This window comes from Lissotriton helveticus, chromosome 10 (genome assembly GCF_964261635.1).
Source record: "Lissotriton helveticus chromosome 10, aLisHel1.1, whole genome shotgun sequence".
NCBI classification, from domain to species: domain Eukaryota; kingdom Metazoa; phylum Chordata; class Amphibia; order Caudata; family Salamandridae; genus Lissotriton; species Lissotriton helveticus.
The window spans coordinates 492,467,353-492,539,441 of NC_136071.1; positions in this window are offsets into that span (position 1 = coordinate 492,467,353).

Here is a 72,089-nt window from a genome sequence, read left to right on the forward strand (position 1 = left end):
AATGGAGTTGCTGGAAGCAGTGAAAATACTAATGGCTTAGTGCGTAGTAAAAGAGAAAGTATAGGTGAAATAATGGGTAGTATTTTCAGTGCACTGATACCTGGAGTGGGAGTGGTTCTGAACACTCACAGAATTTGCAAATTGTCCACTATAGTGGATGTATTGTCTACTGACACAGCTCATGGATTTCTGCTGGTCAATACCGAAATGGTTGCGATCAGATCAATGGTTTTGCAGAATCGACTTGCTCTTGATACCTTATTAGCGAAAGAGGGCGGAGTCTGCCGGATGTTGAAGGCGCAACATTGTTGCACTTATATTCCGGACAAAAGTGTACAGCTCAAAAGATACGTGAAAAACATTACTAATTTGGCAAAGGAACTCAAACCACTCGAGGTTGACAGTGCCTGGAAGAGACTGGTAGATGGTCTCTCAAATGTAGGTCATTGGCTTGCTAGCGTAGGTAAAGGCTTATTGTTCAAGGTACTGATGCCAATTGGAATCATAGGGCTTATCCTATTTTTCATATTTGTCTGTTGCAAGTGTCGTAAACACACTAGAAAGCATCAAGTGAATGCCAGAGGAGTGAAACGAAGTGTGGATGAGCTTGAATTGGAAGAAATGAATAATCAGATATACAAAAGGGTGAAGAATTCTCACCCTACCAAAGATGAAAAAGAGAAATTGAATTGTTTGCTGGAAGAGATAGAGATGTATAAGGTGTGATAAGTTGGCATCTGGTTCCATTTAATTTGTGATGATAGTAAATATCATCAAAGAGGGGATTGATGAAGCAAAGCTTCGCATATTTTGCGACTTGCCGAATTCATGAACCTCGTTTATGTGTAACAAGGTAATAATTTGTACGTCTTACTAACGTTTATTCTATGTTTAAACGAGGTTCCCCGACGCTTGCCTATGTGTTTTACTAAAATAATTAACTCGAGTCGTTTAAAAATGGCCGCTGCTTGAAAGTAAGTGTCTGCGCATGCGTCAGTCACACTCACGTGTCCTGATGTGTTTGCAGAGTTGGAGGGAAATAATTGCGCATGCGTAATACTTAGCTTCGCCATAACGTGGTACTGCTCGTGCCACTGCTCTTGTATCTGTTTATATGTAGCTAACATTTAGGTTGCATAAGTATATTTCTTAATGATAAGTCGAAAGTATAAACGCTGTGATGTGTTTTCATAATGTTATTTCTATGTATTAATTTGTTCTCGCTTACTTTTCATGTACCGCGGGGAATGGGGGTCTGACTGAGCTGAATGCCATCTTGGAGGGCCTTTCTGCGCATGCTCCTCCATCTGGGGAACTGACAACCTTGGCTGATGGAACTTGGCCAGCTGGCAGGGATGGGCAAGATGCTCCTGAGAACTGACCTGAAAACCCAGGAAAACGGAGCCATGTGTCCCTATTCAGCAACAATGTAAATTGTCATTGTCTTTCCCTGCAGTTTCTCATGGGAACCCCAATCTTGCTAGGCGGTACTCAAAGATGCAAATTAGGCATCCAAATAGTGTGTTATGATTGGTGTGTTACCCAAAGCCTACCTTAGGACCAATCCAAATTGAGGGATTCTGATACTTTGCAACATTGGGGGGTGGTACACCGTCCCCAAACTGTATATCTACCCTGGGTTCACCTAGGGAATTGTCCGACTTGTCTGGTTTAGCTGACCTGTCACTGACCCATCGTACTCAATAGGTGACTGAAGATACAGAGCGCTGCGGAGCACTCTGTCCGAAATTGACCATAGACTAAGGTTCTACTGAACCTTAAAGTGCTGGCGAAGCACTTTGCTGGGAGTTCGCTGACTCAATCGGGGTCTTGATCGATAGCTGCAGAGAGGGTGGAGCGCAGGCGTTGCTTCCAAACTGCGGGTGCGGTCCTGTCCTGAGCGGTCCTGTCCTGAGGGTTTGCTGTCCTGTCCTGAGGGTCCTGTCCTGATTCCTAATCTGAGGGTATCCTGTCCTGTCCTGGGTGTCCATTCTGCACCTGCTGTCCTTTGAGGGGTATCCTTCCTTGAGGGTTTCCTGTTCTTAACTGACCCGTGGCCAGGGTTTGGTTTCCACACCAGTCTAGGTAAATATTGCTCTGAATTCTTTAAAACTTGCACCTTTCTATTTTTCTGTCTTTTGCTTCAATAAAGAGACACCTTTGCACTTGTTGATTTTCCATGCTTTTGCCACAAATTGATTGAAACATAAAGTCATTTGCATAGCTTCTCAAACTTGTTCCTATGTTACCCTACCTTTTAGAAATCATATTTTGCATTGCAGTTTGTCATTTTCTGATATGGTCTAGAACGGCCTTACTTAAACTATCTAAAGAATTTTTACCTTGAATGCATAGCGTTTCTTGTTGCATCTCATATTTGCATTTCCATGATTACCCTGACTTTATTTTTCTATAGTTATGTACTCTTCATTATTTTGATTATTGATTGCCTTATTCTTGTAAACTTGATGCTTAACGAAAACGAACTTTAGATAAAGCTTTTAAAACTTCCAGTTGTCCGTGGTCATTATACAACAGTATTGAATGTCATTTTGAGTTGGTATTTTGCTGCCTTTCCTTTTACAGCTAGCTCCCTGATCCGTTGAGGTCATAGGTACCCGTGTCGGTGGATGGTAAGTCGGGTACGCTGAGTAATAACAGTAGGGAATTCACACAAATTGGTGGCAGCCCGTGAAGTCACCCTGTCAATGAATAGCGTGAATTGAAAGTATATGGGCCCCGAAGCCGGAAACGGCGAAATTATTGGCTGGGTGACCTCGCGCGCTCCATCAATAGGAAAATCAGAAAATTTAGACGCGACACACTGGATTACCAATTGGATGAGGTTTACACCTGGGCTGATATTTATGCCCAACGCCGACGGAACAAACCCTCTAGTCAATATACAGATACCTCCTCCTCTGGGAGTGACGCATCCAACCGGCCACCAAGAAAGACGACTTCCGAAGTGAATAGGAATCAAGAGCAGGTGAGAACACAATCGGATGAGAGTGCTACCACATCTGGTCCTTTTTTAGAGAAAGGCCCACAAGAAGCCGACGACTCAGGCGGAGTAAGAGAAAAAGAATCAGAAGCACCAAACACAAGAGGCTCGAAGAAGGACAAAAAGAAAACAAATCGCTAGTTATTATATGTATATATTATATTATATTATATGTTACATTATTTTTTTCTTTTTTTCTAGCTTGTTTTTAAATTTCACCAGTAGTGCCCACATACCTCCATTTAAACAGTGCCCCGCACCGCTCTTTGAGCGGATTTATCATCTGTTGCCAGCGTTTCTGGCGCGAGGCCGCCATCTTGGGGGGGGCTTGTGGCGAGTGGGTCACTGGTGGAGCGCTCTAGCGCTTTCCTCCATCTTCTGCTGGACCCTACTTAAGGTGAGCACTTTCTAGGCTCGCCCCGGACAAGGAAGACAGCACGCGCGCTTCGCTGCTGTACTGTAGGCTGCAGCGCTTGTATTTTAAAATAATTAGCGTTTTTCATGTTACATTATTTTTTTCTTTTTTTCTAGCTTGTTTTTAAATTTCACCAGTAGTGCCCACATACCTCCATTTAAACAGTGCCCCGCACCGCTCTTTGAGCGGATTTATCATCTGTTGCCAGCGTTTCTGGCGCGAGGCCGCCATCTTGGGGGGGGCTTGTGGCGAGTGGGTCACTGGTGGAGCGCTCTAGCGCTTTCCTCCATCTTCTGCTGGACCCTACTTAACGTGAGCACTTTCTAGGCTCGCCCCGGACAAGGAAGACAGCACGCGCGCTTCGCTGCTGTACTGTAGGCTGCAGCGCTTGTATTTTAAAATAATTAGCGTTTTTCATGTTACATTATTTTTTTCTTTTTTTCTAGCTTGTTTTTAAATTTCACCAGTAGTGCCCACATACCTCCATTTAAACAGTGCCCCGCACCGCTCTTTGAGCGGATTTATCATCTGTTGCCAGCGTTTCTGGCGCGAGGCCGCCATCTTGGGGGGGGCTTGTGGCGAGTGGGTCACTGGTGGAGCGCTCTAGCGCTTTCCTCCATCTTCTGCTGGACCCTACTTAATGCTCGCGGGATTCGCGCAGCGGTGACGCGCAGCGGTAGCGCCTGGTCGGCGCCTGAGTCAAGCCAGAGTCCTGCCCGTCTGCGCCCGTCAGCGACTCGGAGGCGCGCGGGGCGTAGCGGCGGACTCGGCTTTGCGTTATGTGCCGAGCAGGTTCCTGTGTGCGGCGCTACACGGCTGGGGAGCTTCGTGCTTTCCTCCCGGCCACAAGTGGTTGTTGCACTGTCTTCCCGGGGCGTCACCGCGGTAAGTCCATCTGCCCTGGTTGCGGTTGGCGTCCCTCGCGCACTCTGTCACTGCCTCCTGGTAATACCGGTGCCAGCGTACGGTATCTCTGCATGCTATTAAATACTAGATCGGCATGCAGACATGCTCAAGATATCTTTGAGCTTCTGGACACGGCTAAGCCTCTGTGTCTCATGCTTACGGAGACATGGTGGGGAGACGCGTCGAATCCAGATGTCGCTATGGCAATACCACCCGACTACAATGTATTTAGGAAGGACAGAGTTGGGGGAAGGGGCGGGGGAGTGGCACTCGTGGTGAGGAAGGACATTGTATGTTCGATCCTGCCAGTGGAGGATATTCGTGGCTCGGAGGTCCTTGCTTTTACTATTTCTTTAGCTCCACACCAATCCGTGAAGGGGTTATTAGTTTATAGACCGCCCGGCCCTCCCGGAACGTTTTTTAAAGATCTAGACTCCACCCTACTGAGACTGGCCCTGAAAGCAGAACACTGCATTGTGGCCGGGGATTTCAACTTCCGGATGGACGACCCTCTGGACGCGGCCGCAATTAAAATCTTTGAGGCTACGGCTCCATTGGGTTTGCTTCCCTACTTACATGAGCCGACGCATAATAGGGGGCACACCCTAGATCAGGTTTTCTCTACCTCTCTTTTAGAGGCGGTAGAGACTGCCCCGGTTATATGGTCTGACCACTCGCTGATTAAATTTTTGATCAAAAGCACAGCTAAATCGGCTGCTGCTGTCCCTCAGCGACATGGTCAACCCTATAGGGCGTACCATCGAGTGACCCCTGAGATGCTGGCTCAGGCTGCTCTGGATCACCCCTGCCCTCTTGCTGGTGATCTGACGAAGGATGTGGAGTCCTTGCAGGCGTGGCTGGTTGATAGGCTTAATGACCTGGCCCCGGAACTAGCCCCCCATCGTACCCCCAAGCGAGTCTCCGCCCCTTGGTTTACCGCTGCACTGTCGGCTAAGCGGCAGCAGTGCAAGGTAGCTGAAAGAACTTGGCGGTCAAAATACGATGCGGAGGCAAAGGAGGCCTTTAAGAACTTGGTCAAGGAGTATCACCGAGACATCCGACTAGGTAAGAAAATCTACCTGGCAGGTAGGATTGATGCTGCCTCCAACTCCTGCAAGGAGATCTTCTCTATAGTGAGGGAGTTTACATCGCCCAGGATAAACACTACCGAGGAGAGGCCCTCTGACGTGTGGGCGGCAGATCTTGCTGTTTTTTTTACCAGCAAGATCCAATTGCTGCAGGCCTCTTTCCCGGGGATCATTCCCGAGGAGCGGACTGTTAGTAAGGCCATTCGTTCGCCCCCGGCGTTGCCGGGCCCCACACTGGGCGCATTTCCATCTATTTCGGCGCCCGTTTCCTTAGCACTTTTGAGCAACTTGAAGTCCGGCTCGCCCCTGGATCCTTGCCCTGCTAAGATTCTGGCGAAACTGGCTGAGGTTATTAATCCTTTGGTTAATCCGCTGCTGAATCTGTCGTTGAGCCAGGGAGTGGTTCCGCAGGCTTGGAAGCAGGCGATGGTCATCCCGCTGCTTAAGAAGCCTGGTCTGGACCCTAAGGCCCCTGTCAACTATAGGCCTATCTCTCTGCTGCCGGCTCTGACGAAGGTTGTTGAGAAGCACGTGCAGACGGTGCTCTCCAACTTTTTAGAGTCGAACGAGATTCTGCACGCTACCCAGTCAGGTTTTCGCCCGGGTCTGAGTACGGAGACCGCGCTCCTCGAGGTCTCCGAAACAATCAAGGAGTCGTTGGATTCAGGGGGTAAAGCCATGCTGGTGATGTTGGACTTGTCGGCGGCTTTTGACACCGTTCCCCATGATGGTCTTCTCATAAGACTCTATGAGATAGGACTTCGGGGAACGGTGCTCAGCTGGTTTTCTTCCTTTCTAGCCGGCCGCCGGCAAACGGTCTGGGCCGCTCCGGATTCCGCCGTGATGCCGCCTCTGGGAGTCGGGGTCCCTCAGGGCTCTATTTTGAGCCCGACCCTCTTTAATATCTTTATGACCCCTTTGGCGGCTTTGGCGGAGTCTTTCGGGGCCCGGATCGTATCGTACGCCGACGATACCCAGCTCCTCTTCTCGTGTAAGAGAGGAGTGGACTTTGAGGGGGAAAGTATCCGGGATTGCCTTGAGGCTGTGTTTCAATGGTTCCATCTACACAGCCTCAAGTGCAACCCCGATAAGTCTGAGGTACTTTTCTTCGGGTGTGATGTGGAACCAGAGTGGCAGGCCTGGTGGCCTATCAACATGGCCCCCCCTTCGTGCTCATCCCAATGGGCTAAGAACCTGGGAGTGAAGATGGACACGGGGCTAACAATGAAGGCCCAGATCCTCGGAGTGTCGGGTATGTGCTTCGGCCTCCTGAAGATGCTACGGAGGTTTCTTCCCCTACTATCGGAGGAGCACAGGAGGCTGACTGTGCAGGCCCTGATAGGGTCCAGGTTGGATTATTCCAACGTTCTATACCTGGGCCTGCCAGAATACCTGCTACAGCGGCTGCAAGTTGTGCAGAACGCTGCGGCGCGTGCAATCTATGGATTGAACAGACGGGCCAGTGCTACGGTTCTGTTACAGACCTTGCACTGGCTGCCAATCCGTAAGCGGATCGCCTTTAAGACCTTGACTCTGACGTACAAAGCGCTCCATGCGACGGGGGCTAAGTACCTCCAGAGGAGACTCACCTTTTACCAACCGGCGCGCTCCCTGAGGTCAGAATCTTTACTTTTGGCGACCGTTCCTCGAGTAAAGCGTGCACGCCTGGGAGGCCGCTCATTTGGTTTACTGGCGCCCCAACTGTGGAACTCTTTGCCCCTGTCTCTTCGGGGAGCATCTAGTTTATTGGCCTTCAGAAAGGACCTTAAAACGTGGCTATTCTCCCAGTAGGTCCTCGGTGTTTTATTTTTTCTGTTGTTGACTGTGTAGCTGTTACTCTCTTTTTAATGTGTTATGTTAGTTTCACTGCAGCCTGTTAATTAAAAGCGCCGGGACACTCTTTTTGAGTAGCCGTGCGCTCTATAAAAGCCACTATAACATAACATAACATAACATTAATATCTCTGACATGGAATTATCTGAATATGAGACCAACCTTCTTCAAAAAGGTACATCGTTCATCCCAACCACCTTCACCAACCAACTTGAATTGGAGACCAGTACATTCAAGCTGACAAGAAAATTAAGGTTACGTCATTTCTTTGAAAATGTGCTTCCACCGACCACAGACAAAAAACCGGATCAACTATGTGGGCTACGTCCACCAAGCTCATATTTACCACCGGTCAGCCACAAAAGCATTGATACCTTCGAGACATTAGTAAAACAAGACTTGGGAAAAATCAACTTCAAGAAAAAAACAAGAACAATGAACCTAACACAGAAAGACAACGACACACTAAGAAAGATCGCCGATAACAAGTCAATTAAATGCATAAAAGCTGACAAAGGCGGGGCTCTCGTCGTTATGAATTCTAGTATGTATGAAGCGAAAATGAATGAACATATTTGGGAATCTGAAACTTACACATTACTAGAATCTAATCCAACTAATCAATACAAAGTCACACTAACATCGATCATCAACAAAGCATACGATACAGGAACAATCGATGAACGTACCAAAAAATTCTTATTGGTTGAATTTCCAAGAAGTCCCACTATAACCCTACTCCCGAAAATACACAAAAGCCTAACGGATCCTCCGATGCGGCCGATCGTGTCTACCAAGGGCTCACTCCATGAACCCGTAGGAAAATTTCTTGATCGCTATCTTCAGCCGTTTGTTAAACAACTCAACAGTTACGTAAAGGACACGACTGAATTTTTGCTTAAGCTATCTGAAATCAAAATCAATGAAAATGACAACCTCATATTCTGTACTGCGGATGTGAACAGTTTATACACATCAATCCCACATGGTGGAGGAATTGAAGCCATCGAAAAAATCTTGCTACACAGTGACATCCCTGAACCTATGCAAATCCTCCTTATGGAGCTTATGATTTTCACTCTTTATCACAGTTATTTCAACCACAACGATAAATGGTTTCAACAGTTGTCTGGCATGTCCATGGGCAATTGCGCCGCGCCAGCGTACGCTAACATATACATGGCTGACTTCGAACAAGCCCACATCTACGACAACCCTGAATGGACCAACAATTTGTTGATGTACGTCAGGTACATTGACGACCTATTTTTTCTTTGGAAAGGTCCAAAAAATGTGCTGGAAAAAGAGTTGAATGTCCTCAACACCAAAGATCACCGAATCCAAATAACATGGAATTTGAATGAATTTCAAATTAACTTCTTGGATGTATCCATCACTAGGTCAAATACCGGCCTAGAAACGGACCTCTACAGGAAACCCACTGACCGCAATAATACGTTGCATTTTGCAAGTTTCCATCAGCATTCACTTAAACGCCATCTCCCTTTCAGTCAGATGTTGCGAGTTAAACGCATAGTATCCAACCCAGAAGTTTGCACACAAAGATTAGACGAAATGAACCTGAGATTCATCGAGAGAGGGTACCCGCCAGAAACAACAAATGAAGCTATGAGAAAAGTCTCTCTAATCCAACGTGAAAAAGCCTTAAAAAAGACAACAAAGAGTGAGGAAAACCGGATGGTAGTTGTATCCAAATACTCCACATTGAGTGGGAGATACAAAAAAATCATACTTGGACACTGGAGAATCCTAGCATCCGAACCAGATTTTAAAGACATGTTTAAGAATCCTCCGATATTCGCATACACGAGAGCTAATAACCTAAAAGAGATCTTATCCAGAGAAACACCAAGTCAAATTACACACAGAGGTACGAGACCATGCTTCAACTGCAATAATTGCAACAATATTATTACAGGCAACAAAATCAACCATCCGATGAGAGGTACAGAAATCAAAGTGAAAGTTAATGCAACTTGCGATTCATCCAATCTCATATACCTACTCAAGTGTCCTTGTGGGAAAATCTATGTAGGAAAAACAGAGAGAAAAATAAAGGTCCGGTTGAATGAACACAAATCCAACATTAGGACTAAACAGACAAAATCCAGCGTGGCCACACACTTTATGGAACATAACCACACCGTGGCACAGTTAAAATTCATGGTCCTTGAAATCATTGAGAAGAAAGAAGGAAGGGACAACAATAAGTTCCTTCTACAAAGAGAAACAGAATGGATTTATCGTTTGCAATCTTGCAAACCATTCGGTCTCAATGACCGTATTGAACTGAGTTGCTTTTTATAAATACCCGATGTGGTATTTAAGGACACATATCCCTTGTGCGTTTCTACTACAATGTTGTTCATGTTCCCAGTTCATTCATTTGTATTCATTTGTATGACATCACCATATCTATCACATCATCAACCGCACTTGTATTCATTTATTTCACGTTTCCCTTATCTTATTCATTTATTTCACGTTTCCCTTATCTTTTTCCTTTCATCTTTCATTTCATATTTCTTTTATCATCCTGGTTCCATCATCCATTTCACCTTATCCGTCTTCACTTTGCCTGTTCTAAGATGGCCGACCTGTTTTACCCAAGATTCGTCCTTCGTCGATTCTCATCCCTACACGCTAAACTTGGGTCCCTCGTTTATGTTTATTTAGCGCTCTCTCGCGAAATACAAACACACCGTTTTTGCAAGCTGCGCCCAGCAGACAGCACACACGGAGACCTCGTTAGTCCCATACCAGAACCCTTTTCCGGTAAGCTTCAAGCTCTTGTCACTTGACCAGTCCCGCGTAAATATTACTTGCATCTACCACAAATCCAAGCGCTAACTTTTTTTACCCTTGTTTTTTACCCTCGTTCTTTCCAGCTCTAATGACCGCTGTGAAAACACGTGAGCGTTTTTTCTCATAGCGTTTTCCTTATAACTTTGTTTTGTACCTTTTTTCTTACACCTTGTCTCTTGGCATGCTATGACTCGTTTCTTTCAACTCGGGGTGCGCCCTCGTAATACACCTGCACCTTATCAACCTGTTTTCATTTATTTTGTATCAACCACGCATATCACACGTGCACAATCTGTTTTTATATGTTTGTTTAGTACTCACCACTATCACTGGGAACTTGTCGTTTTGATCTACGCATTGAATATAATTGTTACATTATGATGCATTTTGATGCAAATGAAGGTCGTTCTTGTTTTCAGAGCTCCTTGAGAAAGGGCACCTGGCCCGAAATGCATTGGAGCGACTATGATTTGATCTAATCCATGATAAAGCCTGTTGAAGTTGATGAAATGAATCCACATTCATGAAAGGCTAAACAAAACATCGTTTAAAGTAAAAATAAAGAAATTTTGAAACCCAATGGAGTCTATTCACATTTGATGAACCAGAGGGAGTGCCCAAATACTGGGATGTGCACACAGGCCGTGTACACACATCATTGAGATTGTAACTAGGGTGCCCATTGTCTACAAATCTTGGTAGGAGCCAACCTTTGGTTAGGCAAGAGGGAGTTTTAACTGAGGTGGCCAATCATTAATTTACCACCAGCTTCCTATCCCTATGTTGTGATTCTATCAGGGGTCCCAGGGTTAAAAACAGGTCAGAGGGAGTCTCAGGATGACTTAACTAATAAATGTCTGCATTGGCTCACAAGATATAGGAAATTTCCCCCTGCTCTAGCTGGCAGCATCATTTTAACTTACAGGGTGAAATGGATTAGGCAGGGCCCCATTCATCGTCCTACAATTGTGTTACTATTAATTTTAGAAATCCGCAGTTGGCTCATAAACTTCAGTCAGGCAAACCAATTAATGCCAGAACCAGGCTCTGCCATAACACTCCTATCTCTGAGCTATATCTATAGACCCCCATGTCATGGTAAACCCCATCTTTAGCCCCCAATCCCTTGAACTCAGCTCCAACACACATATATTGCAATTCTCAGGCCTCATGTGCCTTGATATACAAGATTCATGTAGCCAACAGATTTGATGTATTGGAGGGGGTGGATTGACTTAACATCACTAGGACTGGCCATGCCCCCCAGTCCATTGAGGGCGATTCTCAATCCTCTGCTGGCAGCAGGAAATGGCAGCAGGCAAATTCCACCAGTACTAGAGGTCAGAGTATACCCTACTTCGGCAGCCCCCCTAATTTGCATAGGTGAGTCGGGAGTCTGGTTTTGGTGAGCCCCATCACTTTGTCAATAACTTCAAGGTCGAGTCAGTTGGTTACGCATCTGGGAGCCTCCAATGATGGTGTAATGGAAGCAAGGGGCACCTCACTATCCTCAAACACTATCAAAGTGGTATCATGGAACATTGCTGGCCTGAAGGACAAATTAGATTGTGTTGACTGGGGTTAATTTACAGATGAGTACGGTATTTATTTGTTCTAAGAAACCTGGCTGACTAAGGGACCCATTGCCCTTTTTATGCAGAATTTTCTAAGGCAGCAATTGGAGAAGGGTTAGACCGTCAGGGTCGTTGTCTACGTGGGTAGCTACTCATCTAGCATGTACGGCTAAGATGTGGGCAAGGGCGACTTCTCCGCAGAAGCAGAGGATCAGCGCCCCGTCTGTTGCACGTGCAGCAAGCAAACACAAATAAATACAATGGCATGTCAATGCCATTTTATTTATTTGCTACCACACCAGCTTGCGCTGTGTACAGTGCGAGGGTGGGGGCAGGGCCGTATCCTGCAAATTCAGGATTACAGCACTGGTCTACATTGCACATGTCGGATTGGCCGGCCTTCTTGCGACGGCAAGCCCAACTTGTGCAGTGTAGGCCCAGCAATCCAAATGCTGTGTAACAGCCTGTAGATTGCTGATACAGGACCCCAGCCTCACAATGAGCGCTGGGTCAGCCTGCTCTCACCAATCCTGGAGCTGCTTTCACAGCATGAGAGCTGCTCCAGGATTGGTTGGAAATGTTTTCCACAAGCAGGAAGCAAGTCCTTCCTTTTCCTTCCTGCTCGTGGAAATCTAAGAAGGTCATGAGATGAATCGCGCTCCTTCGTGCCTCACCATTTTTTCTCTGTATCCGCTACTGGTTGTAGGCAGTTTCAGGGTCAACAAAGGACAGTTCTTGGCTATTCCCCATTACCTTCCTAGACTCTGGCTGGTGGTTAATATTTCTGTTTGTTGTCAACATTATCCTTTAAACCTTGACAGATGAATTCTCATGCAAAGCTGTGAAATAATTCTGCATGCTGAGTCACAGCTTACCAGGTGAGTCTCCCCCTACCCGGAGCCGCACAACATGCAAAGATCCCAGAATAAGAGAGAGGGACACACCATTCAAAGGGAGGGGTACCACAAAGACCAAAGTCAAAAAAAAACCCTTTGGATAAATGCACACTTCACACCACATTCATACACAAACCCGCCTCTCAACAGTGGTATAGCTGTGGGTACGAGGGATGCAGTAAAGCAAGAAGAAATTATCTAGAAAAATACAAATCTGGAAAAATAAACAATTGTATTGATAATTAAAAATGATTTAAAAACACCGTGCAAATCACAATACATGTCAAAATTTATAACACTTCCAGTCATAGGCTGAAAGGAAAAGTTGTCTTTCTTTTCTCTTTAGACCGCGGTGTAAGCTCTATTAATAAAACATGTATATGTACACAACACATAAATATACAAAAATGAATATACAAAAAAGTAATTGGGAACATACAAGGAAAAACTAATTCCAATTACGAAAGAAAGCCAGTAAATCATACAAGGATTAATTGTGACAGCTATAGTTGATTTGCGGAAATGCTGTAATTAGAAACAATTGTCACCATAGATTTTACACGGTTTTCTCTTAAAAGCATCAACGCATTTCGGTGGGCGCTAATTGTTGGCCAACACCTTCTTCAGGAAAATTTATATTAAAAAGTCCCAATCAAAGAAAACATCTGTAAGTTCTGGGAGTTTTAAAATCTCCAGAGTCCAATGCCAACTGGAACTCAGGAACACTACTGCCAACAGGCTCTGTGTATCATCAATACCTTAAAAGAAGTTCAAGTCTCAGTGTAATATTCATCAATTGTTAGGAGATTATCAACGTCAACAATCTTCCTCCATCCTTAAGTAGTTCAATATATTTTGTTATGCTATTAATATTCGCCACCATACACTTTTAAGTAGCTTTAATGAGTAAGAGTCAGCGACAATTCCTCATGGAGTTTCCTGCCTGCACACGTATTTGCCAGTGCGCGTCAAATCTGGCTAGTTACAACGTATCACACAACAGGTTAATTCTTGGTTCGCACACGTGCTTAGAACAGCCCCACCACACGAGTGAATAGCTTAAAAATCCAATCCGCTGGACTCAGGCATGTAAGACTAGTAAGATTAGTCTCCCCTTTCTTGTTTTAAAGCTACTTACATGCCTGAGCCCAGCGCCTTGGACTTTTAAGCAATTCACTTGTGTGGTGGGAGGTAATGATCCCGCAATTCCGGGGACCGGCCTTATGACCATGTGAAGCAGTATTGTCCTCTCTGCCCCGCTAGGAGTGACATCGTCTGCTCCCTCTCTTTTGCCTCAGGGAAGGAGGTATTCTAATATCGTGGGGAAGGACTCGTCAGGAATTCGTCTGAGTCTTGTTTTGAAGCCCCATCCTTCCAGGCCGGCAGCTGCTCTGTTTTTTTGGAACACAGCCTTTTTTGTCCGCATTTTAACAACGGGTGTACTGTCCCACACCACTCGTCCATCTCGGCCCTGATGAAGGTGTAGCACCAGCTGGGGCGAGACACCGAAACGCGCGTTGGCGTTGTTCCTGTGGGGTCAGCTGGATTGTATCTACCCCTACCCCAATTATAACTATTCCCAACTTGTCATCCAATCGTTCTGTGGCCGTTGTGTCTACCCTGTTGTATTTGTTGATGTGAAGTGTATGTGTGATGTTGGATATCTGATGGTGAGTTTTGGAATGTATGATAGTATGACTGTGATGTGTGAATATGGTGTGTGGGACACAATCAATGTATTTATGTTTTATTAAAGTTTGGCTTTGTACTGTATCTAATTCTGGTTGAAAAATGGATGAAATGTTATCTGTGAACTTGAAAAATAAAAAATAAAAGGACTATATATTTTGATAAACTCAAGTTGATTATTGATTCTAGCCCTGGTATCCTCTGGAGTGTGCTTGCTAGTATCAGGACCCACTCCTAGGTCCTTTTTGAAAGTGCTGGGCAGGTATTTTCTTGTTGTTGGTTGGCTTCCTTTCACCCTACTTACCTGCCTGTATCTTGCTAGGGGTCACCCTTCTTATTACAAGGCTCCCATAGACACTTGTTGTGTGATCTTTGCAAGTTGCCAAAGTCAGAAAAGAAACCCCTTTGGATAAATGCACACTTCATACCACATTCATACACAAACCCACCTCTCAACAGTGGAATAGCTGTGGGTACGATGGATGCAGTAAAGCAAGAAGAAATTTTCTAGAAAAATATAAATCTGGAAAAATAAACACATTTATTGATAATTAAAAATAGTTAAAAACACTGTTCATATAACAATACATGTCAAATGTATAACACTTACCGTCATAGGCTGAAAGGAAAAGTTGTCTTTCTTTTCTCTTTAGACCGCGGTGTAAGCTCTATTAATAAAACATGTATATGTACACAACACATAAATATACAAAAATGAATATACAAAAAAGTAATTGGGAACATACAAGGAAAAACTAATTCCAATTACGAAAGAAAGCCAGTAAATCATACAAGGATCAATTGTGACAGCTATAGTTGATTTGCGGAAATGCTGTAATTAGAAACAATTGTCACCATAGATTTTACACGGTTTTCTCTTAAAAGCATCAACGCATTTCGGTGGGCGCTAATTGTTGGCCAACACCTTCTTCAGGAAAATTTATATTAAAAAGTCCCAATCAAAGAAAACATCTGTAAGTTCTGGGAGTTTTAAAATCTCCAGAGTCCAATGCCAACTGGAACTCAGGAACACTACTGCCAACAGGCTCTGTGTATCATCAATACCTTAAAAGAAGTTCAAGTCTCAGTGTAATATTCATCAATTGTTAGGAGATTATCAACGTCAACAATCTTCCTCCATCCTTAAGTAGTTCAATATATTTTGTTATGCTATTAATATTCGCCACCATACACTTTTAAGTAGCTTTAATGAGTAAGAGTCAGCGACAATTCCTCATGGAGTTTCCTGCCTGCACACGTATTTGCCAGTGCGCGTCAAATCTGGCTAGTTACAACGTATCACACAACAGGTTAATTCTTGGTTCGCACACGTGCTTAGAACAGCCCCACCACACGAGTGAATAGCTTAAAAATCCAATCCGCTGGACTCAGGCATGTAAGACTAGTAAGATTAGTCTCCCCTTTCTTGTTTTAAAGCTACTTACATGCCTGAGCCCAGCGCCTTGGACTTTTAAGCAATTCACTTGTGTGGTGGGAGGTAATGATCCCGCAATTCCGGGGACCGGCCTTATGACCATGTGAAGCAGTATTGTCCTATCCGCCCCGCTAGGAGTGACATCGTCTGCTCCCTCTCTTTTGCCTCAGGGAAGGAGGTATTCTAATATCGTGGGGAAGGACTCGTCAGGAATTCGTCTGAGTCTTGTTTTGAAGCCCCATCCTTCCAGGCCGGCAGCTGCTCCGTTTTTTTGGAACACAGCCTTTTTTGTCCACATTTTAACAACGGGTGTACTGTCCCACACCACTCGTCCATCTCGGCCCTGATGAAGGTGTAGCACCAGCTGGGGCGAGACACCGAAACGCGCGTTGGCGTTGTTCCTGTGGGGTCAGCTGGATTGTATCTACCCCTACCCCAATTATAACTATTCCCAACTTGTCATCCAATCGTTCTGTGGCCGTTGTGTCTACCCTGTTGTATTTGTTGATGTGAAGTGTATGTGTGATGTTGGATATCTGATGGTGAGTTTTGGAATGTATGATAGTATGACTGTGATGTGTGAATATGGTGTGTGGGACACAATCAATGTATTTATGTTTTATTAAAGTTTGGCTTTGTACTGTATCTAATTCTGGTTGAAAAATGGATGAAATGTTATCTGTGAACTTGAAAAATAAAAAATAAAAGGACTATATATTTTGATAAACTCAAGTTGATTATTGATTCTAGCCCTGGTATCCTCTGGAGTGTGCTTGCTAGTATCAGGACCCACTCCTAGGTCCTTTTTGAAAGTGCTGGGCAGGTATTTTCTTGTTGTTGGTTGGCTTCCTTTCACCCTACTTACCTGCCTGTATCTTGCTAGGGGTCACCCTTCTTATTACAAGGCTCCCATAGACACTTGTTGTGTGATCTTTGCAAGTTGCCAAAGTCAGAAAAGAAACCCCTTTGGATAAATGCACACTTCATACCACATTCATACACAAACCCACCTCTCAACAGTGGAATAGCTGTGGGTACGATGGATGCAGTAAAGCAAGAAGAAATTTTCTAGAAAAATATAAATCTGGAAAAATAAACACATTTATTGATAATTAAAAATAGTTAAAAACACTGTTCATATAACAATACATGTCAAATGTATAACACTTACCGTCATAGGCTGAAAGGAAAAGTTGTCTTTCTTTTCTCTTTAGACCGCGGTGTAAGCTCTATTAATAAAACATGTATATGTACACAACACATAAATATACAAAAATGAATATACAAAAAAGTAATTGGGAACATACAAGGAAAAACTAATTCCAATTACGAAAGAAAGCCAGTAAATCATACAAGGATCAATTGTGACAGCTATAGTTGATTTGCGGAAATGCTGTAATTAGAAACAATTGTCACCATAGATTTTACACGGTTTTCTCTTAAAAGCATCAACGCATTTCGGTGGGCGCTAATTGTTGGCCAACACCTTCTTCAGGAAAATTTATATTAAAAAGTCCCAATCAAAGAAAACATCTGTAAGTTCTGGGAGTTTTAAAATCTCCAGAGTCCAATGCCAACTGGAACTCAGGAACACTACTGCCAACAGGCTCTGTGTATCATCAATACCTTAAAAGAAGTTCAAGTCTCAGTGTAATATTCATCAATTGTTAGGAGATTATCAACGTCAACAATCTTCCTCCATCCTTAAGTAGCTCAATATATTTTGTTATGCTATTAATATTCGCCACCATACACTTTTAAGTAGCTTTAATGAGTAAGAGTCAGCGACAATTCCTCATGGAGTTTCCTGCCTGCACACGTATTTGCCAGTGCGCGTCAAATCTGGCTAGTTACAACGTATCACACAACAGGTTAATTCTTGGTTCGCACACGTGCTTAGAACAGCCCCACCACACGAGTGAATAGCTTAAAAATCCAATCCGCTGGACTCAGGCATGTAAGACTAGTAAGATTAGTCTCCCCTTTCTTGTTTTAAAGCTACTTACATGCCTGAGCCCAGCGCCTTGGACTTTTAAGCAATTCACTTGTGTGGTGGGAGGTAATGATCCCGCAATTCCGGGGACCGGCCTTATGACCATGTGAAGCAGTATTGTCCTATCCGCCCCGCTAGGAGTGACATCGTCTGCTCCCTCTCTTTTGCCTCAGGGAAGGAGGTATTCTAATATCGTGGGGAAGGACTCGTCAGGAATTCGTCTGAGTCTTGTTTTGAAGCCCCATCCTTCCAGGCCGGCAGCTGCTCCGTTTTTTTGGAACACAGCCTTTTTTGTCCACATTTTAACAACGGGTGTACTGTCCCACACCACTCGTCCATCTCGGCCCTGATGAAGGTGTAGCACCAGCTGGGGCGAGACACCGAAACGCGCGTTGGCGTTGTTCCTGTGGGGTCAGCTGGATTGTATCTACCCCTACCCCAATTATAACTATTCCCAACTTGTCATCCAATCGTTCTGTGGCCGTTGTGTCTACCCTGTTGTATTTGTTGATGTGAAGTGTATGTGTGATGTTGGATATCTGATGGTGAGTTTTGGAATGTATGATAGTATGACTGTGATGTGTGAATATGGTGTGTGGGACACAATCAATGTATTTATGTTTTATTAAAGTTTGGCTTTGTACTGTATCTAATTCTGGTTGAAAAATGGATGAAATGTTATCTGTGAACTTGAAAAATAAAAAATAAAAGGACTATATATTTTGATAAACTCAAGTTGATTATTGATTCTAGCCCTGGTATCCTCTGGAGTGTGCTTGCTAGTATCAGGACCCACTCCTAGGTCCTTTTTGAAAGTGCTGGGCAGGTATTTTCTTGTTGTTGGTTGGCTTCCTTTCACCCTACTTACCTGCCTGTATCTTGCTAGGGGTCACCCTTCTTATTACAAGGCTCCCATAGACACTTGTTGTGTGATCTTTGCAAGTTGCCAAAGTCAGAAAAGAAACCCCTTTGGATAAATGCACACTTCATACCACATTCATACACAAACCCACCTCTCAACAGTGGAATAGCTGTGGGTACGATGGATGCAGTAAAGCAAGAAGAAATTTTCTAGAAAAATATAAATCTGGAAAAATAAACACATTTATTGATAATTAAAAATAGTTAAAAACACTGTTCATATAACAATACATGTCAAATGTATAACACTTACCGTCATAGGCTGAAAGCAAAAGTTGTCTTTCTTTTCTCTTTAGACCGTGGTGTAAGCTCTATTAAAAAACATGTATATATACACAACACATAAATATACAAAAATTAATATACAAAAAAGTAATTGGGAACATAAAAGGAAAAACTAATTCCTATTACAAAAGAAAGCCAGTAAGTCATACAAGGATCAATTGTGACAGCTATATTTCGTTTTGCGGAAATGCTGTAATTAGAAACAATTGTCACCATAGATTTTACACGGTTTTCTCTTAAAAGCATCGACGACGTTTCGGTGAGCGCTAATTGTTGGCCAACACCTTCTTCAGGAAAATTTATATTAAAAAGTCCCAATCAAAGAAAACATCTGTAAGTTCTGGGAGTTTTAAAATCTCCAGAGTCCAATGCCAACTGGAACTCAGAAATACTACTGCCAACAGGCTCTGTGTATCATCAATACCTTAAAAGAAGGTCAAGTCTCAGTGTAATATTCATCAATTGTTAGGAGATAATGAACGTCAACAAACTTCCTCCATCCTTAAGTAGTACAATATATTCTGTTATGCTATTAATATTCACCACCATACACTTTTAAGTAGCTTAACGAGTAAGAGTCAGCGACAATCCCTCATGGAGTTTCCTGCCTGTATACGTATTTGCCAGTGCGCATAAAATCTGGCTAGTTACAACGTATCACGCAACAGGTTTATTCTTGGTTCGCACCCGTGCTTAGAACAGCCCCACGGTAGTGTAGTTCCTATATTCCCAATAGGCTCTGCACATTGTAATAATATATCCTATACATGTGACGTAGGACTTATGTCTACTAGGTCGCTATCGAATATATTAGACTTAATTGTGAGTGCCAGATAGCTCAGAGGTCACTAGAAACTTTCTCGAATTCAAAAGAAGGGATTTGTTTCTGACAACCGCATAAACATGACAACTTTGTTTCCCCAATATAAAACGTATCTTCAGAGTCGTGGAAACAATAGATAGATATTTTATTCAGTCAATCGTGCATGCTTCATTTCATCAGAGGTGCAGAGAAATAGAGAGACGGGCGTTTTCAATAAATAGTATTTATTGAACAGTCTTCTTTCTCATGCAGAAGAAATGAAATATGAAATGCTACTATACTATACTGGCTGTAAAGTATAAAGCGTACAGCAAGAAGACTATTTTAAAATAATACTGTAAAAGGATGGTATAGTTTCTAAGCCATAAAATACATACATAAAGAACAAAGGCTAAAAAGTACTCAACTGGTGCTTCTATAATACGCCTACCCCGATGTACCTAACTTAAGTCTAGTATGAGGGAGGAAGTAAGTGAGGTGTAGCATAAGTTTAGTATTCTTTTGCCAAGAATCTATCCAAGATTTCTCTTAGGGTCTAATCAGCTCCATACCTTGGTTTTAGAATGAAGGAGGTCAGTCTCAGGACTCGATTTCCCAACAACCCGCAAGGGTAGCTTGGAAACACTGGAGCTGGATTTCTCGGCCAGAGAAAAGACAGCGTCTCTCTCAGTGTGTCTGCTGGAGGGTCGGCTTCCTTCGGCACTTGCTGTAGCAGGATGCGTCGGGCAAGTAGATAGTCGAACTGCTCCAAACCACCGTGTGTTTGCTAAGGCAAATGTGGGCATATTTATACCATGAAGGTGCCGAGATTGACGTAAAGGTGGTCATTTTAACGTCATCAAAGAGTCTCGGTTCTTTGAAAACTCCATGAGTTCTTGGATAAATCAATATTCAAGCAAGGGGAAGTCCCTAGCTGCTGGAGCCGAGTTTTCCAAGAAATCGTTGTGGCTTTTCAGAACTAGTGGAAGTAGCCATGCCGTATTTGGACTGCATGAGCTATGTCTAAATATGGTTATGATTTCTATGCCTATATATGGACATGGTAATTTATTCCTATATAAGGGCATGAATCCGGAAAATTACACTAGGGTCCTAAAATACTCTACAACACCCACTCAACTTTATTATGTTCGACATCACTAAATCTAAGCATTAAAACATATCTAAAGCATGTGTTTACAATCCCACCCAAAAATACATAAAAATGCATTTGAAATGGTTGCACACGAAAATGAGCATTAATACTGAACGTATTTGAAAAGCAATGATTTCATTTCAATCCTGTAGCATGTTGTTAGTATTGCTAACTGAACGAATAAAACAATTACATATATGAAATGGCTCTAAATACAGAAAAAAAGGTTGAGACCATCCCATAGCAGAATATATAAACTAATAAAACAAAAACGCTCGAGGGTCAGAGCTAAAATGACCAGCACAAATTTTCACTATTAGTGATGCCTATCTAGTAATTGGTTCCTCGTGCGACAAGGTCGAGGATGTGACCCATATACATCCCCTAATAGTACCTAAACAGTCACTTAAACATATACCACAAAGATTGACCCGCACCAAGGTTTGTGTACAAGTACTGTATTGTCAAAGTTCTATAGTTCGCAAGTATTGTTGATGTTCAATAGGAAACTTCCCACAAATAAGAATCTCAAAAAGAGCTTGATTGAAGATTTTCAAATGTTCTTTATTCAATGCTTCAATTAAAATAACAGAATTGCTTGTTGCCAACGCGTTTCGTCACATCCGTGACTTCTTCAGGGCTCAATTGGTAATTTTCTGAAAAGAATAACGACAGGTTCGTTTGTAGGACTTTAGTCTGTTATTTTGCAGTGGCCAGCGCTCATCTATGTAGAGATGATTCCCAAAGTGTCCCGGTCTATATATTTGTCGACCAATATACCTTCCCTGTGCTGTACTGAGTGGATAGAGGGGTACACACCGAGCATATTATTTTGAGAACATCAGACTGTGATAACATAAAGACTATATGGTGGCTGTCGTTATTCTTTTCAGAAAATTACCAATTGAGCCCTGAAGAAGTCACGGATGTGACGAAACGCGTTGGCAACAAGCAATTCTGTTATTTTAATTGAAGCATTGAGTAAAGAACATTTGAAAATCTTCAATCAAGCTCTTTTTGAGATTCTTATTTGTGGGAAGTTTCCTATTGAACATCAACAATACTTGTGAACTATAGAACTTTGACAATACAGTACTTGTACACAAACCTTGGTGTGGGTCAATCTTTGTAGAATATATAAACTGGTTTGGTTTCTTGATAAGGTCAATATTGTTTCTAGGAAGTGTTCAAAGAATTCTTGTTCTCTAAGAATATTTCTACTTTAAGCAGATTGCTTTGTGCCAAAGTTCATTTTTGGAAAAAAGTCAAATCAAATCATAGAAAAATAGAGATCTAAAGTTAGAAGTTTTTGTTTTGAAAAAGTGAAGGTCGAACTTCAGAGTTGAAAGAACGCTGTGTGCTAACAAAGTTATTCTCGGTGTCAGGAGAAAACATTAAATCGTCTAGGCTGGCAAAGAAATCGTCTACCACAGTAGATAAAAGTTGAACCACTTCATTAAGTAGATCAATCGTACCCAGATGAGAAGCATCGCCGCCAGCGTCAGACACGTTAGCAATGTTCGCAGTAGATGTTACCTGTGTGCCTGTTGGTCTGCGTATCTCACCCTCAGCTGGAATTGCCAGTGAGACCTCAATGAATGCCGTCATAAGGATTGGTAGCCGTTGGGGGCAGCACAATTCATGAGCCGTTACCGAACCAAGCAAAGCCTCAACATCCGTTGGCAGTGCCGATGGAAGTGTTAGACAGATATCCAACACACATTCCTCTCCACAAAGCAGGCATCATAGAACAGGTAAGATGCAATCTTGCCAGATTGGTCTGAATGATAGGAACCACGTGGTATTCAGATCTCTCAAACGAGCCAAGCCAAGAATTTGTGTTATGCGTTCACGATACTGCATTGCCAGAAGAGCGTTCTCCATGGTAATCTGGGTATCGCTGGTGACCGGACTTGCCATAACAGAGCAGGAGGAATAAAAATAGTATCCCTGCTACGAGTCCCAAGACGAGAGGCAGGCCGCGGAACACAGAGTGCACGAAGTTAGGAAAAATGCCTAGGACTGCTTCAAAGGGTGCTAACAGTCCCGAAAAAATCATCCTAAATACATGTACAATACCACTGGTATCAGACATGTTTAAGATACGACCTAACATTTCTGCGAAATGTATGAGGCAGTTTGTTGATAACAAGGCATGCACCTCCGCAGAGGGCCTTGCAACTTGCAGATCATATGTCTCTCTGGACGAGGTCAGTGGCACAGTTTTTTGTAAAAGAATGGCTTTCATTCTGCTTAAAGTATCAATTCGTATAGAAGAGATGTTCAGTGAAGGCCATAGTGGCGACTCCCCGTCTGTCTTAGTTTTAGGAAACAATACTTGCATACAACAAGTGACCCTGGCTGACACACTAACGAGATAGGCTATCCCTGGCATCATTCCACAACAGCTGTGATCATTCAGCATTATGTAGCTTCCATTGGAAAGCTGCCTGAAATTGGATCTATCACTGCTGCCGGGGAACCCTGCAGGTGGCATGATAAGTTATTTGAAGAACCATCACAGGCTCCATGTAACTTAATGCCTTGACAAAGAAGTGCACCGCTCAATGTTGTTTTACAGTTTTTACCACTAAGAAATACCTCCTTTTCCCCACTGCAACATTTGTGTGTGTATGGTAAATCCCAGGTCAACTTTATGTACTCTTTACCCAACCTTTCATACAGGCCTGCTGGTATGTGTTTTAAGCAATACTGAAACTGGAATATCGTCACTGGTATCGTGATGGTGCCATGTATTATCTATTCAACGTCTGGTTTCTCAGAAACGGTTAATGGTAATCTTTCCAGTTTTTCTATGCTCAGAGCAGTATAGTCTGCTCTCCTCTGTGCCAAAGAGATTTGTTTATCTGTAAGGTTAAATACAGTAAATAATGACATGGTGTTGATTAGACACCAAGGCACATAGCCTGAACGAAGGTTTTGTAACGTCCATCCTAGCAGCATTACAGAATGCATTTGAGACTGGCCATGTTGTGACATTAGCAAGTCCTGTTCCATTATGTCTATGGCAGAGGATAAAATGCTGTCCAAAGAATAAATTCTGGACGACAGAGTTGTTAATCCATTGTCAACTACAGAGAGAGCTTTCTCTAGATTAATACGATCAATTTCTCGTATTCGTTCTGCAGTTTCCATTTGTGTGACTTGCCATGCTTCATTATAAGCAGCGTATATACCGGCGTATATGAAACGTTTATGACGTTGTTTGCGAGGTCCAAGTAAGAATTCTCTCAAATCAATGCCATCTTTAAGTAAAGTTAAGTGTTGTTTTATATCTGGGAGTGCAGATTTTTGTAGCCACTCAAGGCACAGTTTTCCTGCACTGTAAGTTGTTATTATCCCTGGATGTTGTCTCTGGACATATTTCGGATCTGGCCTAGTTACTTTAAATCCTTGTGTCTTGTTCAGGAATCTATCTTGACAGTCATTCGTGTCTGTGGGCCAGTTTAACATTTTTTTCCATTCAGGATTACTTCTGTTTTGTTGTAAAATATAATTTACGTCTACCTCCTCATCTGTAGTTATATTACTATCAGGTGTGCGTTTTGGTATGGACGGTTTGTTTAATTCTTTTATCTTAGCCAGGCCAAGACAAGATGTTTGTTGAACAGTTTCAGTTAAGAACATTATTTGTTCTGGGATGATGCAGACTCTAAATAATGCTTCAAAACCTTGTACCTGCCAGTCTTTTGTGCCCCAGACAATTTTCGTCTCAATGTTGTCTTTCAAAAAGTTAAAGCCTAATGTGGAAAATTGAGCATAAAAGGCTGCAGAATAAATTTGCTTAGTATTAGTCAACATACTTTTCATGCCTGTCTTATTAACATTTTTAAAATAAAAGGTTTCTGGATTTGTGACATTAAAACCTGTAAAGTATGGAAATTTTTCATAAAATGTTTTCGAGCTACCTTTTGGTGCCGTTGGACAATGCTCCCATTGATAAGTTAAAGCATTTCTGGGGTTTGCAGATTTGTGCAAATAATGATGACCAAAATGATTAAAACAATAAATTTCTTCATAACTTGATGAACTATCTAAGTATTCATGTTTTGCAAATTCTGCTGACATTTCTAAGTCTGCCATCATGTTATTAACAGTTTCAAAGTCCCAATCATCAGAAAATGAACTGGGTGACACAAAATCACTCGAGGAAACCTTAAATTGGTGTGGAATCTTCAGCAGCTCAACAGGGTCATAAATGACATAATCAGTTCTATCCCAAGCTATACAACCAGGTAGAGGAACGGCTGTGATGTTTACTGATGACAGGTCTCTTTGCTCACGATGAGATGATTTGTGTGGCTTCAGGAGAAAGTTGATGCTCTTACTTGCTGTGTCCATTTTACTATATTTTCCATCTATTAGCTGTCCCAAACTTAAAACCAGAATGAGCCATAGTAGCAGAAAAGGAATACCCAACACAATCCAAAGTTCAACCCATGGTGAAACCCGATATGTATTGGCACACTGGTGAAAACGTTTTTTTACTTGTTCCTTGAAAGTTTTCTTTGTTGGCGTTGTTTCAGGCTCACTGGGATCCTCAGAAAAGGTATCGAAGTTGATGAAATAGCCAGAAGCAGTTCTGTAAATGGTTGGTATTGCATCCGGATTATTTGAAATTGCTGGAGCTGTTTGTTCCCTTGACATGTTAGTATAGTCAGATGCCACATCATGGTAGACGGGAGTTTCTTGATGAACTGTTATTTGTGTTTCAAGAGGCACAAGTTCCATGGCTTTGTTGCATAGTCCTTCTTTTCTCACTGCAGATTCTTCAAAGGTGATGAGTCTTTCAGTTTGAACCTCTTGGATGGCAGCAAGATGTGGTCGTCTACTACATCTTTGGAGTCCACTGGGCCTGCTGCTTATTATCGGCCACATGGTGTGGTGTTGCCAGGGCAATTGATATGGACCGGTTCTCCTTATTTCCAGCAAGGGGCGGCAGTACCACTGTTCTTGATCCGTGGACTGCTAATACAGGTACTGGTTTTCTGTAAGAAGGCCCAAATTCCCTCTTATCCGCTATTTTCTCTCAGACCAGATCCCCAATCTTTGGAATCCAGACAGGTCTTGCTGGGACAGGTGGTTTTTCTTCAGTGGTCGCTGGCTTTTGTATTGTGTTGCTTAGACTGCTTCTTGTTTCATTTAAGTCCTGTAAAACAGCCAAACGGTCTTTGATATCAAATGGTTTTGGTTCTACCACTGAAGTATGACGATCGAGGTCTTCGACATCATTCTAGTAGCAAAAAGGATTTCATATGGAGTGATTCCACCCAGAGAATTTCTTGGCAGGTTATTAAGACTACGTTGGACACTTATTAGATGTTTGACCCACCCATCACCCGAACCTAATACCCTGGCTGTTATAGATTGCTTTATGTCACGGTTTTTTCTTTCAACAACCAAATTTCCCTCAGGATGGAATGGACTTGAGTACAACAATGCAACGCCCAAGCTGGCCATGGCCTCCTTGTAAACCCGAGAGCTAAAAGCAGGACCCTGGTCAGAATGTAGCGTGCCGATTGTGTATGTGCCGATAAAGACTCGCAAATCTTTTATAACAGTTTGGGCATCAGCCGAGAGCTGAGGCCACATCCAAATGTATCTTGTCCTAATACTTGTGGGACCGCTTTTGATCATAGGGACGTCTGAGCGTGGATAGTCTAATGCTATCTAACAATGGTGTCTGTACTGGGCTAGCTACACTGCAGTCAGGAATCTGGTGGCGCTCCAAGCTGTGATCTCTGTAACAGGTATCGCAATTAATTCCAAATTCGTAAATGTGGGCGCTCATCTCTGGCCACCAGTACATCTCTTGTAATTCCAGTAGAGATTTAGAGATCCCTTGATGTGTCAGATCCTCTCCCATATGTGCTTCTTGAATCAAAGCACCTCTCCGATTCCTGTTTGGGATTACTCTATCCCCCACTCCAGGAATTCGAGCAAAAGGAACAGAATTGGCATCAATTATGTATGAATATTCGAGTGGAAAGACTTTTGGAAGTGTTTTACCTATTTCACTGTCTATTTGTGTTTTTGACCGAGTGATTGTAGCTACGGAAGCCATTTGCACAGCTGCCTTTGCGGCTTCATCTGCCAACGAATTCCCTTCAACGTGAATGCCATCACACTGATGACTCAGTGTATGGATCACGTGAGTCTTTTGTAGTTCTTTCTGTAAAAGAACTACTTGTTCCCAAAGCATTTTATGCTTGATTGTGCCACCTTTTGCGTCTTTTAAACCGTTTTGAACCTAGTTCTGCAAATATTCATTGTAAGACTGGACGCAGTAATACGAATCGCACACTATGAGTGTGGGGAATTCGCGATCAGTATTTTCAAGCGCCATCTTGAAAGGTTGGAGTTCAGCTCGCTGAGCTGTACAGTCTCCGAGAGATTGAGTTTTTGTGACCATAGGTTTGAATTTACCATCGCGCCAGCGATCTTTAACAATCGCGCAAGCAGCACTATAAGCTTGTTTACCCCCAATTGCGGGTTGTGCTGATCCGTCTGTATATATTATACATCCATAATGTTCTGGAGGCAGAATTTCAGTTGGCAGAGGACATTCTTGTTCGTATTGGAGAAATTCTTGTGTCTTCAAGTACGGGTCAAAAACGTATTCAACGTCTGTCGCAGTAAGAGAATTAACCCATTGTATCCATCTCGGATGTAAAGCTTTTGCATTCGGAATGCTCGCTTTTGTCACTGCCCCTAAGGCAGGTGCAGGAGTAACGACTTTTATGCGCTTACCCTGTGCGAGGGCTCTCTCTCTTGCTACTGCAGTTTGAACCGCTGTCAGAATTTTTTCTGTTGAAGTGAATTTCATTTCACCTTGTGTGTACAAGTGTGATTTGTAAGGGATTGGTACCTTTTCACCTTCATTAAAGGTTAGGTACGTGAATCCGCATCTCCCTGGGATGATTCGGATTACAAGGTTGCGTTCATTTACACCTGTCTGTAAATGGGTTGTTGCTAACATGTCTGTTTGCACTGAACGCAAAGTTTCTGTGTGTTTTTGAGTCTAATTTGCAGGTTTGAAATCAGGTTTGATTAATTCGTAGAGAGGTTTAACCCTTTCTGCGTAATTAAGAAGGTAAGTTCTTTCGAAATTCAGGAATCCTAGAACTGACTGTAAAGTTCTCAGCGTTTTTGGAGGTTGGAGCAGCGCACATTTCTCTAAAAAGTTTGCTGCCGGGCTTTTGCCTTCACTTGAAAGTTTGTATCCCAAGAATAGGACCTTGAGGTGGGCAATTCTTGATTTTTTAAAGTTGAATTTATACCCTTCAGAGGTGAACCCAAGTATTATGGTGTTCACCCTGGTCAAGTTCCTGTCCAAGTCATCGCCTGTAAGATAGATGTTATCGACATAAGATAATGCAACGGTGGAGAAGTGCGGCTCACTGGTTAGAGGAGGCAGACCTGGAAGCAGAGGTCAGCCCGGGACCAGGGTTCAATTCCCGGCTCGGCGGGGTCTTGAGTCCTAAAATGTCCATGGACTCGACAATTCTCGCTCCGGTGCCTACTCGATTCACGGGTTCACACTCTGCGACTCTGGGCAATAGCTTGCTTAATCTCCACAACGGCCCCTCGCGGCGGGATGCCTGGCTTTCACCTTGCGGATACCCTGCCAGGGTTATCTCACAGGGGAATACCAGGACGGGTTCCCTAAGCAAGCGCTTAGAAACCGCTTGGTGATTTGCGCTATATAAATTCCTGTACATTTACATGTACATTTACATTTACCCCAGGACTATTCTTGAATCCCTGGGGGAGACGACAGAAGTGACGCTGTGTCCCCATAATTGAAAAAGCGGTCAAGTACCTGCTTTCAGGTGCGATATTTTGACAGAAGAAACCGTTTGAAACATCTAATGTGGTTTTATATTTTTTGCGCATGATGTTATTCATCAGTGCTGCACTGTGTGCATTTTGTACTGCAAACGTTTTGCAACAAGAGTTTATATGTATGTAGTCCAAAACTAGACGATATGTACTGTCTGGTTTGGGGACAGGAAACAAAGGATTTTTCATGGATGAGGTGCATGTTTCAATCACCCCTTGGCATTCAAGTTGATCTAAGATCTCCCTGACCTGTTTTTTAGATTCTTGTTTAACCGGATACTGCTTCTGAGCAGTAGGTTGATTTTTTAACTGGCTCTTATGGTGAGGAGAATCCTCATCCCATCCCACATGATTTTTGTATAATGCTGGTGCCTGGGCCACAGCCCATTTTCTGGCATGGGTGTATTTTTTATGAATCGGAATATGATTGGAGAAGGCTGGCATAATGATCTCTTCGCCATGTGGGCACTCCCTGACAAATTCAGGTGGCCAGTCTTTTTCAGCCAGAAGGATATCATACCCTTAGATAGTTTTTCCCAAAAGAGTGCTTTTAATTTCCTTGTTATGTCCCCTTCTATTCGGAGGGTTACTTCATAAAACATATGTGGTACACTAACCCTGGTATCTGCAGTTTCAACCTGAATGCATTCATTCAGGTCCACTGTCTCCAGATGATCCTTCAGGATCTTGCGAGCTATGGTAACCTCTGCTGGGCTGTCCAGCATTGTCTGAGCCCACTCCCTGTTCTTGAGTTGTGTCCTCAAGATCCTCGGCATGTCTGATTTTTAGACTTGCTACCCTCTTTTTGGTAAAGTGAGTTTTCGTATTTTTCGGAACGTGTTGATCGTCTTTGGACTTCATGCATTCTTCCTTGTGTTCTGATCGTCCTACGAGAGGAATGCGTATCAGTATTTTGATACATATCAGGTTTTCTCAAATTGTCCCTGTTTCTGAGGTTATACCTCTTTTCAGAGGGCTCCTTTTGAGGAGCCCTTCCTCTTGATTGAGAACACTTCTCTTTAGGAAGTGTCTGTCTAGTATTTTCCCACTTCATTTTAGGAGTAGTGAGTGTGTTTTTAATAAAAACTTTTTCAGGATTTTCTGTCAGTTTGGGCTTGACTGGTTTTTCTCCCAAACTATCTCTACGTAGTTCTTCATAAGATTTTTTACGTTTCGCCCTGGGCGTTGCAACTGCGTAGCAGTTGCTCCGCCCACGGCGAAACCTCATGATCCTACATATCGACTTTGGTTCCGCCTCTGTCTCCCATTGGCTAGCTCCATAAATGGAGGCTAGCCATTGGGAGACAGAGGCTGTCAATCACGCTTTCTGGTGAAAACGCGATTCGGGGCGTTTCTGGGACTTTTTTAAAGTCCCGCCCCTTTGTCCCGGGCTGCGCTGTCATTGGCTGCCGGCCCGGGACACCCCCGTGATGTCATTCCCCGGGCCGCGCTGTGATTGGCTGCCGGCCCGGGACACCCCCCCTGACGTCATTCCCGGGCCGCGCTGTGATTGGCTGCCGGCCCGGGACCTGACTTGTTACACAAGCACCCACACAAAGCGTTATAGAGGTTGCACACTCTTTTGTGTATACCTGGAGGTGCCCTTGCCGAACCCTTTGAATGCGATGGCCTCTTGAGGACTGAACTTACAAAACGTTGCATTCTTCCTTAAAGATTTGCAGCTGAAAACAGACAGACTTCGCTGTCAGTGATAAAGAGTCATCACTCAATAGAAATACCGTCGCTTCAACAGCCTCACAGCTGATTGTTACTGTCTCGAGGGCTGTGCGCGCACAGACTAGTCCTGGCGTAAGGCGGGGTAGAGGAGGAGATCAGCTGACGCCATCCAGTCACGTGACCCGCACCTCGCGCTTGTCCTGTGTATGGAGCCAGTCACTGCAGCTCCTGGGCAGGGATAGGACGTCGCGGTGTACGGCGAATGGCAGCTGCGGCCCAGACCAGGAAGTGAACAGCAGCAGAAACTACTGCCACAGCAGCAGCACCATGGCCTCTCTCTTCAAGAAGAAGACCGTGGATGGTAAGTGTGGGGCCCTTCAGCTGCAGGCGGGTGGTGTTTTAGAGAGACTTCCTCCCTGGGAACAGAACTAGGTATGTAACTAGAACTATACACCCCGAGCTGCCCTCCACCACACGAAGGGTGCCCCCAGCCCCTTCAGATCTCACTGTCAGAGAACTCCCAACTGATAGCATTTTTCAGCTCTCAAGTTGCCCCACTTGTAGTTTCGCAAGCCTATCCTGAACTCTATGAGGATTTTCTTGTTTACTGTCAAAAAAATATTGGACCAAAACATTTCAATTAAAAGTGAAACATCCTTCTAATGTCAAGAGACCCTCAATTCTAAAAATCTGTGACATGAGGGTTATTTATATTTTTGCTGCGATTTAGCTACCCCCCAAGGTACCACCTGCCCTTCCTGCGTTTACTTTGCTGTTTTGGGGGAGCTGTGTGGGTTTCGGTTCTTTGGTCGAAGTTATTAAGCAGATCCAGGGTGATGTTGTTCTTGCACCTAATAACGTGCTCCTTTTTGGGAGGGACTGTCTTTCTACCTGTCGATCCACTTCCTCCTTCCCTCCTGACTCATGTTCCTGTGGCTCTGATGTCACCCGGCAACAGGATAAAAATAGACATTTGTATTCACTGACGCGCCTCTCTGATGTTCTTGTGCTGCCTGCCGTTGTGTGCAAACTGTTGTAAAGGCGTGCTTTTCAAGGAACCACGCTGCAGAGTTGCCGCTGCCCATGAAGATCGTTTTATAATTTGCTCAGAGTTAATATAGTAAGGTGTCATCTCAAACAAGCAAATACAAAGCACACAAAAACCAATTATACCATTACCAGCTCCGCTTACCTTCACTTCACGCTCATTTGTTTATATAGAATCATCATGTGATGCGGAAGTGGTGCTCATGATCCTTTTTTTTTTTTTACTGCTCTCATCCAAACACTTTAATATATATTTTGTTCTCGTTACCACATTGGAATTTCTGTCAAATGATCTTTGGACAACAGATCTTTTAAACAGTTCACCTATCGCACAGGGTTGTTAAGAAAATGTACACATTCGGTAAATTACAAACTTTCTCCAATCTCACGTTGAACCCCGTGACCTGGATCCGAATTTGGTTACCTGTAGATGGTAACCAAAAGCTACATATAAACGTATTTAGTAACTAACTCCTTTTGTATTGCAAATAATGTCACGGATATACACTAACATAAAGTGATGTGCCCAGGATTAAACCGTTTGGATAAACTGGAAATCGAAATTGTAATGCAGAACTCTTGGTTTCGCTGTCAGCAGTCTAGTAGAGAACATAAGGAATGTGTGATCGTGCCAAGAATGACCCTTATTTTATGTTTCACCTGTGCCAAGCGATTAGTCTCTTTGGTTACTACTGCAACTACTTCAATTGAGCATGGTCACTGTATGACTAAATCCAAAAGTAATGCCCTTGTACTGATTAGACATTTGTATAACTAACGTGATTTTTTTACGTTGAGCTTCGAATTTACATTAATATTTATTCTCTGAGGGCACTTTCACAGATTTTTGTTGTTGTCTGATTCTTCTTTGAAGAAACTACAGACACAATGAAAATATGTGCCCTGATCATTTTGAATATTTTCTGCAACCAAAAATTCCTCAAACTTCATTTCAGTCTCTAGAGTTACCCTGATTTGTCACATCACGTTACGACCATTGCTTTTTGTTGCGTTAGACAATTGCTTCAATGGAAGAAATGAAAGATTTTACCTTCTAGTCTAGGTTATGTTAGCTAGGCAAATGAAAGACCATCCCTGGAAATAAAGTGTTTTGGCAACGTTATGCTGGATTGCAGCCCTAAAACAACATGAGGAGGATAGAATTTTTATGACGTTGATATTGCGTTAGTCAAATTTGTAATTGTACACTTAGGAGAATGAATGGTTGGCTTTAATTAGTTGCTGCCTTTAAATAGTTGCTGCCTTTAATATGTGAATATCTGCATCCATCTTTCACTTTAAAAGAAAAGTTAAGAACAGTGCTTAAATGAGGAATCTCAGAACCACCGTTTCCTCATGCCTTTTCCTTGATGGAAATTTAAAGAACACAAAATGTTACCCCATGTGTTTTTGAGTGATCAGATTGCTTCATGCCACGGGAACTCCAATTTTTCAGTTATGCTGTTTCCCTTGGCGATTATTTCTGTGGGAGTTGCTGTCTAGTGGCTACAGTGTTAACTGTAGAACAGCAAGGAGACCCGAGTTATATATAATCCAGTGGCGGCTGGTGACATTTGAAAGCAGCGGGCGTAACAGTTAGGAATTCTTTATAAGTAGCGGGAGAGCAGTGCATCTCTATTTACGTTTGCTATGTCAATATTTTTTTTTTTTACCCCCATCTAACCCATATGCTCATAACCACAAATACAACTGGAACACATGCTCACTGCCCTGTGCAGAGAGGCGCAAGACTGGATGGCCATCAAGATTTCTGAACACCTTTTTCACTCGCTGACAGGCACTGTGAGAAACTCGCAGTGACCTCATCCTCAGAGCTCTCAAATGGTACAACTCAGTTCAAATTATGCACTGTACAAGAGCAATATTATACATGAAAAAATTCAGAAGCAACACTTTTAGGGAATGTAACTGCACAATGAATACATGCATTCTAAATAGGAACTAAATCACTAAACATAATGGTTTAAAGTTATAATTAAATGTTAAAATGTTGACATTTACATTCCTTAATGCACTTGCCTTTGATTTGCCATCTCTCTTCCAGTAGTGCTCCAGCCTCCCACTCCAGTGCCACTGCACTCTTTTTCCGTGTGGCGCATCGCACCGCGTGGACTGTGCCACACAGGTCCCTTAAGTTCCCTCTAACCTGCATCTAAAACTATTCAACGTAAAGTTAAATAGCAAAGACCGTGAAATCGCGCCCAGTATACTGATTTACTCCCAACTCCCAAGAATATATATTCAAGTATACTGGCAATACATATTTTTAACATGTGGGTTTAACTCGAGTTAAAATAATTGCCCATGCACAATAACATAAATAATACTACTCACATTGTCGTGCTTGAAGGGATTTCTACGGCGGCAAGACAGAGTCCGGTCAGCACTGAAGAGCGCAGCCCGGCCTATCTCGAACGGCTGCAGCTGCAGAGATGCCGAACTGTGCCGCATATGGCAGACAGAGGCTTCACACAGGTTGGCACCTTCGTTTACTGTCAGCACAGCAGCCTCCGGTATGAGCCTGCAGGTGCGATGTGCACAGATTGTAATAGTTCTCCTTTGCCTGAGTTTTTTTTTTCTTCTGTGGGATCACTCTATATGCTCAGTACTGCGAGCGACTGGCGGCATCTGTCCTCAGAGTAGCGCCCAGCCATCTCCCTGCGTGTGGCACGGATTAAAAAGACGAGACACGTCTTGCCACAAGTTAATGTAAACTTTCAAAGACCCTGGAAATAAACGCTGGAGCACGAGGCATTGGTACTCCTTTCAACCTCTGTCTGCTCTCTGAGTCTGAGAAGCGCATGAGCCCCCACGCCAGATACTGAGATCTTTAATAAAGTTAGTTAATGTACATTATGCCGGGAGTGATAGTCAGTGCTGTGACGCACCACACGAGGCCCAATTGCGAACAGTTCATGCGCGGCCCGGGACCTGTGCGCCTGCCGCCTCCTCTCCGCGTCACAGGGCTTCGCAGTGCTGTACGTGTTCGCCCTTGTAATAACGCAGACAGCGCGCAGCATTAGGATCACTTTTAATATCTGCACTGCACTGCAGGACATTAAAGCGAACACAGAGCAGAATTTTAATACCTGGAAACGGCTGCTGCACATAAACCAAGATCGCATCGCAGATTAAACACCGGGCGGTGCGAGACAGGCCTTGTGACACTGGTATCTGCAGACACCAAAGAATGGTCACTCTCAGCAAAGGTTCCTCCGATGCGGAAGGGGGGTTATAAATAATCCACCCTTGGCAGAAGGGTCTCTCAACAGCGCTGGAAGTTGGAACGTGCCCGTGGTGGGCCTAGTTTAAATTCTAGGGCACGCGCGGCGGTAACTCAGCCGATCCTGGCGCAGCATAACATCGCCACTGCACCAGGATTGGTTAAAGAGCAGGGCTAATACTGCCCATAATTAGACCCGGCTCCCCCGGGTCTCTACCTGTGTTCGTGCTAGAGGAGGAGGAGGAGGGAAGGGGCTACTGCGTGTGTGCGCATGCGTGGGCAAGTCAAAAAAATGACTTGTCCTAAATGCACACACACTGCTGCTGCCCTCCCTGCCACGCCTGCTATCTGCCAGCTGCCTGCCACTCACTGCCACACAGGCCCGCCCCCCACCCTTCCGCGATCGCGCAATGACTGAGGTCATACAGTTCCAAGTGACTCACTCCGAAACTGTCTGCGCTCGTAATAAATTAATTGGTATGCGCAGCGGCAGTCAGTGTCAGACAGTGATGTGACGGTTGTCCATGTGGCCAGTGGGGCAACGCCCCAACGCCCCCAATGTCTCTCCTGATTAGAGTAAATCATTTTGGGCAAATATTTGTACTTCCCTATGCTTCAGATCCGATATGTCAACCAGACGCCTCCCTCTAATAAGCTACATGTACATACTGTATATTACATTGATATGGTAATCCAGCTTTGTACTAATTTGTTATATTAGCCTTTATGGGAAAGGACATGCTTCTCTTCTTTGCGTGCCCTTCCCATCATAACTCTTAACACACTTCTGCACACTGCAGATACACTGATGAACTTTTATGAAAAATCGCCTGCAGTCAATAAGGCAAAGAGGAGAGTGGCTTTCTCAAGTCCCATCCTCTATCTGATGAGTGCAGTTGACTAATGTACCCAACCACATTGATTAAGTAAAGGAAACATAGGGGCGGTGAGATGTATTTAGACCATTCATTTGTAATGGTGTGTTATGTAATCTTTTGCGTTATGTTTTAATTACCATAGCACATAAAGTGCAGAAGCCCACATCAGTATTAACCCTATTTTTGTCAAGGAGAGTGGGAAGTGTTTTTAAGCCGTTAAAATTGGAAAAGTACATATGTATGAAACCGCATATATTTATTGTATGTGTTTCATGCTCTCTTTGTAGCTGTGAATTGCCATGAATGCAGAAATGTATTTTTCACCTGCCATTCCCTCACCAGATCAGGCTGCTGTGTCATTAGCATGTCACTGCTAATCTCGGTGATTAATGAAATTAGGGCTTTCGAAATGAAAGCTTGGGTCGAAGTCTCTGTATAATTTTATCCCAGTTATTTGGCTTTATGAGTATTTGCTGGATTATAAGGGCAGACAATGTCTGTATACCACGTTTCTGATACAGTACTAAAAATATACTTTTGTATCAAAACCAAAAACACATGTGGAGTGAGCCGTAGGAAGATGGTGCGGAAAATGACACACTATGTTAAGGCAAAGCAAGGTGAAATTGAGACAATAATGTTTTACGTTGTTAAGGCGATAAAGGAAGTGATGGGAGGGCTACCAGCTGGCCACAGTCCGACTTGATCACTCTTATTAACTTGCGTTGTGGTCTCCACTAGTTTCTTGCCTATTCCTTGCACATGCAGGGTATTGGTTCTGCTGGGGCATGGAGCATTACCTGTTTAGGATTTATCAAGAAGGAGATTGTCTGACTTTAATAGCATATGGCGCAAGAGAGAAGTGTGGGACGTGAGCCCTTACTCAAAATTGATCTCTTATTGGACAAATTAGGTGCATCTTTAAAAATATGAACCGGCTAGAATTCCCTTGTTACCAAATATAGCTGTGTACTAAGATTTTCTTTTATTGTGAATATATAGTTTTCGATTGCACATGTAGCTTGATCAAGGCCTTTTAATAAATAAAGTGTAAAGATTTTTAAATAGATGAATGTAAAACCTTTGTAGCCGTTAATGGCCACGGACTTGCTACTTTCTGTCGATCTCTGGTCGCAGGGGCGGGGGGACACATAGACAGTATCGGAGGGGCCGTCTGCTTCCGGGATGTTGGTCAGGGGGGAGAGTGGACCTTCCATTTCCGGCACGGTGTGTTCCGGAGCTGGTTGTTAGCCGTTAATGGCCACGGACTTGCTACTTTCTGTCGATCTCTGGTCACAGGGGCGGGGGGACACATAGACAGTATCGGAGGGGCCGTCTGCTTCCGGGATGCTGGTCAGGGGGAGAGTGGACCTTCCACTTCTGGCACGTTGTGTTCCGGCGCTGGTTGTTCGTGTATCGGTCTGTCTCTTTCCCTGTACTTTTCTGTTGCCCATGCCTGCCTGCTAGTGAGAGTCTGTGTGGTGTGCCCTTTCTGTGTTTGCTTTTCTGTCTGCGTCCGTGGGGGTTCTGTCTGTGTCCGTGCGGGTTCTGTCTGTGTGTGTGTGGGGGGTTCTGTTTGTGTGTGTGTGTGTGTGTGTGTGTGTGGTGTTCTGTCTGTGTGTGTGTGTGTGTGGTGTTCTGTCTGTGTGGTTCTGTCTGTGTGTGTGTGTGGTTCTGTCTGTGTGTGTGTGTGATTCTGTGTGTGTGTGTGTGTTGTTCTGTGTGTGTGTGGTTCTGTCTGTGTGTGTGTGGTTCTGTCTGTGTATGTGTGGTTCTGTCTGTGTGTGTGTGTGGTTCTGTCTGTGTGTGTGTAGTTCTGTCTGTGTGTGTGTGTGGTTCTGTCTGTGTGTGTGTGTGGTTCTGTCTGTGTGTGTGTGTGTGTGTGTGGTTCTGTCTGTGTGTGTGTGTGTGTGTGTGTGTGTGTGGTTCTGTCTGTGTGGGTGCATGTGGCTCTGTGTGTTGCTCTGTGTGGGTGCAAATGCAATACGTCTCGCATTTGCAAGAGATTAAGCTATTGGCATTGTAAATGACAATGCCATTTATTTATCTATTTTCAAAACCAACACATAAATAAAAATGTTGTCATTTACAATGCCAATAGCTCAAACTTTTCCAAAGGCGAAACCATTGCATTGTAAATGCTTGTCTATTATTCTGGCCAGTTCATATGGTTGCTCAGCTACATCAAGTTCTTTTAGTTTTTGGTGGATTGCCACGGATGCTGTTTCACCTTTAATGTTAGCTAATATTATAGCTGAGACATGTTTGAAATCCTTCAGTAACTTCATACCGATGTTTAAAGCAGGCTCTGCCCCGTATTCATTTTGAATCTGTTTCAGGACATCTGGTATCACCGCCATAGACGGTACACCATGAGTTTTTGTGTAGATTGCAGCAAAGACTGTACCCCAAGTGTCACAGTACTCCAGGTGTGGTGCGATCCCCATTGGTAAACAGATTTTAAGAATCCTGTGTTTCTCATGAGGTGTACTATCGGGAAATACTGCCTCGATCTGAATAATTTTTTGAGCTAACCAGAATGGAATTTGTTCCCTTTTTGTGGGTAGTTTACCAATGACTGATTGTATGGTCTTTGGTGTAATTTTGTCTGTGTTCCCCTGATGAAGGGTGTGCTGTGGAATTCTTATAGCAGGTTGGACTTTTAGAGTCCGCATGACATATTAAACCAATTGTCTATGGATTTTAATGAATTGTTTTAGCTGAGCTAACAGTTCTGGACCTATCATTTGTTCTATGGCAGGATGTGGTGTATAGCTTACTAGTACCGGCCATGTTGCTCCTGGTCTACCTAGTAGACCGAGCCTGGTAATGTTATTTTGATGTTATAGGGCGCCTTTAAACCAGAGCTGATGCTCTTGGTAAGTTAGTGGAATTTCAATGTCCTCGAAAGGAACGTATTCCGCTGGATGTTCCTCTATGTTATAGATTCTGGATATTACATCCCCGCTAGGTCTGTCTCCTATTATTACTACTCCCATGCATAATAAAGGCCATACCCTTGACCAAGTGTTCTCGACCATCCCGATCGGAATGTCCCCCCCGGAAACTGTCTTATGGTCCTACCACTACCTAGTAAACTTTCAGATTCCTCTGATGGATAAAATATTACCCAGGCCTTTAGAATGCTCTCGACAGGCTTCACGAGCTTTCCATCGAGTGTCTGCTGACATGCTGGCGCATGCATTTTCCTCCCACCCTTGCCAGCTGTCAGGCAACTTAGAGGCCGATCTTGACCTCCTGAATACTTGGCTGGTCGAAAGATTCGACGAGCTAGCTCCACAGACTGTCTCCCGTAAAGCCAGAAATCGGGCCTCTGCCCCATGGTTCTCTGCCTCCCTATCCGAGATGCGGAGATTGTGTAAGAAAGCTGAAAGGGCCTGGCGCCGCCACTACGATCTATCGGACAAAAATGTGTATAGGGAATCCATCAAACTATACCATAGCAACATCTTGTCAGAGAAGAAAGCTTACTTTGCTAAAAGAATTGAGGCTGCCGTAGATACCAGCAAAGAAATTTTCCTCATTGTCAAGGAATTTACCTCACCGAGCGCAGTTCTGCCCACACATTCTCACTCTGCACCTTGGGTCTTTCAACTCGCAAATTTCTTTGCTACCAAAATTAAGTCTATTCAAGACTCTTTCCCCCCTATTAGCTCGATGACTTGGTCAGACACTAGTGTCCGTCTGTCCATGTCCCAGCCCCATGATGGTCCTTTTTTTTCTACTTTTCCTCCTCTCTCTTCTTTTTCCTCACTTGACCTTCTTATTAAATTAAAATCTGGCTCCCCTCAGGATCCCTGCCCAGCGAAATGTCTTGGAAGAATGGCCCCAGTGATCAATTCATTGGTTAACCCTGTGCTCAATCTCTCTCTCAGTACGGGAGTAGTCCCCTGGGCCTGGAAGCACGCCCTGATCCTGCCACTTTTGAAGAAGCCGAATCTGGACCCTCTGGTTCATGCCAACTACAGGCCCATCTCCCTCCTTCCGGCACTGGCTAAGGTGGTGGAGAAGAATGTCCACATTTCTCTCTCCACTTTCCTCGAAAATAATAACATCTTACACAACTCTCAGTCAGGCTTCCGTGCCAACATGAGCACGGAGACCGCGCTGTTAGAAGTCACCGATGCCATATGAGAGGTGCTAGATGCGGGTGGTAATGCAATGCTGGTAGTGTTGGACCTGTCGGCGGCCTTTGACACCGTTCCCCATGGCGGCCTCCTTGTAAGACTCAGAGAGATCGGGCTACGGGGAGCGGTGTTCAGATGGTTTGAGTCCTTCCTGTCGGGCCGTCGTCAAACGATCTGGGCCCCTCCGTTCTCTGCCAAAGTGCCGCCTTTGGAGGCAGGGGTGCCTCAGGGCTCTATTTTGAGCCCTACTCTCTTTAACATCTATATGGCACCTCTGGCGGCACTGGCGGAATCTTTTGGCGCCCAGATCGTCTCTTACGCTGATGACACCCAGCTCCTCTTCATCTGCAAAAAGGGCTCTGACTTCGATGGAGTGCAGATCAGAGGCTGTTTGGGGGCGGTGTTCGAGTGGTTTGAACTTAACAGCCTCAAATGCAACTCCGACAAATCGGAGCTGCAGTTTTTCGGCTGTCCACCCGATCCTAGGTGGCGGTCGTGGTGGCCCCCAGCCATGTTTCCTCCTGCGGCCGCGTCCTCCAAGGCCAAGAATCTGGGAGTGCAGATCGACGATGGTCTCTCCTTGAAGCCACAGATTCTTGGCCTTGTTGGGAAGTGTTTTGGCATCCTGAAAATGCTTAGAAAATTCCTTCCGTTGCTATCTCATGACCACAGGAGAGTTACAGTACAGGCCCTGATAGGCTCCCGTTTGGATTACGCAAACGTGCTCTACTTGGGCCTGCCGGAATATCTCCTATCTCGCCTGCAGGTAGTGCAGAATTCTGCTGCCAGAGCCATTTACGGCCTCCACCGTAGATCCAGTGCCACGGATCTATTAAAAAAATTGCATTGGCTCCCTATTAAAAAACGGATTGCTTTTAAGGCGCTTACGCTTGCTTTTAAAGCACTCCATGACTCAGGTGCGAAATATATCAGGAAACGACTGACTTTCTACTTGCCATCAAGGGCGCTGAGGTCTGCCTCCCTGGCCTTGGCATCTGTTCCGCCAATCAGACGAGCACGGATTGGAGGTCGCTCCTTTCGTCACCGGGCACCTCAACTTTGGAACTCCTTGCCAGTCCCTCTGAGGAAAAACTTTAATCTGCTAGCTTTCAGGAAGGAGCTGAAGTCCTGGCTTTTTGTTCAATAGTTGTTCTGCTCTGCTTCATTTGCTCCTGACTTCTGCATCGGGTGTCTTGAAGCGCCGGGACACTCCTCGGAGTAGCTGAGCGCTATATAAAACCGATTTTAACATAACATAACATAACAGAAGTGGAACACATGTGTTGTTGGATTTGCTTGTGGAAAGATAATCCATTAATAGAATACCTCTGTTTGCCGATATTCATGTGCCTCTATGACAAATATAACCCTACCACCTCTTGGTGATAGGTCATTTTCTATAAGCTTTATAGCTATTGTTTTCCTTACATTTTCCGGGATGATTATAGCATCCGCGTCGTCTTGTCGGAAACCTGTAACGTCTAAACCCGGTTGGTCTGCATTTACTGCAGTTCCACTGGTTCTTGTAGGTCTACCGATCTCTGAGTCGCTATCCAACATTTTTTTGAAAGTCTTGCAGAGCAAGTTTCAAGGAAACAAAGATAAGGTGCTCAATATTTTGGAACACTGTATCCTTCAACATTGAATAAACCAAAAACTAAAACATAGGATTTTTCGTACTACTTAGTTATGGCGGATATTTTATCCTTTAACCCACTCCAGACGTCTATTGGAGTACTTTACGGGGAAAAGGGGTCTCTGCGAAAAGCACGACTAAGTTACTTTAGTATCTAGCGTTAAATTAGTGCCTTACCAAACATTGGGCGCCATGTAGTGTAGTCCCTATACTCCCAATAGGCTCTGTGCATTGGAATAATATATCCTATAGATGTGACGTAGGACTTATGTCTACTAGGTCGCTATCAAATATATTAGACTTAATTGTGAGTGCCAGCTAGCTCAGAGGTCACTAGAAACTTTCTCGAATAAACAAGAAGGGATTCGTTTCTGACAACCGCATAAACATGACCACTTTGTTTCCCAAGATAAAATGTATCTTCAGAGTCTTGGAAACAATAGATTGATATTTTACTCAGTCATTCGTGCATGCTTTGTTTCACCAGAGGTGCAGAGAAATAGAAAGACGGGCGTTTTCAATAAAAAGTATTTATTGAACAGTAATTTTAACCCCTTAAGTGCTGCCGTCGGCCAACGGTCGTCACGGGCACTACCTCCCCAGTGCTGCGTGCGACCGCTGGACGTCCAGTTCAGCACCGGATAATGGACAGCGCAGCACTGGGGAGGTTTGTTTACTAGCTCCCAAGTGGTTAAAGCATGATGGATGGCGGAACCTTGAAATTAATGCACCTGATACAAAAATATACCACTTATATAAGAAAATTCCCCTTATTTTAACCCTTAGGTGGGGATCATGTGCACACTGATATGACACCCGCCAACACAGTGCCAGTTCAAACAGAACTAAAACAGTGAGGGGACCTTTCGGTTGGGCGGTTATTTTCCGCTACATTTCTCTTCTCCGAGAACTACGGAGGTGGAACCACGAAGTAATTTCGTTTGATGGCAGGATATCCGCTATAAGGGGCACTTGGTCAACTAAAGATTTTAGTGCACATCGTATGTATGGTGCACTGGATATTTATTTATATATGAAGAATTGGACACGTATTCTTTTTATTCTCTAGACCTGGATAGTAGGTTTATAGTTTGTGTTACCAAGACCCCGTGTATACATGACCGCGCATGATTGAATCGTCTCTTGAACATCCATATGGACACTGACCATTCTTACTGTAAATAGGGATTGACGGAGCGGTCTGCCACACAGCTGGTTCCAACAACTTTTGCTGGTTTTTGTCATCACTTTCTGGACATTGAATTTTCCATTGCCCTGAAGAAGTCCCGGCTGGGACGAAACGCGTCGGCTGTTCTATTTTCACTTTGTTGAAAAATAAATCATCTTGAACAAAACGGACTTGCTGGACATTCATATTTATCTAGTGATTATTGAAAAACTGTTTGTTTTATGGTGCACCTGTGCTTTTGATTATCTCCTATTTATTGAACAGTCTTATTTCTCATGCAGAAGAAATGAACTGCTACAATCGTAATACAATCGTAATACTGGCTGTAAATATAGTGCGCACAGCAAGAAGAGTATTATCAAATAATACTGTAAAAGCATGGTATGGTTTCTAAGCCATACAATACATACATAAATAACAAAGGCTAAAAAGTACTCAACTGGTGCTTCTAAAATACGCCTACCCCGATGTACCTAACCTAAGTCTAGTACGAGGGAGGAAGTAAGTGAGGTGTAGCATAAGTTTAGTATTCTTTTGCCAAGAATCTATCCAAGATTTCTCTTAGGGTCTAATCAGCTCCGTACCTTGGTTTTAGAATGAAGGAGGTCAGTCTCAGGACTCGATTTCCCAACAACCCGCAAGGGTAGCTTGGAAACACTGGAGCTGGATTTCTCGGCCAGAGAAAAGACAGCATCTCTCTTAGTGCGTCTGCTGGAGGGTCGGCTTCCTTCAGCACTTGCTGTAGCAGGATGCGTCGGGCAAGTAGATAGTCGAACTGCTCTAAACCACCGTGTGTTTGCTAAGGCAAGTGTGGGCATATTTATACCTTGAAGGTGCCGAGATTGACGTAAATGTGGACATAATAACGTCAACAAAGAGTCTCAGTTCTTTCAAAACTCCATGAGTTCTTGGATAAATCAATATTCAAGCAAGGGGAAGTCCCTAGCTGCTGGAGCCGAGTTTTCCAAGAAATCGTTGTGGATTTTCAGAGCTAGTGGAAGTAGCCATGCCGTATTTGGACTGCATGAGCTATGTCTAAATATGGTTATGATTTCTATGCCTATATATGGACATGGTGATTTATAACTATATAAGGGCATGAATCTGGAAAATTACACTAGGGTCCTAAAATGTTCTACAACACTACCACACAAGTGAATAGCTTAAAAATCCAATCCGCTGGGCTCAGGCATGTAAGACTAGTAAGACTAGTCTCCCCTTTCTTGTTTTAAAGCTACTTATATGCCTGAGCCCAGCGTCTTGGATTTTTAAGCTATTCACTTGTGTGGTGGGAGGTAACGATCCCGCAATTCCGGGGACCGGTCTTATGACCATGTGAAGCAGTATTGTCCTATCCGCCCCGCTAGGAGTGACATTGTCTGCTCCCTCTCTTTTGCCTTATGGAAGGAGGTATTCTAATATCGTGGAGAAGGACTCGTCAGGAATTTGTCTGAGTCTTGTTTTGAAGCCCCATCCTTCCAGGCCGGAAGCTTCTCCGTTTTTTAGAAAAAACAGCCTTTTTTTGTCCGCATTTTAACAACGGGTGTACTGTCCCATACCACTCGTCCATCTCCGCCCTGATGAAGGTGTAGCCCCGGCTGGGGCGAGACACCGAAACGCGCGTTGGCGTTGTTCCTGCCAGCTGGATTGTATCTACCCCTACCCCCCTGATGACTATTCCCAGCCTGTCATCCAATTGTACTGTGGCCGTTGTGTCTACCCTGATGCATTTGTTGATGTAAAGTGTATGTGTGATGTTGGATATCTGATGATGAGTTTTGGAATGTATGATAGTATGACTGTGATGTGTGAATATGGTGTGTGGGACACAATCAAGTCAGGGATACTTGTATAGCGTGCACATCACATCCAGGGAGTCTCATGGCGCTTGCAAACAGAGGAATTGATGGCTGGGTTATAATTGCAATTAAGAAATGGATGGATGCACAGCTGATTGAATGTAGTAAAAGTTCCTTTTGGATTGTGGGTTTTGTTTGTGAATATTTATAGGTGCTCCACAAGGTGGCGCCAGGGGTCCAATGGCGTCGAGTGAATAAATGCTAAGACGTGAGCCTAGAGAGTCTCTAGGGTCATCCCTTGTTGGGCACACTTTACCATTATCTTTCTATGCAGAAAAGATTTCCATTCTCATTTGTTGTTCTTCAGCAAAAAAGTTTTTCTATTTTATTGATTATTGACATATTTAATTTTCCATGATCTTTTGCTTCTTAATACATTTCAAGTACAGGCAATGTCATTCAATTATATCGAATCCAATGCATTTCGGGCATTTGTAAGGTCATGCCCTTCATCAGGGAAATAGACACTGTAAAAACGAAAATAGGGTAACATTTACTAATCTCAAAAACATAAATAAATTACATATCCGCTAATATGGTGCAACACAAGAAATGGTGCATCACAAATAATAGTGCAACTAAGTAAAACATGCAGTAGGGTCGTGTGGGGTTGGTATGTGTGTGAGGGTTGGTATACGTGCATGGGTGAAGCAGCATGGTTACTTACATGCCTTTCTTCATGTAAGTATCAAAATCTGAAAGAAATAAGGAGGGTGCTGTTTAGCTTATATCGCGGAGTTTAGACGGAGTTAAATAAAAACGAAACGGTGTTTATGCGAGTCAAACAGACCGCGCATGTTTGTCATTAGAACTAACCTGGTGTAATGCTCAGTCCGGTCCGGTAATCGTTTGTTCAATTGGCCGTAGCGGTTCACCGTAGCGCCGGCTGCCAAAGGGTCAGACCGCGCTTTCTTTATATTTAAACGTAACGGTCATGGGGGCTATCACATGGTAATGGCTAGTAAAGAAAGACTACAACGAAGTGCAGCTCTGATTAAACATTCGTGATTATGTATGTGCCAATCATAGTTCGCTTTACTGAAAACCTGCTATCGCTGTATTCGTGGTATATTGCCGAAAAGATGAAATAAATGATAAAAATTGAAAAATTTAAATTAAAAAAATTATAATAGGTGTGTGATCATAGGAGCCACGATCTTGTGGGGTCCTAGTCCCGAGGTAGATACAAAGCGCCAGGTAACAGTGATACTACTCTAAAGGAACAGATATAAAAGCTCAAAGGATAGAGTTTAGGCCACCAATCTAAACACAGCAGGCATGAACCAGTCAATGCCCTTGAATACAACACAAATTTTATCCTGAGCTAACACAAATATCATGGCGCTTGCAGCAGTCTCTGACTTAAGGGGACGTAGTTAATTTGCAAAGAACCAAGTCTTTAGTCCTTTGCGGAAACAGCCGTGATCGGGGGAATAGCGGAGATGAAAAGGCATTTTGATCCATGCGGCCCGGGCCAGAAATGAAAATGCTCGACCGCCATTTCTGGAGGTTCGTATTTTTAGAGGTGCCAGTAGGAGTTCGTTTCTGGATCTGAGTTCCCTGTGTGGCTGATACCATCTGCGTTTTTTGGACCAGTATTTAGGACCTTTTTCATACAGTTGTCTGTGGACCAGGCATAATATTTTAAAAAGGATGCACTTTTTTACCGGCAACCAGTGTAGGCTTCTTAAACAGGCAGCAGAGGAGGTTTTGCGCGGGAGGTTAAGAACCAACCGAGCTGCAGTATTCTGGAGAACTTGAAGTCTCCTCAGATGGTGTTTGTTTATGGAAGATAAAAGTGTGTTACGTAGTCCATCCTATTTATTATTAGGCCTTGGACTAAGGGTTTTCGAGCCAGAATAGGGATCCACTTGAAAAATTTTCTCAGACTATGCATTAGTCTGAAGCAAGTACCAATGATGTTATTTATTTGACTATTCATAGACAATTTATTATCCATCAGGAAGCCCAGATTACGAGTTGAATTCTTAGGTACTGGGCAAATGTCCAGACTGGTTGGCCACCAGTCATCTGTCCAATGTTCTGCCGCATTGCCGAACAGCATAATTTCTGACTTACTGCCATTTAGTTGAAGGTGATTGGTGGTCATCCATTCCTTCACTTGTACCAGGCAGCTTTGGAAACGTTGTTTGGTTTCATTAGGGTCAGAATCAAGTGTGACTAAAATCTGCGTATCATCGGCATACGACAGAGCATCAAAGCCATGGTCTCTAATTATTTTGGCCAAAGGAGTCATCGAGATATTAAAGAGCGTCGGGCTCAATATAGAGCCTTGACGGACGCCCATTTTGACAGGTCTTTCATTTGCACTATATTTCCCGATTTGGACCGTTGTGGTACGATTGGACAGATAGCTAAAAAACCATTTTAAGGCGTTTCCTCTGACACCAATCTCCCACAGCTGATGAATTAAGATGCGGTGGGAGATGGTGTCAAATGCCGCCGACAGATCGAGCAGGACGAGGATGGCTGACTGGCGCTTATCCAGCGCCAGTCTGATGTTGTCAACCACCTCGACCAGTGCGGTTTCAGTGCTATGTTGTGCCCTAAATCCCGATTGTGAGGGATCGGGATCCAAGAGTCCCTGATTTTCAAGATGACTCACGAGCTGCTTGTTAGCAATGGATTCAAGCATTTTCACAAAGTATGGGAGCAGGGAGATAGGCCGATAATTTAACAGGATGTTAGGGTCGGCCATGGGTTTTTTCAGGATAGGCCTGACTTTGGCAGCTTTCCATATTGTCGGAAAATCGGCATCCATGAAGGATTTATTAAAAAGGGCAGTGAGGTGTTCCACCAGTACCGGCGCAAGAGTGGGGAAAAGTTTAGGGGAGATAAGATCAGTGACTGTCCCTGACTTAATTTTTGATCCGGCCAACATAGTCGCTTCGCAATCACATTTGGTAAATTCCTCCATGATGTGAGGGTGGTCTGATGGAGATGTGCCCAAGGCATTTAGTTGGGTTAAGTCGGGATGAGAAGGAAAGGAGAGGTGAATGGCGGTGATTTTATCTTGGAAAAATTGGGATAGTGCATTTGTCCATTCCAGAGAGTTCGGTATTTCTGATGCGGTATTAGGATTGGTAAATTCCTTCATTATTTGAAAGAGTTCCTTAGAGGAGTTTTGGGCTCTATCTATACGCTCCGTGAGAAATGCTCTTTTTGTCAGTTTTATATTAAGCATATAGCTAGAATGCAGGAGTTTATATATTTTCCGATCTTCCTGATCTATACTCCTCCACCATTTCTTCTCCGCGGTTCTTCATTCCAGTTTTATGATTCTTAGGGCCCGATGTAGGTAACCAAATACCGGTCGGCAATGGCCGAAAATACCGAATTTCGGCCGTTACCGACCGGTATTTGGTGTTTAAGATGTAGGGGGCCTTAAATGTACCGATTCGGTAAATTTACCGATTCAGTAAATCTAGATGTAGGTGGCACTGAAAACAGTGGCACAGGCCCTTAAGAATTCGTTATTTACCATGAAATACTATTTCATGGTAAATAACGAATTCCTGTATATATGCACATCTGTGCATGTACACCTGTGCCATGTGGCACACATACATGCCCTAAGGGCATGTATGTGTGTCACATGGCACACAAGCCACAATCAGGGGTGCAACAGGGTGTCAAAGTGACAACCTGTCCCCCTTCACAATTCGGTAATTTTTCCGAATCGGTATTTACCGATTCGGTAATTGACATTGATTTCTATGGGCCTCAAGGCCCATAGGAATCAATGGCAAATACCGAATCGGTAAATACCGATTCGGTAAATACCGAAACCTACTGATTCAGTATTTTTTAGCGAATTTTTACCTACATTGAATTTACTGATTCATAAATACCGAATCGGTAAAATTAGGTATTTATGAATCGGTAAATCCAAATTACCTACATCTAGCCCTTAGTTCCTCTGTGAACCAGGGCGCAGTTCTAATTTTGTGCATGACTCTGCTCAAAGGGGCTATTTTGTTGAGAGCTGTCTCTATAGCGAGGTCAAATTGTATTGCCGCCGTACTGGCACTTAGGGAAGGAGTGTGAGGGGTTAGCTGGAAGTTTTTTTGAAAGAGTGGCAGAGTGATTTTTTTCATAGGTCTCTGTAGTGTTGATCCATTTGCCAACGCTATTTTTATTTTGGCCATCGGGAAAGAGAAATTTACCAAGTAGTGATCTGTCCAGAGCAATGGAATAGGGGAGGCTACTGTCAGGTCAGAAGAATTGGTAAAAAGAAGATCTAGTGTATGGCCGGCTTGGTGAGTATTTATGCATCAATGTATTTATGTTTTATTAACGTTTGGCTTTGTACTGTATCTAATTCTGGTTGAAAAATGGATGAAATGTTATCTTTGAATCTGAAAAATAAAAAATAAAAGGACTATATACTTTGATAAACTCAAGTTGATTGTTGATTATAGCCCTGGTCTGCTGCTCTGGAGTGTGCTTGCTAGTATCAGGACCCACTCCTAGGGCCTTTTTGAAAGTGCTGGGCAGGTATTTTCTTGTTGTTGGTTGGCTTCATTTCTGCCTGCTTACCTGCCTGTATCTTGCCAGGGGTCCCCATTCTTATTACAAGGCTCCCATAGACACTTGGTGTGTGATCTTTGCATGTTGCCAAAGTCAAAAAAGAAACCCCTTTGGATAAATGCACACTTCACACCCCATTCATACACAAACCCGCCTCTCAACAGTGGTATAGCTGTGGGTACGAGGGATGCGGTAAAGCAAGAAGAAATGATCTAGAAAAATACAAATCTGGAAAAATAAACAAATGTATTGATAATTAAAAATGATTAAAAACACTGTGCATATCACAATGCATGTCAAATTTATAAGACTTCCAGTCAAAGGCTGAAAGGAAACGTTGTCTTTCTTTTCTCTTTAGCCCGCGGTGTAAGCTCTATTAAAAAACATGTATATGTACACAACACATAAATATACAAAAATGAATATACAAAAAAGTAATTGGGAACATACAACGGAGCAACTAATTCCTATTACAAAAGAAAGCCAGTAAATCATACAAGGCTCAATTGTGACAGCTATAGTTGACTTGTGGAAATGCTGTAATTAGAAACAATTGTCACCATAGGTTTTACACGGTTTTCTCTTAAAAGCATCAACGCGTTTCGGTGGGCGCTAATTATTGGCCAACACCTTCTTCAGGAAAATTTATATTAAAAAGTCCCAATCAAAGAAAACATCTGTAAGTTCTGGGAGTTTTAAAATCTCCAGAGTCCAATGCCAACTGGAACTCAGAAACACTACTGCCAACAGGCTCTGTGTATCATCAATACTTTAAAAGAAGTTCAAATCTCAGTGTAATATTCATCAATTGTTAGGAGATTATCAACCTCAACAAACTTCCTCCATCCTTAAGTAGTTCAATATATTCTGTTATGCTATTAATATTTTCCACCATACACTTTTAAGTAGCTTAACGAGTAAGAGTCCGCGACAATCCCTCATGGAGTTTCCTGCCTGTACACGTATTTGCCAGTGCGCGCCAAATCTGGCTAGTTACAACGTATCACGCAACTGGTTTATTCTTGGTTCACACCCATGCTTAGAACAGCGACTGTCTATCAGGGTTCAATTAATCACAGTCTGCAACAGCAATCTGTTTCTTGTTATGACCTTTATCCATCACCACATAAAAAGTTACTCAATACTCTGCTACTAGTGGAAGGAAACCTGGGAACAGCTCTGGGAGATGGGCGTCCGAGGGAAAGCTCTGGATTGGTTTAAGAACTATCTAAAGGATCGCTCCACCTCTGTACATATAGGTACCATGGCCTCATGCCACAGACCAGTAAGCATTGGTGTTCCCCAAGGGTCAATCCTGAGCCCTATGCTCTTCAATCTTTTTGTAACACCTTTGGCCAGGATAATCAGGTCTTACGGGTTTAAGGTCATGTCATATGCTGATGACACCCAGGTGCTGATCACTTTTGGTCCTGACCTTACAGATACAACGATTCGATTTAATAACTGTCTGACCCACGTCAACAACTGGATGGGCAATAACAAATTACAGCTCAACGGCAGTAAAACCGAGATCATTCTGTATGGCCTGGCCGAAGAGTATTGGTCCAGCAGCTGGTGGCCTCAGGCATTGAGCCCATGCCCGTCCCCTAAAAAGTAGTCCGCAACCTTGGAATAATGATTGATAACAAGCTATTCATAAAAAATCATGTTAATCGTGTGCTAGGTACTTGTTACGGGATTCTGCGGAAGCTACGTAAAATCTTTAAATGGCTACCGATCGAAGCCAGGAAGCCTCTGGTCCAGGGCGTAATTGTAAGCTGCATGGACTATGGTAATACTCTACTAGCCTCCCTAAATGAAGACCTCTTTTTCAAACTACAAATTCTGCAGAATACTGCAGCTAAACTGATCTTAAATTTACCTCCAAGATCTCCCTCAGTCCTAAGTTTGAGATCCCTCCACTGGTTTCCAGTCAGGAATAGAGGTCACTTTAAAATCCTGTGTCTAAATCATAAAAGTATCCATGGCACTGGGCCTGGATATCTAGCGAAAAAACTTAAAAGATATCAATCAGAAAGAACACTAAGATCCAGCTCAAAATTTCTGCTCACCCCATTGCATGTACGCACCATAAGCAATGGGGGTCGATCTTTTTCGTTTATCGCTCCCCATCTCTGGAACAAGCTGCCTCTTCATCTTACTTCTATTGCGGATAACCATCGCTTCCGCAAAGAATTGAAAACGTGGTTGTTTGACCAGAAATAACGCACGTTAGTTATGGCCTCCAGTCTCTGGAATCTCCGCAAGTGCCATGAGACCTTCAATGGCCTGGTAGATCACCTTCTTGGGACCAGAAACATAGACGCCCCGAAGCTAGTCACGGGCCGGGTGCCCGCTTTGATGTTCGCGGACGACACCTTGCTGTTGTCCAAGACATCAACGGGCATCCAACGCATCCTGGACGGCTTCGCAGGCATCTGTGTCTCTAGGGGTTTGGAGATAAACCTGGATAAAACCAAGTTTATGATCTTCAACCCCCCGAGGCAGACACGCCCGAATCCGCTCCTGGGAGGAATTCCTCTCGAGAGAGTCAAAATAACAAGAGTGGTGGGGGGGATGCAGATGCTCCACAGAGAGTCTGCGTTTAAACCTGCAGCCCCAGTTATTGAAATCTACAATGTGCAGGCTAGAGCAGCTGCACTATATGGGGCTGAACTCTGGGGGCATCAAAATTCCCCCAGTTTGGCGAAGGCAGAACACACCTTTCTGAGGAATATATTGGACCTCGCTGTGAGCACCCCACTTGCACCATTGCATTTGGACTTAGGGCTGCTCCTATTGAAGAGGTTATGTCATCACGACCCTTAACATTTTGGAAAAGACTGTGGTCCGTGCCGGAACTTGTGTCCTATAGAAATTAATTTAGGGAAACCTGGGATGCCTTGAGAGGCAAGAACATTAGGTGGTTGTCACATATAAAGACCATTAGCAGTAGGATAGGCCTACCTGAGCTATGGGAGACCCCGGATGTTGCTTGCCTGGAGATCACCAAAGCTGAGGTGATCCGCCACTACAAGAATTATAACCAAGCCTCCCTTCAGGCGAGTTCAGAGGTGGGAAGATTGACCAGTGAGTTCCTTCAGGTTAAGGCGGAATACAAAGGGGAAGAATTTTTGGATGTAGTATTCCCTGCACTAGCAAGAAAACTTTATATGCAATTTAGATTGGGCACTTTGTCTCTTACAGCTTTCTCTAGTAAATGGGACAAAAACTACCATAAAGAATGCCCTGTTTGTGGTTATCATTTGGAAAATGAAATTCATGTCCTTTTCTTTTGCCCAGGGTACCAGGGTGCACGTGAGTACTGGCTAATCCCCATCTATAGAAATTTAGGATTTCGCCAGTGCTCACATGCAATGAGAGTCTTAAAATATGACACGTATCCCCCTATCACTTTTGTTGTTTCCTGTTTTTTGAATGCAATGTGGCATCGGCGTAGGAAATCGATTAGTGCTTAGTATGTACTCCCGTCCCAATTCAATGTGATGTTCGATAATGAAATTCAGTTTAATCCTGTTTTAATACGTATTTCATTTTATTGCATATACTATGTATTTTAAAAGCATTTCATATTTATTGTCTTAATATTTGTATTGTATGTATTTTTTTGTGCTTTTATGGTCCTCTGAGGCCGAAATAAAGTTATCGAATCAAATTGCCATGAGACCTACCAGTGATATGTGTGCTATACAAGTTTCTCTGACTTGCCTTGACCTCGTGGAGAATTTTTTTTAAAATACATACCTAGAGCATTTGCCAACAATTGTGGGCCTTGCCGTGCCTTGGAATTGGTCTAAAAACGCGGCATGACAGCAGCATTCTTTCTTTCTGGGGGTGTTTCTAAATCCGAATTCAAAAGTTCAATTGTGTTAATTCCGTCGATCACACGGCCATCGGTAAAATAATTGTCAGTATTTTTTTATTGATGATTAATTTGAATCATTACAATATGAAACGTCATTAAAGACCATGATTTAAACAAAAAAAGATACAATTGAGCAATTAGTTCAACATCTATTACAGTGAAATACCTATTTTTTGGTTTAAAAACGAAAAGTGTAGGTGTTTTGTGCATAACCTACAAGCCTCAAGCCTGCAAGCCTAATTTATTACCTGATGGATAAACTAAAGGGCATAGTGATCAGGCAGTCTCTATCACTTTTTAGCATTTGACCTTTGGGGCTGTGGTTCTTCCTATCCCCGGTACATCGAGACAACAAGTCCTTTTTTGCATCAGGCTGAGAAATGTGGTTCCCTGGCACACCAGGGGAACTTAACCTCTGCCTAGCCGACCAGCTACAGCTTGCCTACAAGTGCGCATGTGCAGTTCCAAGAAGGCATATCAAAGTAGCTTGCTTCTTTATACTAAAAGTGCTGGACATGGGCATAAAATGTGGGTTACTGACTCTTGTTTGTACCCACATAGGCAGCAGTTTGAAGTTATAAACTGGCTCTTCTAAGAAGGAATAAGGTGTTTTTTTTTTAATTGCCGAAAACGAAGCAACATAAACTGGTGTTGAAAAACGGATTGTCAGGTATACTTGGGGCTTTAAATACTGGTATGAGATGATGACTGTCCATGCATTTTGTTTAGCCAGACAAGAACGCACGAGGCAGTGTGTCCCAGCGACAGAGTTCAAAACAGCATTTCAAAATATAGGGGCCTATTAGGATGGCGAGTCCGCATCCTCCGGGCCGGCAGAAGCCACCGCCAGCCTGGAGGATGCGGATTCACCGCCGCGGACATTTGAAACACCCACCGCCACATTAGGATTGCGGTGGGATCAGCGGTGGACGGCAAGTCCGTCCGCCGCTGATCCGCGGTGTATGCTGGCAAATATGGTGGCGGTGTCTGCAAGACACCGCCAGCCATATTAGGATGCATGCGGAACCATGCTTTTCCACGGCGGCTTTTCGGCCGTGGAAAAGCATCTGGGGCCCGATGTAGGTAAATCTTTTTTACCACTTCATAAATACCGATTCATACCGAATTGAAGCCCATAGGAATCAATGGGCATTACCGAATCGGTATTTACCACATCGGTAAATACCGAATTTTGCAAGGGTGCAGGGGGTGTCACTTTGACACCCTCTGGCACCCCAATTACAGGCATGTGTGCCATGTGGCACACAGACATGCCCTAAGGGCATGTCTGTGTGTCACATGGCACAGGTGTGCATGCACAGATGTGCATGCACACCTGGATTCGGTATTTCACCACCCAATTGGATTGGGTGGTAAAATACCGACTCCTAAAGGCCTGTGGCACTGTTTGCAGTGCCACCTACATGTGAGATTTACCGATTCGGTATTTTACAGAATCGGTAAATTTCCGAATCTGTAAAAAAAGTCCCCTACATCTCAATGACCCATTAACTGGTCGGTAACGGCCGAATTCGGCCGTTACCGACCGGTAATGGTCACCTACATTGGTCCTGTGGTCTTTTGTGTTTGGGGGCCCGTTGCGGGCCCCCAGGGTGTCGGGGGGTGGGGGGTGCACATGGGGGGTACCTATGGTACCCCCCAGCATTTACATGTACAAAGCGGCAGGCACCGCGCGGTGCCTGCCGCTTTGTGCATGTAAATGTAAAGCATGCATTTTTAACCTTGCGGCGGGTGCTGCTTCTAGCAGCACCTGCCGCAAGGTTAAAGATACGGGATGTGACCGCCAGGGTGGTGGTCACATCCTAATTGCACCGGAGGGACCGCCTCTGCCCCTGCGGATGGTCCCTCCACCTCGGGGGTGGCGGACGGACGCAGGTCCGTCCGCCATCCTAATAGGCCCTATAGTCAATAAAGAAAAGGATTGACTCAATAAATGAGTTCTAGAGTGGAATCCAGATAATTCATGAAGGTTTATTCCAAAATTCAAAAGGTACAATACAGAAATAATGGAACGCAGATGCAGTAATAGTTTCAATTAAATGCATCGAGTAATTTTCATGAAGGCTCTTAGTAATAGGAAAAATACAGAATAATAGTCAAAATCAGAAAGTAGATTAAGGGTCTGGTTTATATTCTGGTGGATAGCCCGCTGTTCCACCAGGGTGATGAGTAATTTATTCTGTCGCCTTAGTGGATGGACCAAATGCCAGATTTATACATTTCCATCACGCTGGCAGTCATTGATTAAGCTTTGACAGGAACTGCTGTGACGATGATTCCTGTCGGTGCATTTCGCTGTTTGGTGCAGGGCACTATCAACAATGATGGAGCATTGCGCCAAACAGTTTTCTTTTTTTATTTTCAAAAAGTAAACACTGAAGCAAGATTTTTTTTGTTGAAAAAAAGGCAATGCTCCCCTTGCCATTGACACCATCTCCCTTGGCGGGTGGAGCATTTAGCCATCTTCGCTGGCCCTTACTGCCAGGGTTTTCTTCGCTATGATGGGCAGTGAAAACTGACCTCTAATTCTGCCCATGTAAGTCAGGTGGACGGAATTACAGGTCTGGCTCCGATAGCCCTTACTCCACAGGGCCATTGGAGGGGTGTAAACATGAGGGAGATGGAATAGACTCCGCCTTCATTGAGCCTATGGTCCAAAACCCACATAAATCTGGCTGGTGGGCCATTATCTTGGTGGTAAGTATACTCTGTTGCTGTTGTGGCGTAGTATGCTTACGGCCAAGGTATACATCAGGTCCTGAGTCTCAATGTGCAACAAAATCTGTAAGAAGTTGGGCAGCATGCCTAGTAACATAGGCAACACCTTCTGGCTCTCCTCAAATACAAGGGTTTAAGTAGTCATTTTCTCAATAGGACAGCATTGAAACTGCAAAATCATCATGGTGTGAGCAAGGAATTTCATTTTCAGCCAACCACATTACAGTATTTTGAAATGTCATGTAGCCTGAACACCTTAGCACTAACCCTCTACATGAATATTGATTTGACCCCGTCTAGCCTAATAGGTGCCTGAACAACGGGAAGAGGATGTGGTCTGTCGGCTAGACTGCCGACTTTGGAGCTGGAAACCAAGGTTCGAGGTCGCATCCACATCCTGTAATTCTGAGCAAATCACTTAAATGCCCTGTGCCTGAATGTGTCCTTGTGTAACCTAACCGGTGCTCACGTACAGCACTCCAATTCCTTCGGGTCGAGTTTGCGCTATATAAATCTGCATTAAAAAAAAAGGTTACATAAATAACAGTGAACCATTGTGAATGAATGCGATACTGGCAAGCAGAAGGTCCTTGGAAATGTTACAAAAGGATCTCTAGAAAGCTCTTCAAGAACAGTGTCATTGAGACATAAATAAATTCACATCTTGCTGCATGCTGTGTCAGTCAGAAATATAAACCGAGAATAAACATGATTTAGCATCGATTTTGGACACAATGCTGTTGAGGCCTAACTGAGGCCCAGTTAGCATAAGCCTAGAAAGCACACTTTAACGTGTCGTAGCAAGTTTGTTTCAATGAAAATAACTTAATGTCAGCATACATATGTGAATTGAAGTGCAGATTATTTACTCTGCGCACAATTATTAATGCACATTTTGACTTTAATATTCAAAAGCGCCAACAAATGCGATGAAATAAGTTAGTGTAATGCATACTCAAGTCACAACCTTGGCAACTTTTGAAACTACGCGTCTTTAGCGGAATGGGATTGGTGAGCAGGATACCTCACCTGGTAGTCAAACTGCAATGCTATTTAGGAAAAACAAGAAAAAGACTGAAGAAATTGAATAAAAAAAGAGAGCAAAGGCTTCTCAGCGATTGCCCTCCAAAAGTAACCTACAAAATATACAGCCTATTCAAGTATGAAGGCCTAAGGGACACATTTGAAAACGTTATTCAGGAGAAGACCACGTATTGAGACTCTAACAAATGATAACTTGCAGATGGAAGATGAAGAACATATTTTGCCAGTTGGAGGTACCAAGTGTCACTCTCTAGCTTAGTCCCCGGCAAAGATAGATGAGGCGCTCCAGATTCACAGGGTTGTTCAGCAGTAATTTTCTCCCAACAGAAAAAAACATCCTGGGCGCCCCATAACTCAGGGGTGAGGGGATAGGTGATCATTTAAGTAATATGGACACATCCTATAAGTCAGGACCTTTGCTGTTTCTTACTGTGCCTTTTGGCGTACACTTGGGATTGGACCCTTGTGGATACCATAGACATGGCTAGCAAGGGAATTGCAATTCGAAGTACCCCTGTGCCTCAGCTGGAGACATCATTTGGGGGAGATGAGGACCCATATGAACAACACTCATGCTACTTTGTGGTGGAATAAATTTCACATGGGCCCCAAGATATCCACAATAGGGGTAAGAGCGTAGGTCCACTCGAATCTCTTCCCTTGTTATCCTACTTCAAATCAAGGGAAAGACACCTGAGAATATTAAAGGTAACTGAGGACCATAGGAGGACTGAGGCAAGAAAAGTACTCTGGAATAATACAGATGCTGTATCCTGCCTTCCTATAAGAACAAAATATTTTCGACTGAAGGCTTAAAAGTGGTACAGGTGCTTCCAAAGAGTGACCTGATGCATGTGCACATCTAAATGTGAATCTGGCCTCTAAGGGAGAAGATGGGGCATTGGGGAATGTGTGCGAGAGCACAGGACACACCCCATTGGTCATAAGATGAGCGCAAGTTGCCTCCTCTACTTCAGGTTGGCATGGGATTCATTGAAGGTTTGTAGTACTACTGGAGGTATAAGACAACACAACTTTCAAGAGAACCATCAAGGAGTGTTTCTTGGCGGAAGAATGATTGGAACTGACTTTTCATAGCCTTAATCAGGGAAGGTGGCCCTCTTAAGCGTCAGGCCAGATTCAGCAACATGGTCGATGAGTTCTAAGCGCGGAACCTGCTGGATATTCTCTCCTGGAACGGTAGGGGCTAGGGTCATTTTGTGAAAGAAAGAGAAGTTATGAACTTTTTCATTAGGTCCTGGTAGTCAGTTTGCAAGAAATCTGGGCCAAGGAGGATACAGCTGTATTAGGAAAAATCTGCAGTACAGCTGCTAATCGAAAGTTAAGATCCAGGGCGGGCCTAAGTATTTATTTAATATGGTATCTGTATACTTAAGGAAGTCAATCCTAATAGCAATTTCATACTACTGCTAAGTCCGGTTGGGAAAACATTGTTGGGTACATTCGGATCCCCGATGCTAGTCAACATCTATGCACCACTTACATGAGGTGAGCAGGCAGATTATAGGCACGTTGAAAAGGATAATCCTTAATCACATAACCAGTACTATGAGGAAATGTCTGGTGTTACTGGAGACTTTAATTTCAATCTTGCATATAATGTATGGGATGACAAGTAGAAGGGTTTTAATGTACTGACCTGGGAGGTTCCCCGACCATGGTTTCACCTCGAGACGGCGATGGTTTTAGTTTGTTGGAATTTTTACAATCATTACATCTGTGTATATTGAATGTTTGGTTGACCCAGACATACCAATCAACTTTACTTATTTTTCGATTTTTAGGGAGGTAGTTTTAGACTGTACTTCCACATTAGCTGAACTCTTCTGTTTATTTTGTCCTTTTCAGATTGACTATAGACTCGAAAGTAATCACGCAGCGCTGTCCTTTACGATGAAACGAGAAGCCCCAATAAGGAAGGGAATAATGCATAGCGGTGCTATGCAGGAATTGGCAGATTCTAAGAGGATTAGATGGTGAAAAGCATTTGCAGTAAAACTCCAAAAAGTAGAATTACTCATGAAATTCTGAGATTACAAATATTGTCACTGCCTTTTCCTCCTTCAGAGCTGTCTGTAATGGTGGATTTGGGGAAGATCTGGGAAAGTATTATAGCTTCTTTGGTCTCCTGGTTGAAGGCGCCATGATAAAAAAAAAAAAGTGAGAACGGAGCGGATCCGTTACAAAGGATTTCTTACTTTTACTTTGAACAAATAACTAAAACATCAAAGGGCTCTACGCACATCAGTGCCACCCTGTAGAAGTGAAAATCATGGGGGGCGTGGCTTACGCCCGATGGTGATGGCCGCTGATCCGTAGCTCTCCGGGCGACGAGGAGGGAGACTGACCCGACGTTCCTTCCCCTGATGCGGAAAGAGCTTGGTAACGGAGGACATGCTCCATGAAGGTCCCCTGCTGCCTTCTACTTCGGTTTTGCAGTCCCGCTGACCGCTGTTACTGAGGAAGTCGCAAGTGAGTGTCTGAGGCATTGCCGACCTAATGGCCGCCATTGCGTAATTCCCGCTGACGGAGCGAGGCTCCTAGCGGTATTCTCCATGGACATGAACGGCTTTCTCTCTTAGTGCTGCAATGCTTTGGACAGCTCGATTTTCCTGATTCTTATAACGGTGAACAACCTTTACAACGCAACTTTTACCACGCAGTGCCTCTACGACGCAACTTTTACAAAGCAAACCATTACAACGCATTGCGATAGGGAATAGGTTTAATGTACTATCCAACACCTTCCCTACTATCCACGGGGACTGGAGTTGGAATATTAAATTAAACAATTCACTATCCAGCGCCCCAAAGCACTATGCGTTGTAAAGGCATGCGTTGTAAAAACCGCGTTGTAAAGGCATGCGATGTAAAAGCATGCGTTGTAATGTCATACATCCTCTTATAACACTTGCATTCCTCTTCGGGGGGATATTAGTCAAATGTGCATTCACTTCAGTAACTGCTCCTCATACCGGGCTGCCGCCATTTTGTTGCTGTGAGACACGAACTGCCTCATTATGTTTAACTAGAGTTTTGATGGCTCCAACCCAGCACTGTCATTACCGCAGGAGTGCTTTTCTTCACAAGACACTAAGTGGGTTGTTTTGACTTCCTTTTCCTCATGCCTGCTTTCTAAAAGATACTACGATTTTTGCTGATATCATATAGTGCTGTTTTTGCATTTGTTTTTTAATGTCTCATGTGCTCATGTTGATCTCATGGCTGTTTCTAGGTAGCTTTTTCATGTGATCAGAGTCCTAAGCTGTTGTTATGATCAGCACGGGCTTTATGTCAATGTGCACTTGTAGATTTTTGGCTCATGCTGTTCCCCATCCAGGTTATAAGCAGTGTGTTGCCAGCATGAGATGATTCACATATGTTTTTGTTGAATGTATTTATCCTTGCTTCAGGCTTGTTTCCTAGTGAGGGGGTTCCACACAGTCAGACATTTACACATGTTATACTTTGGGGTTATGTATTCCTAAGCTTGATGGGTCAATTTTCAAGTGTGTTCTGAGAGGTTCATTACCTGCCTTGCATATTTTGTGGTCATACTTTCTTCTGTCAGTTTGAGCTGGTTCTTCCCACACATCTTATAGTCTTGCACTTTCCACTCTTCTGTATGGGGAGACTATCTGCAGACTTATGCAAACCTTCCACCACTGCTAAGAAATTCTTAGTTCACACAGGCTCTCGCTTTCAGTGTTTGGAGATGGAGGATCTACCGGATACCCCACCCTCGAAGGGTTCAACATCTTCAAATTCATCAACGCCTGCTACCAAAAAAGGCACCATCAAAAGACTAAAGAAGGATCCTCCTTCGCCCTCTTCACAGGTGTCTTCATCCACTTCATTTGGCTTGTTATTAGATGAAATAAGGGCTTTGTGTCCTTTTATCGAAGAGACTAAATCCACAATCCAGCAACTTTCAGACAAATGGCTTTCTGTAGACGAATGGATTACTGTACTTGAGCAGAATGTTGCCTCAATGGAACCCTCTGTATCCAAAGTTGAGCCAGTTTGTGCACAGGTTTCGCTTTACGTAAGCAGAACGAAAATTTGGAGAATAGGAGTAGGCGGAATAATCTCCGCCTTTACGGCCTTGAGGAAGGTTTGGAAGGTTCAGATCCCATCACCTACTTTAAATCTTTCTTGCCAAGACTCCTTCATTTGCCAGAAGGCACTACTCTCAATATACAAAGGGCACATCGTCTGGGTTCCATCAGAGGAACGCCTTCTGCCACAACCATGAGGAAACCAAGAGGAGTCATTATGTATTTCCTTGAGTATACTGACTTACTTACAGTCCTATCTGCAGCAAGAGCTATGAATCGTATCACATGGTCTGGTCACCCTTTATTCTTTTCACAAGACTATGCTAAGTCAACAGCAGATCGACGGAAGGAGTTCCTATCTCTTCGGCCACAATTGCGTTCCCTGGGAGCACAATATGGGTTGTTTCATCCCTGCCTTTTTAAAGTGACTAATAACAATAAGACCACCACGTATGATGACCCATTGAAATTGAAAAGTTTCCTTTACTCGCACTCTACTGACAAGATGGACACCGCTTCTGCTTCGAGTTCTTAATAACTTTCCGCCAGTGCAGCGATTATGCTTCTATGTTTTGTAGTTTAGGGGTTATGATGGTTGCTTAAGTTTCATAGTTTATACAATATGTTATATGAATTGTTGTCAAGTTTAACCTTCTGTTCCTCTTTTCTTACACAGATCCTTTCCTTGCTCGTCAGACTCCTTCCCTGTGTTTTTGAAGTCCGTCGGGTCCGGTCCCTTCTTTCGTCTTTCCCTTTGAGCTGTGGTCACACCATTGTCCACGTGGCCTCCACCCTCCAGCCCTTTGTTTGTTCCGGATGTTATGTAAGTTCTTCGTCTTTCTCTTTTTCCTAGTGTTTTTCGCAATTTGGTTCTCTGTATGTTTTTCTCTTTACTTGCACCTTCTTCCTTGCCCTTTTTCTTACTTAATTCTTTTGAGCCTTTCACCTGTTTTTTTTCCTTCCCCTGTTACTTTTTTGTCTCTTCTCTATGATTCTTCTAGGACATTTGTTCTCTTTTTCTCACTTGGCCATCCCTTTACTCAATTGGTTGTTGGTGTACTATTATTCTTCTTTTTTCTTAATCTTTTCTGATTGGATTTTGGTGTATTCCCACAATTTTCATATTTATTTTTTTCTAAGTTTATTTCTTTTCTGCTCTTTATCTCTTTTTCTCTCAGTTTTCCTTCATTCTTTTTCTTTCCTTCTTTTTTGGCTTCCTTTCAATTCCTTTTTCCAACTACTTGTTAACCGACATATATTGCATTTCGTTTCCTGTTTACCAGGGTTCTTTTCTGTCTGGTTTTTGCTGCATTCTTTGTTATTTCACACATACATGGTTTTTGTATTTATTTCTTCTGTATTTCATGACTGGATTTTACTGATCATTGTCATTACTGTTATTGTATGCCTTTGACAATTCTTTCCTGGAACGTTAGAGGTCTTCATTCACCAATTAAGAGGCAAAGAGTATTGTCTCATCTTGCTAAACTCAACGCTGATATAGCTTGCATACAGGAATCCCATCTTTCTGCTGAAGAGTCTGTTAAATTAAAGAGAGGTTGGGTGGGGGAGGTTTATTTTTCTCCGGGTGATGGAAAGCGTAATGGGGTTGTGATTTTATTTAGTAAATCACTTCCTGTCAAAGTTCTCACATGTAGTACTGATCAATTAGGTAGATGGGTCCTGGTAAATTTTACCCTGGATAAGGTTCCTATGTCCATATTAAATATTTATGCCCCAGTGACGGGAGACGCCTCTTTTTGGTCCTCCTTGGCTTCACACATCACGCTACATTATGCGGACAATTTTATTCTGGCTGGGGATTGCAACGAGGTTCTCGACCCATTCCTGGATAGACAATCATCTACTGCTTATGTTCCCCAAAAATCACACAAATCTTTCACGCAACTCATTCTCCAATATAAACTAATCGATGCCTGGAGATTATGTAATCCAACTTTACGAGAATATTCTTCTTTCTTCCCGCCGCATCCTACTCAATCACGATTGGATTATTTTTTTGTTTCACATCACCTCTCTCAATCTCTTATTTCTTCTGATATTGGATCTATTTTAATTTCTAACCACGCGCCAGTTTCCATATCTTTGGATGTTCTTTGTAAACCCAAATCCGCTAAGAAGTGGCGTTTTAACAATTCTCTCCTCCTTGACCCTGCTTTTGTTTCTTCTTTTACTTCTTTTTTTCACGAGTACTTCCTGTTAAATCAATCTGATGAGAATTATTTTTCGGTAGTACGGGACGCTTTTAAAGCTTCGGCTACAGATTTTATAATTCGATATGTCTCTCGTAAGCGAAGGACGGCGCAGCAAATCACCAAAGATCTCTTTTCTAAAATTAAACTTTTAGAACACGCTTACTACACTTCAAAATCCAAAGATTTCTTGAGTGAACTTATTGCCACCAAACTTCAGTTCAATAAAGATACCACAAACAACGCTTCTAATTTTCTGCTAAAGTCTAGTGTCAAATTTTACGGTGGTCAAAATAGAGCTGGGAAACTACTGGCCAATTACTTAAAAGCTAAGCAGAATCGGGTCAATATAGACTCCATTCATGGTTGGGATGGTTCACTTAAGCATAAGGATGATGATATCCTGCAGGAATTTCATCATTTTTATGAGTCACTCTATTCCTCTGAATCGAATGCTTCCGAAGATTCTATTTCTCAGTTCCTCTCTAAGATTCGTTCTCCTTTTGTTTCGCCTCCAGATCTTTCTCCATTGGAAACTGATATTACGCAATAAGAGCTCTCTCGTGCATTGAAAACTTTGAAACATGGGAAGGCCCCGGGCCCAGATGGTTTCACAGTTGAATTCTTCTCTCACTTTTCTACATTGCTTATTCCCAAATTGCATTCTCTAATCTCTACTTTTCTCGCTTCCGGGTCCGCCTCGGGTACTTTCTCTGATGCTCTTATTTGTATTCTTCCCAAGCCAGGTAAGGATCCGCAACATTGTAAAAATTATCGTCCAATATCCCTTGTCATTATTGATTATAAACATTTTTCGAAAGCTTTGGCACTGCGTTTGGAGAATCACTTACCTGAGCTTCTCGGCAAGGAACAGTCAGGTTTTGTTAAAGGCAGACTCCTTGCAGACAATACTAGATTGTTCTTTGATATCCTCTCTAAAACTTCTCATTCTCCTCTTTCTCTCGCAGCCATTGCTCTAGATGCTGAGAAAGCTTTTGATAGGGTTGAATGGTTGTATCTTTTCCAGACCTTAAAATGGTTTGGCTTTGGGCAAAAAATATCCAAACTAATTTCACTCTTATTTTCTCATCCAAGGGCTGCCATATCGGCAAATGGCTGCTTATCCTCTTATCTTTCTCTTAACAGAGGGGTTAGGCAAGGGTGTCCTCTCTCTCCTTTCTTGTTTGATTTTGCCCTAGAACCTTTCCTCTTACGTATTCGCCAGAACAATGACATTCATGGTTTCGCCTTCCAACAAACCAACATTAAGATGGCTGCCTACGCTGATGATGTCTTGTTGTTCTTGTCCCAACCAAGTTCCTCACATCCTGCATTCTTAACTGAGGTGGACTCCTTCGCTCATGTATCCGGATATAAATTAAATAGTGACAAATGCGAGATCCTACCCCTTACGAAATTTACTCTTAAAAATGATTTCTCTGCTTCGGGTTATACATGGAATACTGAGTCTATTAAATACTTAGGACTTAATTTCACGGCTTCTCTTAAGGGAACGGTTGCTAGATGTCTAGATGATTTTATTAAAAAATGAAATGCCCTTACCTCCAAATGGCATCCCCTTTATCTGTCCTGGTGGGGGAGATTGGATACGATCAAGATGATGCTTTCGCCTATCGTTCTATTTACCATCTCCAACATCCCGTTTTCTATTCCCTCAAAATACTTTAAGAAAATTAACTCTATTCTCTCTACTTTTTTATGGGGTCACAAAAAGTCTCGCATGTCCTTGACCACCTTGATGCGTCCTAAGAGAGAAGGTGGGGTAAACTTTCCTAACTTTTCTCTATACCATAAATCTTTCCTGCTACATCAGGTGTCTAGATGGATTTTGGATTCTAACTCCTCGTCTCCTCTTTGGTTAGTCCTGGAGCGTTCTTTCATTGCACCTTTCTCTTTTAAAGAATATCTCATGTTTTCTCGTAAACCACAATTTATCTCTACTCCTATTCTCAGGCATACGTCCAAAATTCTTCCAAGTTTGCCTATTCCATCCTTTTTTGCGCAACCTATTTGGCATAATATGTCTATCCTAATTAACAATAGACCCATTTTTTGGAAGACATGGAGATCTCGTGGTCTCATATGGGTTCATCAATTGTATTATCAAGGTCAACTCCTTTCCTTCTCATTAGCTGTCGCTTCCTTCAACTTTCCTTCTTCCTTTCGTGCTAAACATGCCTTATTACTCACTGCTCTTCAGGATGCTCATTCTGCATACCTTGCTTCTCCCTTTCCTGTTTATCCAGAACCTTCTAATGTGCCTGTATTATATTCTTTACTTCTCAAAAAAGCCAGAGCTTCCCAAATGTATGCGTCTCTTTTAACTTCCTCTTCTTCCCGCATTAACACTAAGACGGAGGAGAGATGGGAAGAAGATCTACATGTCTCTTGGCCCATCGACATATGGGAAAAAATTTGGCTGAAGTTGCGCAAGTCTTCCAGGGCTGCTAATACGACTCAGACACTGTTTTTTATCTATAATCGCCTATTACTTTCACCACTCACTCTCAGCAAACAGTTTACAGATTCCACGGATCTATGTTGGTCCTGTTCTACGCCACATGCAGACCTTTTCCACATGCTTTTTGATTGTCCCCTACTCCGCATTTTTTGGGTGCAGGTATGGTCCCAGATAAATAAAATTTTCTTTTCCACTCATCCCTTTTCTGTTTCTCACATTTTCTTGGGAAGCGTTTCTCCTATTTGGAGTCAGTGCACATTGCGAACAAAGATAATTGATTTATTGCTAGCAGTAGCTTTCCAACAAATCACCAAAAACTGGAAAGACTTCACCAAAATATCGTATCAGGCTTAGTGGTATGCGGTCTGCTACAGTCACAGATTAGACAAGACTTTTGTTTACCCACTTACTCTAGCGACAAAAAGAAAGGAATTGTGGGATCCAGTTACATCCCTGTTTAACGACAGTGCTAGACGCTCTTTGCCACTATCTCCCTTGCAGCAAGAAATACCCAAACCTCCATGAATGCCTCTTCATTGTTCCATATCGCTCCATTTGCTGTCTGTTTCATATTTTACTTTTCTATTTTCAAACTGTATATTCCATGTTACTATGTTCAATACCCTCAGTGGTTTATTGCTATACAATTTAATACTCTTCAGTCATGTATACAGTTTATTCCCTAACTTAAGTTGTTTTCTCCTTATCTCCCCTTTTCTTTGCAAATTCTACTCAATTTTATGGTGCTTGCTAATATTGACAATATTATTTTTTCTTTTCTTTTCTTTCTTATTTCTTTCTTTTTATTATATCAGTGCTTAATCAGCAAGCCCAACCTCCCGCGGAAATACCAAGATTGCAGAAGGAAAGGTCCCTAAAACAGTCCGGTCCCTAAAACAGTCCTTCATTAGAACAGTATCTATCCTATGACCTTTAAAAAAAAATGTGATTGTTTTTAATTTGAATCTAATTTCAAATCATCTTTGTTGTGAAGTCTATGAAAATGGTCCTGTATCCTGCCTCCACTTCATTACTTACATATTCAACCCACACCTTGACAATGTTGCTCCATATAAATTGCACACATTTGTTGGTTCTATTTTATTATGCTGTGTAATTATTTACAAAATTTTTATAAGCTATAATATACTATGCAGCATAAAATACCCATTTCATTACATTTCTATTTAACTATTTCTTATGTCAAGGCCTCGATCACTCTTCGAGTCCTAGCCACTCTGTATACAATTGCCAATAAATAAAATTGTTGGTGGGATGACACTGATCAAATATAACCTCTGAGAGTATTTCTGACGGCCAGTGATAAATACAGGTGGAGGACGTTTGGTGAAAAGCTGTAGTGTATCTAATCTTGATGACAAATCGCTGCACAGTAGGGTAGTTTGCCTGGACTCTGTCAAGGAGTTTGAGGTTCTGTGATAGTACTGATTTTATTCAACCTTCTATGCTTTTGTCGCTTAGACAATGTTATGCAGTAAACCTAGTAGATCATTTCTTTATACTGTTTGGGCACACTTTTCAAAATGCATTAACTTTGATAACAGCATAGATACTAAGAAGGTCCCCCTACTGGGAGGGGAACTAACCAGTGCACAGCAAAAGGACCGTAGTCTTATTCCATAAACATCATAATCACAGCAATCTGTGTGAACGATTTCAAAGTTTTTAATCCATTCATGAAGAATATTCAAGCATATTCATGTTCAGCCTGAAGCGTGTCATTGCACGCAATATATTCCAACCATTGTGTAGTCAAAAAACAAAGTCCCGATGCATTTCGGGCAAAAGCCCTTTCTCAAGGGAATGCTCTACAAGAAAATATGAATGTAACCAGAATCAATAAACTATACAAGATACAAACGATCGAATGCAGGCATGCATAAACCAAAATTTAAAGTGACTAAACTAGCTTGTGAAAACTATTGCAAAAATGTGTAAAATATCCCAAAGATTACAACATCTAACGGCCATATCGGAAGTTGTGAAAAGGTCGGTAATGCGTGGTGTTTTTTTTGGCACTTCTTGCCATGGCAAGATCCAATATTGACACACACAAGGAATACAAAGGACTGAGTAACACAACCCTACTGTCACGCCGCGAGGCACCCCGTAGATTCCCAGCATGTAAGTAACCCGGTGGTAATGTTCCTGTACACCTTGGCATGTTTGTCGCCTGCCGCTGCACACTTCGGTTTGGTACCTTCCCGGACACCTTCCTTTAATGCATTTTCTGCTCACGCGACCACGGGTGGTCTTTTCACCACGCATTACCGACCTTTTCACAACTTCCGATATGGCCGTTAGATGTTGTAATCTTTGGGATATTTTACACATTTTTGCAATAGTTTTCACAAGCTAGTTTAGTCACTTTAAATTTTGGTTTATGCATGCCTGCATTCGATCGTTTGTATCTTGTATAGTTTATTGATTCTGGTTACATTCATATTTTCTTGTAGAGCATTCCCTTGAGAAAGGGTTTTTGCCCGAAATGCATCGGGACTTTGTTTTTTGACTACACAATGGTTGGATTATATTGCGTGCAATGACACGCTTCAGGCTGAACATGAATATGCTTGAATATTCTTCATGAATGGATTAAAAACTTTGAAATCGTTCACACAGATTGCTGTGATTATGATGTTTATGGAATAAGACTACGGTCCTTTTGCTGTGCACTGGTTAGTTCCCCTCCCAGTAGGGGGACCTTCTTATTTTCTAGCTTTGTGCTCACACTGCCTGGCCAGACAGTGTTCTACCCAGTGGCACGCTACAATTCTTCACAACCTACAAATTTCATAACGCTGTGCGAGCTCCCACTTATCGTTGATTTCAACAGCATAGATACACCATGCTTCTGTAAGGATGAATCAGTGTGCATAGCACCAGGTATAATGCGGTGTTTATTGAGGATGCACAGGAAGATAACATTCGGAGTCTAAATTCTTCTATGGATGATGGTAATCATGTAGGCATAGACAACAGTGACTCTGTCTCTCATACTCTCTGTTTCACTTCTTACTTTTTTTCTATTTTTTTTTATTGGTTCAGTTCAAAGCCAAGTACAAAATACGATAGAGCACAAATGGACATCAATACATTAAGACTTATTGTACAAATAAACAAAAAAGAAGAAAAAGTAATACAATAAAAAATACAATACCATCATAAACAATCAGACAGATGGACACTCTAACGGGCCCAAATGATCAATCATTGCCTGCCAAATTTTAGTCCCCCTTTGCATTTTCCTAAGGGATTTGATACGATATAGATTATATTCTAAATAAAAAACATTATAGAACTTTGCCCGCCACATCTCATATACCGGTGCTTCTGGTTTCAGCCACATTGAAGAAATGCATAGGCGAGCTACGGCCATATCCATAAATAAGAGATATCTATTTGTATAGTATCCTAAAAAAAAATCAGTGTCATTAGATAAACCAAACATAATCAACTCTCTGGAGATTACCACATCGCAGTTTAGAATATGTGATAGAAATTTTTCAATAGATGTAAAAAAAGGTTTTAACACTGAGCGATCACAAAAAATATGCACAATATCTGCCATGTCCGATTGACACCTAAAGCATTTCCCATTATAGGCATTGCCCCATTTCAGCATTTTAGAAGGTGTATGATAAAGATTAAATAAAGTTTTGTAATGCTACGATCGTAAATTGGCAGACAAAATGATTTTAGCAGCCGTATTAATAGAATCTTGAAAGGGTACTACAGGAATACCCAATCTAATAGACCATTTAGACTACTGTAACCCCATATCGTCCTGCTGTGTATTCAACAAATAATTATATAGAGTCCCTATCCGTGACGGCTTTTTTAGAATTTCCATAAAATCATTAGGACATAGAGGTAAGATACTTTGGTGTTTAAAGATGAAATCACGTAGTTGTAATTCACTTCTTACTTTAAGTGCAGCCACATGTTCATCTAGAAAACTTTTGAGCGCACTTCTGAGCCACTCACTTGACACCAGCATTGGTCCCAGACAGATCACACCCCAAAACAACACTCTGATATCGACGAAGAACAAAAGGAGTAGCTGCCTACTCAGCCACCCAGAAAATGCTTTAGCCTTGCAAAAGGTAAGAAATCCCTATAGAAATGCACATATTATAAACTGAAGCACTGATGAGTTGATAGGCGAAGAAACATGTTGGATACCCATTATTAGTGGAGTTGTTTTATAAAGCGCTCAAATATCCATGCTTCCTGGAACTGGAGATGTCTAATTTCTAATTTCTAATTTAAAACATTTATAAAGCGCAACGTGCACCGAACGGTTTCTTGGCGCTGGTTTGGAGATCGGCAACAGAGGCAAAATTAACCGGTCAAAGAAGGAAGGGAGATTACACGGGGAAGGCCTGTTTGAAAAGGAGCGTTTTTAAGTCTTTACGAAAAGAAAGATAGTGGGTAGCAGAACGAAGGTGATCAGGCAGGGAGTTCCAAAACGTGGGGGCTAAGGTAGAAAAGTTGGTTCCACCCCATTTTTTACGTTTGAAACGTGGGATTTGGAGAAGGGATTTGGAAGAAGAGCGAAGCTCTCTGGTGGGGACGTATTCTTTTATTAACGAGGAGATGAAGGCAGGGGCAGTGCCTTGGCGGGCCTGGAAGACCATGCAGCCGGTCTTGAAAAGGGAGCGTTCCTTGACAGGGAGCCAATGAAGCTCCCTGAGGAGCGGTGTAGAGTGATGATGTCGTGGGAGACCAAAGACCAGCCGGGCCGCCTGGTTCTGGACCAACTGGATCCTCCGCAGGCTGTATGCCGGGATGCCGTTGTAGAGGGCATTGGCATAATCCAGCCGCGATATCACCAGTGCGGCCATGATCAACTTGAGTGCCTGAGGGAAAAAAAAACGGGAGACAGTGCGGATGGTTCGAAGGGTGAGGAAGCAGGAGGAGACTACAGAGCTGATTTGTGAATGAAGGGTGAGCTGGTTGTTCACTTTGACACCCAGTGTTTTGACCGAGGTTGAAGGGGTGGGGGGGGGGACCAAGAGTGGGGGGCCAGAAGAGAGAATTCCAGGGACTGGAGGAGCCACCGGTGAGAACCAACTCGGTTTTGTCCGGGTTCAATTTGAGATGGTTGTGGCTCATCCAGTCCCTGATGAATGTCATGGAAGACTGGAAGTTAGAAACAGAAAGAGGAGAAGAAGACAGATCAAAGATGAGCTGGAGGTCATCGGCATAGTTATACACGGTGACCTCCAGCTGCTGAAGAGCAAAAATAAGGGGAGAGATGTAAAGATTGAACAGAAGAGGGGAAAGAGAGGAGCCCTGGGGAACACCGCAGGTGACAGGGAGTGGAGTGGTCGTGAGGTCTCCTAGCCGAACCGCCTGGGTGCGGTCCCTCAGGAAGGAGGAAAGCCAGATCAGGGCTGAACCCTCAATTCCAGTCTACATTACACATTTGCCAGACATACTATTCCTGTTGTCCGAAAAGGCATATTTTTAACCCTTTCCAAAATGGGTGCTAATGGTGCTCCAATCTGAGATGTGTCGGGATAGAGGTTCATACTTTAGTCTCTGGAGCGGGAAGACTCTGGCCTCGATTCACATGTACTTAGTCAAAATTGCATTTATATAGCGCTTAATATCCCTGACAAGGCATTGGAGCACTTTGCACCACACAGCACCAAGGTTAGTGGTTGGTCCAGTTCTATTTGTTACTGTTGGTTCTTGAGATTAGTCTCAAGCAAACCATTCCATGCATCCACTCCAGTTTCTCTATGGAAGATTACATTAATAAGAGTTAGGTTTTATCATTGGGGGCGGGGGAGGGTAGTGCGGAGGTTTGGTGGAGTTAAAAGATGATGAAGAGAACGCTAGGTCTTGTTATGGTGTAAGGGCATGGCTTTTAAAATAGGAGAGGTTGGGATCTTTAAAAACTAATAGATGGCAAATTGCAGAAATACATTAATAGTGATTAAGGCAAACAAACAGAGGCAAAAATTTAGAATTTTAAGAAGAAGTAGAGGATTAGCTTTCATTGCCGGATTTTATGAATAAAGAGGACACATTTCTAAATATCAGGCGATTTGAGGATGCAAGACTACACAGAATCAACTGTATATCTGAAAATGTAGGATATCTGTTATGTTTGGTTACCTGCCCATAGTACTCTGCACTCTCTTAAGCATGTTCGAGGAGATTCATGTGTAATATGCAGCAACAGTCCTGTTCTTACTGGAACCAAGGGCATCACCACATGGTGCATCACAACCCATCACTGGACCCATCAACAAAGCCAAAACAGGTGAACAAGATTTAAAAACAAACTCAAAGAAACAGAACCGGATACATCTTGTTCCCACCTGGTTACATAGCACAGAGAAATTCCAAGTGACATTCCCGCAATTCCAAATATTCCAACGACAATTCACAAGAGACCAGTTGAAGATTATCATCTAATTTTCTTTAATGTGTTGACTCTCTCCCAGATTATTTAACTGGTGTATATGACCATAACATTTGGGGCCAGATATACGACCATTTTTGCATGCGCAAACAGGTTTGCAAACCTGTTTGCGCATGCAAAAATGGCATGGGGTATGTACAAACCCTATTTTGTGAGTTGAAATTTTTTGCAACTCACAAAATAGAGTTTTGCAACTCGCTATTAGGAAGGGGCGTTCCCTTCCTAATAGCTAGCACAACCCTATGTAAAAATGTTTTGTGACCGCAATTG